Below are 72089 nucleotides of genomic sequence, written 5' to 3' on the forward strand. Positions count from 1 at the left end.
AAAGAAGGAACTACTAACAAAGTTCGACGAGATCCATTACACCTCCACAAATGGAAGCGAAAAGCCTAGTCTCGCTGTATCAAATAACTCAGATGTTCTGCCCCCGCAGTAACCGTCGCAGATAAACAGGCTGCTAGTGTGTGAGTGAGAGGAGCGGCTGAGTAGGCCAGCTACGCGCTTGAATAGAGCACCAAGAGTACCCACTACGCAGGTGTACTTTCCCCGCATTGATAGTACAGCGATGGTTCTAGAGAACAGTAGTACCCTCCACTTCCAACTGTAGCTCCTTGGCCCTGAGATTCAAGAGTTCAAAACGGGTGCACTATACTAGAAGTACAGTACATCGCACTACTAGTTGAGAAAGTAGTACTAGTACTGCTACAGTATGAGTACGTAGTAAATAATAGCCTCACCCCTTTGCTAAGGAATGATCGAGGAGCTACAGTTGGAAGGGACGAGGCCCTGCGGTTACTACGCTCTTATCTCCTCCTCGCCAGTTCCCCTCCCCCTGAAGAGAAGGCAGTTCGTCGCTGCTCCCATGGATTCGCCAGGCAGTTCTCCTCCTCGTCAGGTCTGGGAGAACTTGGACGGCGATCCTCTGGGAGAAATCGCACGCCGCTTCGACGTCCTCACCGCCGCAAGACTCGGTGCTTCCTGCACCAACTTTTTCAAGACAGTGCTTAAACAGGCTTGGGAAAAGGCCATGCTTGTTGGTCTTCCATGCGTCCTCGAGGAGAAGTTTCTTCTATGGGACAATCCTTCGAACAGTCCACTGCTCCCTGGCCATGGTTGCACGTTGACTCTGCTAGATTTGTCGACGTTGAGAGGTAGTCGGATTTTGTCCGATGAGCAGGTCAGTCATGGAGTTTGATCATGTAGTACTTAGTTATTCCATTTCCATCCCGTAATTTCTCCTCTGCCCACCGTCTTATATATAGGTCTGGGTCGGTGCCAACAAAGATTGGCTTGCATACCTCCGGTCGGATACCACCATCATTTTGCACAACATCCATAGCAGTGCGGCCGTTCCCGTAGACCCCTTCTCCACCATTGGGATCGGCCTTTCGGACTGGTTGGGCTTGAATACGTAAGATGATGCCTACATGAGATTGAAGAAGATAGCAATTGCAGACCCGCTGACAAAGCGACGCGGCTACGACGATTACTATCTCATCGCGGTGTTCGACATAAGGATTGCCATCAATGCAAGAGGCAGCAATGGCAGAGGCTGGCGCATGTTGGCCGCGGCAGATTTGTACCCCTACACGTTCGAAGACGTTGTGCGCCATCTAGGCCGCATCTTCGCGGTGACAAGCCAGGGGACTTGTTTCATCTGGTTGCCATCCTACGGTACGGGAGATTACAAACGGAATGCACAAAGCCACAAACCATCATTTGCATCCCTAACGGTACTCCATTATTTTGCAGGGACCAGTCATCCCCCGATCAAAATAAGATCGCCGATCCTGGATGTGCATCTGCATCCGCGATTCGGTCTAACCTGGAACCTTGTAGCTGAATTTGGCATATTGGGATCAACTATCTTAGCAGTCGTTACCCATGGTACCACTAATGTGCAACATGGTCACACAATCTACCACGATCGGACCGTCACCATCTACCCAAGTATTCCATTTAGTATTATATGTTTTAACCCTCTCGCCTTCTCTTTCATTGTTATACTACTTACTAGTACTAGTAGGAGTACTTTTTTCCTTGGAGTAGCTAGCTAGGCCCTTGAAGACTTGAACTCACTAGCTGCCACCATTTTTGTTTTTCCATGTCTTACTATCTCATCCATGTAGCCAAGAGTGGCTATATATAATAAGCCGGTTATTTTACTTCCTCTATACCGGAGTAGTACTATTTGCTGCACAGTATTACTGACCGCCATATTTGAGCACAACATTATTATGCATGGACCTTGACTATGTACGTCACCATGTGTCCAGATCTAAGATGCCGCGTGTACCAGATGAATGGCGCCGAGTTTGCCCCCGTAATGCTACGTGGGTGCCGAGGAACACTCTTGAAGAGTACTCGCTTTTCATTGGGGACAGCTACCCCATTGTGAAGCGGATGCCACCTTTCGTGCACGACACTGAAGGCCTGCCGTTCATGAAGCATGGTTGTGTCTTCAGTGTGCACCGCCGAATGAACAACATGCTGGGACACGCTATCCCTAATTTATGTCGCTTCAGCTTGGATGAGTCTCCATCGTGTGGAACTAGACTAGAAAGCCGCGACAATGATTCCCGTTGCCCACCGCTATGGATCGTGCCATCCATGAAGAACACTAGGGACTGGAACCTGGAGGAGGACATGTAGCCCATCTATAACGTGTAAGTGGAGTATGGTAAATTATGAACGGCAGCGCTGTGAATATATGTAGACTAGTCATGCACAAATTTATCACATGAATTGGAGATGAACTTGTGTGGCATACTGGCATTTGTCCTTTAGAATTAATTACTAGTAAATGTGTTATGTGTACGTGCAACTTGTGTGGTTGTTGCACGGGCTCCAACACGCTATTTGAGAAAAAAGGTGGCACAACTTTGGATACAGGTGACGTGGCGGCATCATACAGTAGCATCGTTCGCTATAGTTGTACACCCTCCATTCCTAAATATAAGTCTTTCTAGAGATTCCAATAAGTGACTACATACGGAGCAAAATGAGTGAATCTACACTCTAAAATATGTCTACATACATCCGTATGTTGTAGTCAATTTGAAATGTCTAAAAGACATATATTTAGGAATGGAGGGAGTAGTATACTCCTACTAGGACGACGACTCCTATAAAACCTTGCGCTTAGCTCTTTGCCTCTTCGGGAGGTTCAACAGTTCGTACTCGTGTGAACCTTGCACTTGGCTCTTCGCCTCTTCGGAAGGTCCAACAATGATGATACTACAGTACAATATGCTTCTGGCAATCTAACACCGATTGAACTCTTGCACATCCACAGTGAGGGCGAGGGAGAGGGAGAGGGAGAGGGCGCTGTAGTCAAAACCCTCACCTCGTCCTGCGAGCCACCGCGCGTGTGGGAGAGGGAGAGGCGTAGTAAGCAAGCTTCTCCTCGTTCGGCGAGTTGACAGGACACATCAAAGCAGTACTAGTACTAGTCCATACTGCGTCCTTTCCGGTTAATATGGCTTAATTTGAAATGAGAAAAATACACTGGCGGTCAACGTATGTAACAATACGCTCTTTACGGTCACTATATATAGTTTTGCGGTGATTATATGATCACTAGCTCATCATAGAGCACCGTATTCCACCCTACTGACCGGCCACATAGTCGACGTGGCACTTTGTTGACTGGTTAAATTGTCACCTGGTTTCTGGGTCCAACCTGTCAGTTGGCAGAGCAAAGAAATTAGTTAAACAAAACTTTATGCAGGCGCGACAGGAGTCCAACCCTTGCGCGCAAACCACCCTGGCTATGTATGTGAGTGCATGCACGTGTACTCCCTCGGTCTTCCAACAAAGAGTGTACATCGGCTAGAAAACAAAGAGTGTACATCTATACTTCCAATGCATTTAGCCTTTAAGGATGGTCATAGTGGGAGTAACTTATAGCAAGTAACATAACACATCCCAAGAAAAATTTGCTTACGTGGCATGTAGTTAATGAGGGGAGAGATGGTTGGAGTAACATAATATGTTACTGTAACATAACACATACCAAGGCAAAATGAGTCTACATCTTAATAAATGTTGGCTTGCATGATACCAACTTCGCAAGATACAGTCGGAGTGCGGCATGCACGTGATGTGGCACAAGACCGGCAATACCTTGTCGGTGGTGGTCAACGGCCGGCAGACGGGCAGCAAAAAGGTTCTGGTGCTGCACACCAACAAGAACTTCGACCGGCAGAGGACCAACTAGGTGATGCACCAGTACCACCTCGGGGACCTAGAGTAAGAGAAGGAGCGGGAGCTGGTCCTCTGCAAGATTTTCTACCAGACGAACACTAGGGCCAGGACTAAAAAGATTATAAGTTAGTTTGGTATTGTTTTTTCAGGTCGAGCAAGTTTCAACTGGGCTGTAGACTGCCCAGGCTTGGTTTTGTTTTTAACAGGCCTAGCCCATAACGACAACGGGGCACAAAGATCCAGCAGGTATCTACTGGCTCTGGCCCGCCAACGTTAGTTATATTTTGTTTTACAACATCCGCAGGCAGTTTTTTTTACTAAATCAAACACACAGCCCAGTTCTATTTTTCTCTTGAAACGCCATGTCCTACATCCGTTTTCTAATATCTACCTATAGTTTTACTAGTTCATATACACGTACCATTATATTGAAAATACATAAATTTCCCTTTTCATATTTACATCCTTATTTTTGTTGTTGTTCCCTCCCAGCACTGATTTTTTTACCGCTGGTTTTCCCTTAAACCAACTCATGTTTCTCTTTCAGAGTCGTATCTCTTATGCCAGGCAGAACTTTAGGGAAGATAGTGAGCCAAACCATCTTGAAGAGAGCGAGATGACCCCAAGGTCCTATCTTGATGAAGACGGTGAGTTGAAGCTACTCACCAGCAGCTGTGAGACAACCTCTGTGCAGTCGCTGCCTCAATCTGTTCGATTTCTTCAGTCTCAACTTAAAGCGGAAAGGCTTGCTTCAGCTCAGCTCCGACTTGATGTTAATGATGCAATGTAGATCTCAGAGGACTGCCTTGTGCACTATGGTGCTATAAAGCTAGGGATGGAGCATCTATCGTTGACACAACTAAGGTCTCATCAGCTTGTTCGGCTGCTTGCGGAGCCCGTCCTGGCCAGGGCTAATGCCTTCTGAAGTGCTCTCGGTTTTGTATATTCTTTTGTCGGCGCGTTTATATGCACTGGGGGCGACCTTTGGTACCCAGTGTATGTAATATGTGGTCACGTTGCGCTTTATTATCACCGGTAGCGAACTTTCATTCTCAGTGGATGTAATATGCCGTGATTTCTTTATTGTATAGTCTAGGTTTATTCTTGGTCGGTATGCTGTAATTTAGGCCGGAAGGTTCAGTGGATCTCAGATTTGTCGGTCTTCAGGCCGGCCCGTTACTCGTATGGGCCAAAGCGTGGGCCTATAATCATCTTGGGCCATTAGCAGGTCTAAATGTAAAGTTCTGGGCTATAATCATCTTGGGCCTTTAACAGGCCGAGTAAAGTTCTGGCCAGCTGAGCCAGAGAATACCATGGGCTTTTAACAGGCTAAAACCTAGATTGGGGTAGCGTTGAGCCGAAAAATTCACGGGCCAATACAGGCCGAAATTGCCTAAGGCCCATGTTTGGCCAAATAGGACGAGCCGTTAACAGGCCAAAATATATTTCGGGTCTGTTTGGCCCAATAAAATTATGGGCTTTAAGCAGACCGGTATCCACGCGAGCCATAGGCCCAAAAGTGTCACGGGCCATTATCAGATGGGCTATAAGCAGGCCGGGTTCAACGCGGGCTGCAATTAGGCCCAACTGTTACACGGGCCATTAACAGGCCGATAGGCCAGTTGGGCTGAAATTTATCCATGAAGACTATGGGCCGCTAAGAGGCCTAAAGTTACTTCGGACAAGAAATATCCCAGTTTCTGCATGGGCTGTTAAATGGCCTAAAGTTAAACTGGGCCGACAACGTCCCAGATGCACCACGGGCCACTAATAGGTCGAAACTATTATCGGGTCGAACTGGTAAACGGGCATTTAACAGGCTGAAATACAAACTTGGCTTAGAATGGGCAACAGTGGCCTGTTAACGGGCCTGATCCGATATGGGCCGTAATTTAGCCCAAAACACGGCAGGCTGTGAACGGGCCTGATCTGATATGGGCATCAATTTGATCTAAAACATGGCAGGCTGTTAACGGGCCAGCCCACTAGTGTGAAAAAATATGGTGGGCCTTTAGCTAGGCCGGTCTTTTTACCTAAAATGGGCCACTGTTGGGTTGTGCCACGTGTCGACATATCATAGGCGTCTTCCGTCCATTGTAGGAACGACATCTGTCCCAACGATGAGCTGACACGTGCATTTATCCGGCGAATGAGAATTTTACACGTGAAAAATCCCCATTGGTCGGGGCTGTTAACGGGTTATCGGATCCAAACCGGAACCCGATAGCTTAACGGCGACCCGTTACGGTGGATGCCATGTCGATACGAAAGCACTTCTATGACGCGCGATTTATCGTACGAAAGTGGACACTTCCGTGATGATAATTTTGGTAATGTCATGAAACACTTCTATGACAGCACATGTATGACTACTCTCAATGTTGTTTTAGGACTATCGTTACGCTCAACGATATTCTAAGATCTGAAAAACATGATCACCAACAACATTTGAGCCAGTCTTAGAGGCCAAATTTTTACACCAATACTCCATAGATAGTCCGAATTGGATAGCATCAATTTTAGCGCGAATTGTTTGGACCCTTTTTAATAGATTCAGCGCGTGCAATTTTTTTCCTCCGAGACGACCCGCAATTTTTACTTTTACTCCCCTTATATCTGCTTTTTTAGTTAATTCAATGGCTTTTTTCATTGCCTTTCAAAATGAAACTCTATTTTTTAATTGGAAAGCTATATATTCTGCAAGAATGTTAGGCTGTCTATAAGGTTCTTTCACTTTTTCGACAGAAATATTAAATCTCTGGTTTACAGAGTTAATTTCCTTTTGTAGATCTTTCTCTAATTCTTCAATTGCTCTTTTTTCTTTAATAAATTTGGGAATCCAATATGGATTATGACATGGATCGTATCGATTTCTTAAGAGATGCTACTACAAGTTTGAAGCCTCAGGCGACTACTTTAATACGGCCACCTAAGTGCCTACAAGCCTCGGACTACAACAATCACCACTCCTTCAAGAATTCTCCATAGGGTCATCCCTGAATCCTCTTAGGGCACAAGATTAGTCTTGTATGGTGACAATATAAAACTATATGGTGGCAAGCGATTTGGCATTGATCCCTTGGTATTGCAATGTGCGTTTTACTCAAAATCTGACCTCCCACAAGTCATTTACATGGAAACTTTACACAACGATTAGTTCCGAAGTGTAAAACAAGCTACAACAGGTGTGGTATATTTTGTACAAAACTCGGACTTTGGACCACTAATTGTTCCCTGAGCAATTTGACAAGCTGGCAACGTCCCCAAAGATCATTCATTAGCGCTCTGCATCAGCTCAAACCACTGCGCAGCAGAAAACAGCAGAGATATGAATCCAGCATCCATTTGTTAACTAAGGAATGACATGAGCCAAAAATATGTGTTGCTCCATACCTGTCTAAGCAAATCGGCCAGTGTGCGAGGAAGCGCTTCGATGTTCTTCAGCATAACATAGTAAGGGAACGGAAATGAGTCCATATATTTTCCCAAGATTAGCTTGTCTCCTTCATAGCACGCTTCCTGGAAAGAAAATGCCGTCAGAATATAAACTACCTAAGTTAGATGGCTGTGCAAAACAATGTCAGTGTAAGTATTGAAGTACACACCAGTGAGTTCATAATGGATTCCTCATGACTATCTAGGAGTACATATGCAATCATTCTCCTTCTGTTTAGAACATTCCTGATACATCGCCTCAAATTTTCCTGCTCCCATAAAGTGAACTTCAGTACTAAAACAATAAGCATTGTTTAATCCATAAGCAAATATGAAAGAAAAAGTGTGTATACCTTTTCATGGAACTTTCCATCAGATATTACAAGTATGAGTTGCTGAAGTGGATTTTGTCCTGATGGCGTGCGCGACCTTGCCACAGCAGCATCAAGCATTATATTCAGATGCATCAAGAGATCCGCAACTGGTTGATCCTCAATTTTGTTGTCTTGCTCAAAGGACAGACTAGAGATCATCTGCAGAGAGAGAGACAGAGACAGAGACAGAGACAGACAGACGTTAGTATTACTCTATTATAACTGACGAAAGCAAAAGAGATGCCCTACCTTGACTCCAGCTTCGGCATTGAAGATCTGATCAAAATCATGCAAGACTTTAACATTCCCTCTTTTCCCGAAACTTGCAACTGCGAACTGTCCAACCTCAAGCTGCGACATGGCCCGGCAAACTGTAACTAATGCTTCAATTGCAACTTTTCCACACTTGCCCTCGGACATGCTTCGTGAGTCATCGACAGCAATAACCACCTGGTAATTTCGTTTATTGGGTTTAGTTCGTCGCAACCATATCTTGTCCCTGCGAAACTGGCTCGCAATATATGGAATGACCTGACAGAAGATAAAAATAATGTTTCTATAAGTGCACATTCTTGAGAGGGACATCAAGAGAAAAGGAGGAGAGCATGTTACAATGACTGACAAGGGGCAAAGAGAATACAAGTACCTTCCTCATGTTTATTCTCTTTCCAGTTCTGTAATCTCCTTGAAGCTTACTTGCAAGAGTTGGTTCCATGACAAGGCGCAATTGCTCAGCCAGTTCTTGGGACAATTTCATGGTTGCCAGTTCAAGATTTCTCCAGTCCATGATAGCCCTTTCCGTTTCTTCATTAATTATGTCCAGATCCATATGAGTAGACATCTCCCTGTCACTGGTTAGGGCATCCAGCTGAACCATCCTGTCATCTGTCAAACGCTGCTTGAATGAAACAACATCTCCAAAAGTGTCAAATATTTCATCTTGAACCAAATCCTCAATGGATGCATCAGTCTGAATATCTCTTCTCTCCAATCTGTTGGCACTTTCGGACTTGTTGGCACGTGATTGCGAAGTTTGAAGATGGGGCATTTCAGGCTTGTCATCCCCGGGTATCCTCTCATCGGGTTGTTCAACTTCGGCACGGGTTTCATCTTCTAACATAGGTTGCCTGACTTGCAGCTCATCATTGATTTGATCAGCTGTCGCGTCACCTAATGCTTGAGAGGTGCTCTGCTCACCCTCAGGCACATAACGAAATTCAGTAGCACTCTCATCATCAATATGGTGTTCAGTTTCGGGTTGATGATCCTGGGTATCATCTGAGACTCTTGCTCGTTCTTTCCAGTCCTCCAATGCATCTCCAATGCTCCTGAAAGGATCTGTCTGCTTGATGTGTGACGGTGGAGCATCAGGCTGCAACTCTGGCTTGGAGTTGGACAAATTTCTTGAACCTTCACCAGAGTTGGGCATAGAGATTTCCAGACTAGGCACTTCATTACTTGAAAAATCAACAGAAGGAGCAACTCCACTGCTCATGTCCATGCTGTTGGCCAAGTTTGCTTCAGATTCTCTGTTGGAGTCTGTTTCCAATTGGTTGGGTTGTATACCTTGTGAAGGATGTGTAGTTGACTCCATTTTGTCCAACTGTTGCTTCTCCATGTTGTTTGGCTCAACATTTCCATCTTCATCATGTTCCCCTTCATTATCAACCACATTGTTACCATCATGTGTGGCATCGTCTTCCTCCATATCTTCTGACGCAACTGCACTATCATCTTCTTGATGCCCCTCTTCTGGGCCCATATCTTCGTTGTCAGGATTGTCAGCACCCAGGCCATCGGTTTGTTCTGTATCATCCATGTTGACATCCTCATCATCATTGTCCAGTTCAGAGAGTTCAGGCCCTGTTCGATCATCATATGCATCAGCTTTGTTCATTACATCATCAGCATCCTCACAAGCACTTGGTTCATCATCCATATTATTATTCTTGCCTTGCTCGTTATCATCTGTCTCCACGGGATCTGTCTCCATGGGACATTCGTCCTTAGCACGCAATTCCCTATTATTTTCATCTGCCCCCTTGGCTAATGAACCCGACTCATACTTCTCGTCAGACGTCTTAGAATCATCATCTTCATTCTTGTCCCAAGATTTCTTGGCAACCATTTCACTGGCATCACCAGTGTCACCCATCTGATTATCCAAGTTGTCTTCACCCTCGCTGCCTGAGTCATTGCTTTCATTCTCAGAAACATCAGCTAATTCAGCAGCAAAATCTCCTTCCATTTCAATTGCTTGATCATCATCCTTAGGAGTTTGATCTGCCTTACACTGAGCATCCTGCTAAATATCAGCAGACGGGTTAGCTTCACTAAAAGAATCTAAGATTAAAACTATTGTTCAAACACACTAACCATTTCATTGGTGCCCTCAAGTTGTGATATATCATCAATTTTAGAGCTTGCACTCTCTTGACCCTCCCCCTCACCCATGCCAGTTCCAGTTCCTGTTGCATCTTTCTGTCCGTCTGAAGCATCTTCAGCTGCATCTTCGACACAACCAAACCCCTCCGCACATAGATAAATAAAAAGATCCCCGAGTGCATGAGTCATTTCAGATGTCTGGAACCATTAGGGGAAAAGGCCAATGAGAAGGGGGGAGGGGGATCATTACAACCAAAGCAGGGGAAAAGGACAAGTAAAACTTTACTAAACCAAAGACAAGCTTACTCTTCTGTGAGCTTCCAAAAGTTCAGAAAGTATGCCTTCGGCTGATGACAGGATCACACGCAGCAAAACACGAAGATGCATTAACTCCGCCTCTATTATAGAACACATCTCAGGTTTGTAGTCCAACAATTTCCTCTGTTGGGTAACAATAAGGATCAGATGGCAAAGCAAAAAAATCCATAGGTATTAAAGGTGAAGGAACACACACCAAGAAGACAAACAAAGGGCGAAGGAACATACCACTAAAACAGAAAGATTTTCACCAGCGTCACAGACATGGTCCATTTGAAGATTCATGACATACGAATGCAAAATATCTTTCCAGGAAGTAATATTTCCCTCTAACGAGGGTTCTTTAGTTTCATCAATGGATCTCCCAAGACCAGTGAGCTGTCCTACAACACTGACAGCTAGTGCGAAAGTTTCCTTAAAAGCTTCTGTGTATGAATCTTCAGGCTTTTGTTCATCAGAGAATAGTCCATGCTTGTCTTTAAGTTCTCTAGAGAAACTCTCTGTTGCTATCTTCCCCTACACGACATTAACCCATGCTTAAGAACCAAACATCCATACAACACAAACGAAATGCATCAAATAGTAACACATGAGAAATTCCTCAAGCATGATTGCAAAATGAAGAGACCGAAATTTGAAATAACTATATCCATACAGGAGCAAGATATTATTAGTCCACCTACTGCAACATCAGACCAAAACATAAATTCTTCTTTTTCTGCATTTTGGGGATGCCTATAGTAAAAAAAAGTGTTCTGAAGTGCATAAAATAGGAAGAAGTCTACCAGTCACCCAGCAAAACAGGGCAACTGAAAATGTTACATAACTCTCAGTAACATTTCTGCAGGACCTACACCTCTTAAGCATACTAGAGGAAAAACTAATAAGCATATCACCAGTAAAACAATCAAAACACCAAGCATCCGTTGCATTACACGTCTTAAGCATACCAGAGGAATAAAAATAAGCATCCTTTGCACTAGTAATTAACACGAACCTTGTCCAGTAACTCTTCGAAACGAGAGAGCAGAACTTTCTTCACAGATCTCAGTGAAACATCCTGGTGGCATAAAACCTGTATATCCTCTCTAAATGTGTCGACAAGCTGGCAATTTGCAGCAACAAGTTGCTCCATCTCTATTGTAGCAAGAGGCATATTTTTGTGGGCACCAGCAAGGATATTGTTGGATCCAACTAAGAATTTGTCTAATAAATCCTGCAAAAAAATAGAACATAATTATTAACTTATTCGAAGAATATTCGGCTCAGATGGAGCAACTTGTTATAGTACTCAAAGAATATTCGGCTCAAGTTATTGGACCAAAAAGGCACATTGCAATGTCATCAACTTATTCAAAGCATGCATAAAAAATAGGGCATAAATTCTCAGATGACAACCAAAAGGACCCCTACAGTTCCTGGTTTCAGCTAGCTCGTACACATACGCTGTACGCAAGCTGTAAGTGTCAAGAAACAAACAATCTTACCTTGGATTCAGAAAATCTTGTAATAAACTTCTCCAAAAGAGTTGACAGCGCGGCAACTTCAAAGTTGTCACAGGAGGCATGATGAGAACCTTTGAAGGTTTTGAGCAACAAGTTGGTGTCCATGGCCATAGCTAGCACATTGTCAAAAAATTGCTACATAAAAAGTGCAAAAACACATGTCAGTTAAATACATAGATCCATACAACATCAAAGCTTGAAGTAGTGGAAATCATACCTTTTGCTGCCACATGGAAAGTAGCAGTACATTTTGGCAGGATGATAGAGATTGGCTCTTCCCTACAGAAGGATAAGTCATAAGTTTTCACTTAGGATAAGTCATAAGTTTCACTTAAATATATAACAGGAAAAGAAAAGGCACAGATCTAGAGGTACCTCCTGAACCTAATAATAAGATCATATGCCGAAACTGGTTCAGCTGCTCAAATAGATCATAAGCAAGATGTCTTTGTTCACACAACGTAGTCAAAAGATGGTTCATAAAGGACGCAGCCTTATTAACCTGCAAAAGATGGCTCAAGCAGTTAAACCATAAACACGAATTCGATAATGCATCATCTGTGGCATCAAAGCAACAAAACGTAAAGGAACTAACCTCTTGCAAGTCTAGATCTTTGTTAAATTTCAAGGAAATTTGCTTAAGTTGTTGCACCGTTGCCAAACATCTGAAGTACTGCTGATTTGCAAGCTTCCAGTTATTTGCGCCCAATAGGGTAGAATGAATAGTGCTAACATCTTCACACGCTTTTTGCGTGATCACTTGGAGTAAATGTGTTGTGTTGTATGACTGCTCCAAAAACAATGGGCTTGGTGCATCCAACTCGTTTCCCCACTAGAAGACATTAAGTTGTCAGAGTCAATTTTGCAGACAAAAATCAAGACATCATTAAAATAAATATATTTTTTTAATTTCACATCACAGCATTCAACAGCCAAACAACATATAGCGTAAGTGGAAAATCAGTTTTTGCCATTAGCAGTACCTCATGACTAATTGGCCTGTGCTTTGAGAGTCCACATTCCTCAAGTGTCTTGAACAAACTGGACAAAGCAGTTTTCTTCTGGTTCTTTTTACCATGCTTCAGTATAGAACCAAAATCAGCCGCATTACAAATCTTCTCAAGTGCATACCAAAAGAATTTCAATCTGTCGTTGAGTTCAGCTTCATCTTGTTGGTGGTCCATATTGTGCACAACAGCATACACAGATTCTGTCAACAAAAAGAACAATGGTTCACAATAACACACACTAAAGGAAAATGAAGGGACAAAACACGTGGGAAAAGAACAAGTTTCCACAGAGGGGTGGGTGGGTGGGGTGGGGGGTTATCACCTTTCATTTTGGGAACTGCAGTATCGTTTGCATGCAATAATGTTTGCAATGACAGAGAAGCCTGGCTTTTCCACTTGTTGTACCACAAAAACCTGGAAGAAAGAGGGGAACCTAAGAACATGCAATGGTGCAGATTAAATAAATATATGGTCCTTATGGGACAACCTTTCACCAAGTTTCTCCGTGTCAACAGGAAACTGTGATTCAGATATCTCAGGATCAAGCCAGCATGGAACTTTTCTTGCTGTAGCCTCTTCATTCAGTAGGGTAATGACAGGTTTCTTCAAAATATCCTATAAAAAAGTAAACTGCCCAATAAATGTATTTTCCAAAGTTGTTATTGAAGATAAGCATAAATGTCAGAACAATGGAGCACTAAGCAATACACCCTTTATTCCTGTATATGCAGGATGTATTAGGTTTTGTTAATATAAGGCTTTGGACATTACTCCATTAATACAGCAAATTCATTCACATGAAAAATAACCACAGTAAGCAATTAGTACATACATTGAACCGTTGCAGAAGCTTAAAAATTTTCTGCCTCGTCCTCTTGAAATTTTCAATCGAAGCAAGACTGTATGGATCTTGATCCCATCGATAAAGCTTAACCTGATCTTTCAACTCCTTTTCAACTGATTCTTTACTGACCTCAATTTGCCGAAGAACACTGAGGAGCAAAAAAAACTATTATAATCAACCATTAAGAAATGAGCTAGGAATAACTTCACGTGACAAAAACTTACAGTGACAAGAACTGCATGTAGTAACCAAACATGTTGTACAGAATGTTCTGGATTTTCTTCACTGGAGTACTGCCAAGAGAGAGAGAAGATATTAATATAGTAAGGCACATTTGCAGAATGAAGGGACCAGTTTGAAAAATATCAAAGATGCAAAAACACGAAAAACCCAACTTCCATAAATAACATGAGATCAACTACACAGCAAACTCTAGACCTCACCTTAAATAAACACCCACACTAGAACCATCAGAAAATTCACCATGGAAGGCAAGGAGGAGATGCAATCGTGTCTTGAATTCTCCAAGATTTGATGTTTGGACGAACTCCTCTATGCTGCATTTTGGATCAAGCTAACATAAGAAAATATAGACAGAGAAACAAACAGAGAACAAATGCAGAAGCACTGAAGCATACCTCTTGATTATAGACAAATCATCATTCATTGGAATGTCACAAGACTTTGAAAGCAATGCTCGCAGTGGAAACCATAGCTGCACAGGTCCAACAATATATTATGTTGAGCAAAACTGAAACTATTAATAAACTATAATGGCACGCAAATTAAATACAAACTCACTTTTGCAGCATTAGTTTCATACTTTCCCTGGACCTCCTCAAGCAGGATTGGCCAACATTCTAACTCAAGCCTTTGCCATGAAGATAGAAGCATGAATATTGGTGGAAGATGATCTGTGGGGGAAAGAATTAGAGCAATTGAACAGCATAGCTTCGATTTACCAGAGGTTTTGAGATGCTGGAAATGTTACAGCCGTAATACAAAACAAATTATACGATTTTACCACAAAAAATTTACAGCACATAAGCACAAGTAAATAAACAGTCCTACATTTTACAGTATACGATGTTACCACCTGAACACAAAGGTGGGAATCAGAAACTAGAATTCGTCTTGCTACTGAAGATTCAGCCTTTACCTTTAAGAAAGAACTTGGAGTCATTTTCCTGCAATGTTTGAGCTTTCCCAGCCAAAAGTTGCAATCCAAGTAAGACCTGCAAAAATAAGGGGGCAGTAGACAAGGATAGCTTAGTATTGAGCAGCAAATTAGTACTATTATACAAGCAATTTATTGGGTACCAGACCTTAGAAAGTGGAGCACTCAGGGGCATTGCCAAAAGGGAAGCAATTATCTCCAATATTTTCAGTAAACCTGGATGATCAGGCCACTCGTCTAAAAAGGTCCTAACTTTCTCTTGAAGTGCAGTTAGTGGCTCAACCATTTTGAATAAAACAGGAGGATTCGGGTCCTGCAAATAAGCAAGTAAACTTAGTAAGAAGGAACGACTGGGTATCAAAGGTGTAACTTGCAGGACTCGATACCTTGTAAGCATTATAACTATTGCTGCCTAGAGAGGCTGCACAGGTTCGCTGATATTCTAGACAAACACGGAGTAAATGCTCAGGCATGAGTTTCTCATCTAGTGTTGAAGAAGTCAATTCTGGCAGGCCTGGAAAATGATATCAAAAATCAGCAAAGAGTCGAGCATACACCACTGTCTGAAATCATAGTCCATGTACATACCTTTCAATATTCTTGCACCAAAATCGTACGAGTCTACAAAAGACTTAAGTTTCTGCTGATCACTAATTTGGAATCTTTCAGTCTGAAATAAATACATCAAGAAAAATATTAGTTAGCTATGAGAAACAAATTTTTCAGTCTGAAGTTCCTGCGTTCATCTTATTTATTATCTTGGCCTCCTATGTCAAAGAAATTACCATCTAAAAGAAGGTCAGAAAGACAACACCCAACAAAGGTCAAGAAAATTATCAACTCCTGTTACCGTGAGCATCCATATAGGCATTCGAACTGATCATGAAAGTTAACAGAAGATGCATCTTCTTTCTCATGTTACTATTTACCTTTTCAATAAGATCAGGAGATCCAAACAATTGGTTATGTGTTAATATAATACATTTCAGAGCAGACTCTGGAACAAGATCCCATTTGTCTTCAACAGAACCATCATCTTCGTCACTTCTCTCCTGAATAAAACAAGAGTGTTCAATAAAAATATAGAATGAAAATACAAGCACTCGTAAGGAATACAGAACATTGGAATACCATAATTTTGAAAAACTCAAGCTCCAATTTTTCTTCATTATCTGGACCAGCATTGCCATCAGAGTCTATATCTGAAATTGAAGGCACATCTCCTTCAAAGATGTCCTGTATATCGATGATACGGGACCTGAACTTGTAATACTGAGAATCATCATTTTCCCTAGCCTTCACGCTAGATTTCATATTGATCCACATGCTTTCAAAATAATCGAAGATCTTCTTCAAAGACTGGAAAGAGAAACTGGTAAGACACACATTATTTCAATTCGAGGTTTATTAACCATGACGATAGGAGTACATACCAGATAAGAAGTCTTATCCATGATAAGGGAATGAAAGATACGGTATGTTGTCCGTACTAAAGAAACATGATGAAATGTTACTAGCATCTGCGAATGGGATCTCTGCAATCAGTACAGAAAACACTTACAAACAGCTCCATTTTCCAAATACTTATAATCTACAGAAGCATAAAATTGAATAGGATAGAAGACGGTTCAATTCACGAACCACTTCATCTGCAACTTCGCCAACATTTAACTGACTCGACACACAAGACAGCTTCTCCAATATATCTACATCCTTGAACTCACTGTATTGAGTTTCCAATTGATCACCCATTGAATAATTTGTTAAATCTGGAACGCCCACTACGGTCATTCCAGCAACATGTCCATTGGGAAACTGCATAAAAGTAAAAACTGCACCCTGCAGAACAGAAAATGATAACAGTACAGCCATAAGCACCATATATTCATCGAGTGTGTTCCTATTAACATTAACCAGGGACATTATATTGCTTCACAACATCTTCAAACAGATGTGAACTATTGTTTGGTGAAGAACAAATTTGACTATATGAAGTGCACTCTAGACATTATATTCTAAAAGATTGTCCATGGAAGAAACTTGCATATTTCAACTACAGCTGCAAACATATACATACCAGAACTTTTTCAATATCATCTTCTTTCACCTTCTTCAAATATTCTCTCTCAAGAGAACCAGATAGAGCAATTGTCAAGCCAAGTTTCATTTCGTATACGGCAACTTGCGCTGGCTGAATCAAATCCACATATTCCCCATACTCTTCTGTCAGCCTCTTAATAAAGTTTCTTGATGTTATCTGTCATAGAATGATTGCACGACCAATCAATTTTAACTGCAGTTATGAGGAGTGGAAGAGAAGAATAAAAACAGCCCTATGGCTATAGCTAAGACATTAAAATCAGTCCCAACAAATCTCACCTGCCAATTGCAGATTCTGTTGACCTCCAATTGCCCAGCACCATTGCAGTTTAAATGACTTACCAGATCCTTGCAGTCAGACAACCGTCCCTCAAATTCACAGCATGCTGCAATCAAACTCTTGTGTTTAGACTGTCGAGGTCGAAATACAACCTGCAATAGTGTACGAGGACAAGTAAGAATCTCGTCCATTTGCATGCATAGATTACATAAAAAAAAAGTGCATGCAATGAAAGATTCAATAATCAAGTTGAGGGCTTGGCATGCTTCATCTTGTGCAATAGCCAATCGATCCAAACATTTAGAGATAAATTTCATATTAGCCAGCTTTTCCAGCTTGTGGCATCACCAATTAACCACCATGGCCAAGAAAGCACCGTAGCACCATATCACAGAGAAAACAATGTACATTATGCATTTTATCAATAAAAAAAAGCACATGCATACAAGATTGAATAATCATGTTGAAGGCTTGGCATGCTTCATCTTGTGCAATAGCCAAGCGATCCGAACATTTAGAGATAAATTTCATAATAGCCGGCTTTCCACAGCTTGTAGCATCACCAATTCACTACCATGGGCAAGAAAGCACCGTAGCACCATATCACAGAGAAAACAATGTACATTGTGCATGTTACTTTCGGAGATAGGGCATTCATCTAGCTGTGAAACATGAATATTTACAATAGTGCATCCAATTCCTGACCAGCGAAGAATTAAGAAGTGAAAGAAAAAACTAGCAGCATGGTAGAATCGGCAAGATACCACGGGATTAAAAAAAAGTACGAAACATCTAGAACTTAGAATTGAACTGCAAGCTCTGGGTGCTATGCAATTATAAACAGAACCTTTGACCGGAGATTCTTCTCTTCAGTTTTCAGCTCTTGCATTAACTTCTGATCATGACAATCTCCTGCTAAGTTAGAGCCCGCCAATTCTTCACATTCATGACGAACCTATTAGAAAAAAGATGTCATAAATTTACTTGACCTTTTCTTGAGTAAAGGCAATGTCTTATGAACACCCTCTAGGTATATGATTTTATAAAACAATCAAAATACAGTTTCAGCACTAACAAAATAGCAATGACTTTATATGAATGACTGATACAACATAGAAAGTTGGATTATATGAGCTCACGATACTTGCATTGCACCATACTGTATAGCACAAAACAGCTTACAGGAGCTATGTGCCATAAACAAGAGATTTTTACCTTTCCCTTGAGATCTAGGAGTGAAATCTTCTCCAGAATCTGAGAATGCATAAAAGCAGATAGGAACGCAGGATCTGGATTGTATGAGCTCAACAATAGCTGGAAACGCAACATCCCAATATATACCCAGGCAGCCCCAAGATGCAATAAAGAGTCTGCAAGCCCGAAAAGATAATTAAAAAATAAGTGCACAGCAACAACAAAGAGAGCAGAATTCAAAATATTGTAGCAAGCCCTTCACTTTGAGACAGCCTGTTGTGGAATAACATGTATGAAGGATTTGTAAACTGTAATGGGTGGTGCTGTGCCTAACTGTTCTCCGTAGTCACTCTGTATCCTGTGCTAAACAGGATACTATCTCAACAACTCATCAGGCCAGAAAGCAGCACATAATTGAGCTATCCAATGCAAATCCATATATATTCCGTTAAAAAAGCAAATACATATATCATACCAGCAAGTTTAGACACTGTTGAGGCTGAATTGGTAAACTTGCGTATATCACAAATCATTCATTCTAGTTCTAGAGATCCAAAAAAAACGTACCACGCGAGTACGATGAGTACAACTCCAGAAGCAAGGACCCTATGAGTTTATTTGACCCTGAGAATGAAGCAAGTACTGCATGACTTGATGAAGATAACAGTGCACAAGCAGTATGGAGGCATTTATCCTGCAATAGAGCAAGACATGTCAAGAAGAATGCAAGGCCAGAAAATTGTTTCAAGAAAAACAAAAACTCGGCAATCAAGGGTACCATCTACCAAGATGTACTGTGATTATTAGTGACAATGGAAGACACCACATAAGAAGAAATTACAAAGACCATAATATGATGAAGTTCAGAAATTACCCTGTATAATGTTGGTCGATTATGTTCACATTACTCAGCACCTAAGAACTAAACCTACAACCATACTAACTTGTGTTGCTTTGGACGCACACAGGCAACGGTGTGAAAGGATTTCTTGTTTGCCATTTACGTGAATGTAGACAATCCTTCAGTTTTTTACTTGTTTTGCCCTTATTAACTACCCATCTTTCAATCCCCAATACCAATAAGAATTTAATAGGCACATCTGGTGAAAAACTTGTCCTTGGAAAACATATCGAAAAGTATTCGCAACAAAAGCTTCCACTGATGACTATATATTTGGATTGAGATAATATTTGTTAGATTTCTATGCTAAAATATAACCCACGGTTCAGGTTTCAAGCATGAAAGCTGGTAATCGCAGTAAAAAACAAGTGTGTACAGGAATTCAAGGTCACCATTATCATTAATTATGTAGTGTGCCCACAAATTTTCCAAACAGAAATTAATAAATTTCAACAGTAGCTTAAAATCTAAACCATAAAATGTCCCAAATAAACGCTGGCGGAGTCTCTGGCATAGAAAATGCACTTCTTCGTGTCAGCTAAAATGGTGGCTATGATTAGAATTAAAAGAATGTAAATAAAGTACATGCAACTCGCAAGTAATGTGGTACACAAGACTTTTAAACAACATCACAAGGATGATACACGAACCTCCAGATGATGTTCCGATTGTTGAAACAGGATGTGCTCCAACTGGCTGTACTCTTCTGGCTTGAAATGCTTCTTATGGGCAAATATGATCTGCAACAGATTGTCAGAACTCAGAACAGCAACTAAAAGGGATGGTTGCAAACTAAACAGGGATAGATAGAACATTACCTGTTTGAAGAGGGAATCAGCAGCAGAATAGAGACCACCAACTAAGTTTCCCGCATACGAGACACCTTCCCAGAGACTTCTAGATGACATTCTAAGCATTAAACTGTTCTTCTGATAATCCATCACACATAAATCACCGCGGCTGCAGAAACAGACAAACAATAAGAATATTGTCATCCTGTAGAGCATGTACAATGGGGTGTTGTCGGCCTTCTCTTAGGGATGCCACGTAGGGTAACTGCTAAGTTGGAAGAGAGAAAATAAATAAGGTGTGTGCCTTCTCTTTACTAAGAGATGACCTCTTAGCGCTTAAGATAAGACATTTTTCTCCATTGTACCACTACCAGATGTCATCTCTTAGTCACACGTTTCCTTATTTAATTTTGATCACCACATAATTCTAGGCGCATGCAAAAAGTAACTGCAACAGATAACACTAAAGAGATAAACCATTGTATAATGTGCTTTTATTGTCATAACTAGATGAAGACACGGAGGCTTAAACAGAGGACTGCCTTCTCAACCACTGTACATGCCCTTAAGGCACAAATATCAGCATAATCACCTCCAAGCAGTAGCGCATAAATGAGAAACAAGGAACAAGCACTATGTCCCCACAATTGCTTCTAGCAGAAAGGACAAGGAAGGAGATGGCATACATAATAGTATTGATGGCATCCATTTTTGTCAGGTGTGCTAGATCAGAGGTTTCATCGTGTGTAAGAGGGAACAGGGCCTGAAAATGAATAAAATCGTGAGGAAAGAATCATGGTTGTATTAAAATACTTACGGAACTGTATGTAAAATCTAAGAGAAAAACCTTTGGACTTCCAGAGCAATAAGTCCACAGAGACTTGTGATAGTTGTACCATATTTCAAGAAGCGAGCTAGCAAATTTTGCATCGACTGCACAGCATTTAAGTGTCAACTTCAAGTTATAACCCAAAAAACAGACACATAACTCATATGAGTTGCACCCAAAGTAGAGATATTGATTTTTACCATTCTCAACTGTGTCCCAGTTATGATGAATCCACCAAACGATCTTATGCTGGGTAAACTCCGAAGGAGATCTTGACGATAACTCCAATGAGTAGTCAATAGCATATGTAAGCAGGGCTTCTGAGTTTGCTATACTCTGTGTAGCAAAAGAAAAAACTGCATAGTATTACAAATGTCTGCCTCCTACTGATATCTCACAGAAATTATTCAGTTGTCATGGGAAAAAATAGACAACAAATATAATGGGTTCAAGAGCAACAAATTGTATGAACGATCAATGGAGAGGACAAAATCATCCAAAAGTTAAGTGAGAGGGAGAGAGACCTGCCGAATTTGAGAAGAATCTATCTGTATCCACTTGGATAGGCATTGAAGTAAAGCAGTGTCCAAGTTCAAGCTCTTCAAATTGAGCAAAGGAAGACTCGCTAACCAACCATTGAAACCACAAGTGTTACACAAGATATCAGATGAGACTGAGCAACAGACTTTAACTTCAGCATTGGAAGTCTTCAACAATAATCCTAGATTATTCCTCTCATACTCAACCTTTCGAACAAGACTCTACACCAAGAAAATGTAGTAAGACAAACAGTCGAGGATAAAGCCATCTTAGGAAAACTACAGGTAACTAAAAAACCTTATGAATTTCATCCAACTGGGCCAGAACTGTCGACTCCTCTTCCTCAGGCTTAGATACAGCACGGAAAGCTATATAAACACCTTGACACAAAAACAATAGAATCATAAAGGGAACTCCCCATTAATGGGTCAGAATGTTTCAAACTGGTAATATTATACTTAGCAAATGAAGTGAAAATACATATTAAGAAAGCAACTAGACCTTCGACAGTTAAACAAAATTGTGTTTCAGCTACATCTAAAGATCAAACCACAACTAACATAAGAGAAAAAGAAGATAAAGTATATTGCCGAACATAAAAATAAAAATGAGGAAAACTCTTCTTTATAATAAGTGTAGCTCTTCCTACAAGTCCTCCGTATAATACCCTAGAAAAAGTATTAGCATCAAGGAGATCTCTTGGAATAATAACAGGAGTACCTTCCAACGCAAGGCATCTAAGATCCTGATTGGCTGACAACATGGCATCAATTATTTGTTGCTTATCTGCAAGCAACAAAAGGTAATTAAATTTGGATGGGACCAAGATAAGAACAAGTGATTCTTTTTAGCTGCCAAATCTGCAATATATTACCATCAAGCTGTTTCTTTGAAAGATTCTTGCATGGCCAAACAGCTGCAGAAAATGCTACAATTTCTTGGAATTTGTAGAAGACTCTTCCAGATGATGGTACAAGAGGATGGCCACCATGGATCCACAAAGTTGGTTTGCTATTTTGTGAATTGAAATCTTGGAGGTTGTTCAGATTGACGCTTTCCATCTGTATGATTGTGATGTCAGTTCACAATCATAGTATATTACCAAGAAAAAAATGATAATGATTATAACTTACCAGAAAGATACCAACTACTTCTGGGAATTTTGGCTGCAGCTTCAGAATTTCCTTCCTCAGAAGATTCCAAACAACTGGTAAGCCCTCAAACTGAGACGAGACTATCATCTTCCATATTGATCTGTGATAATCCAGGATACGAGTGTATATCTGCAGCAGCTTCCGAGAGCTCACAATCAACTTGAGTACCTCATCCTCCAAGCATCTGAGGGACTTCAATGCCGGCAACAAAGCAGCTTTTAGAACACCAAAATCAGGAAGAACTGTCTCAGATTGCCATTGCCATAATGTAAGCCGCAACAAGTTCAAACCATTAAGAGCCTTATGAAGCCGCTTTTGGCAAGTTTTAAGGGTGTCACAACCACCCATATCCAGCAACCTCGTCGACAGCAATGGAATAGGATGAGCAGCATCAACCTTGTGATAAGCAGTTATTTCCCCATAACATTCGAGGATGCTATGCCAGACAGGATGCTCGGATTCTTGCTTAAGAATATTACCATAGTTTTCAAAGAAGCTGCAGTATGGCTGGAGCAGACCATTATACCATTTAAACCATATCCCATACAAATCAAGATCACTTTTCGTAGATTGCTCCATTACCCAGTTTGCGGCAATGAAAAGCATCTGACCAGCTAACTCTGAATTAAATCCCCCAGTTACACGAGTCTTAACAGAATGCTGACCGGACAAAGTCGGAAATTGCAGTGCATATAAGCTTGAAGCAGGAAGAACATATGGATGGATGTTACTAGGTCCTATTAAGGATGAACTACCTTCCAAATTGCTTAGTTGATAAGCAGCATACTGGGCACCCAATGATTGTAGATACATGCAGTTTCTTTGGACACAAGATTCTTTCGAGTACCAAATAAAATCCCTTAGTTTCAGTTCAATTGGCCAACCACCAGGCAAGGACAACGAAAAATCACAAGGCAAACCAGCTGAACAACCGTCAACATTGGTCAAAAACCTTAATTTTCCCTCCTCAACAACATCAGATCCACTAACTTGACCCAACGAGGGTAGGTAAGTGTGTTCCCAACTTAGATGTAGGCTCCAACTAAGCTGATTTCCTTTAATAAGAAGTTGTTGGAACAGTTGAACCCATCGTGTGATCTCAAGAATAGTAATATTTATACCAAGACGTAATCCAGCAGCTTTTGCATAGAGGTGTGCTTCAGTCATTGATGATATCAATTCCATTCTAGGTACACCACAAGAAATTAAAAATCTTGTCACGTCCTTCCTCTCACTATTCTCAGGCACATTCGGGCACCCTTCCAGACACCGACTTTGCTCCATCAGAAATATCTCCACTCCTCTATTTCGCATGGCTCTTGAAACTTCACCATACTTCGCATTAACTGTCAAAAACATTCTGAAGTTAGGATGAGCCTTCAGAACTACAGGATTTCCATCAACGAGACCACATTCATTCACTACAATGGACCTTTCTTTCTCAAACAAAGAATTTATTCTATCAAGTACCTGAAAGAGCAAAGAAACAAAAATTAGCAAAATCAAATTGTAGGATAAATGACAGAGTACAAGAGATTAGTAAACATACAGTAGGATTACACAAATTCGCATTGTCCAGAATAACCCATTCACCGCGTTCAATGGCCCTGATCAAGTCTCCAGCGACCCATTCAAATTTAACTGGTTGGTGTAGAGCTTCTTTCTGCTGCAAGCTGTAGATGGACTTCAGTGTTTTACTCAAATCATCTTTGGTCAGTGATATAGGCAAGTCAAGCAATTCCAGGTCACTCTTCATCTGCTCAACTATGTCTATGACCAAGCTCAATGGTGGCAAAGATGCATTCCTGCCCATCTCAATAAATGTGGAAGTGTCGATTGAAGAATATTTTTTCGCAACCACAAATTTAAACCATTTCTCAAACAAACCCTTTCTGACCATAATCAAATCCTTCTTCCAACGTATATCCATACTCAAGCTGAAATATTCATTAACATAACGCTCAACTTGTGATATGACCTCTTTGTAGTGTCTGAAGAAGTTATACTGTTCAAAGCACCCCAGCAATTCTGACACATCAGTTGCAGATGACAAATTCAACTCATTCACTGTATTGCCAGACAGCTGAGCAAGCAAGCGGATTAACGAGGTTTTCCCAGATGAGTGTTGTCCGACAAGAATGCACAACCAACCTTGATGGATACAGTGGATAGCAGCTTCAAGACTATGAAGAATACCAGGAAGTATGTTTAGTTGGTTAATCTGAACTGCGTATGACCGGGAATTATTTCTTCTAATAGACGCATTTCCAACAACTAAGCAATGCGCATTGACATAAAGCATTTTCGACTGATGAATGCTGGGCTTTATCTGAAAGACTTCTTCAAAAAGCTTGAGAACTTCATTGCGGTCAACCGCAGTTCGCATTCGTTGAAGATATACAGTATTTAGAAAGCAGTCATTCTTTGAAGTATCTGGTGAATCTGCTATCATCTGACAAGACCTCATAATATCACGTAGATTAAATTCCCAAGGAGAACCCTCTTGGCCATATTTCCTGTGTATCATGGTATCTGTGAAGAGCCTATTGTTAAAGCAAATCAGGTTTCTGAGCAGATCATCACTGAGTAATGGATATTCTGATTTACAAATGGAAAAATAATCGTCTTCTTTTAATTCATCAACATAAACCTTGGTGAAGCGGTTCAAGAAAGACTTGGGGAGGCCTTTCCGTCCACCACCCTGTGATGAAGGATTCTGGCACGCAAAGACACGAAAGGACTGTGGACATTTGTAGGTCTGGCCAAGCTCGGGTATATAGACCTCTGCACGGTGGTCTAGAATGGCATTAAGACCCTCTAGGACAGATTGGGGAGCCAGATTGAGTTCATCCAACAGAACCCAACTTCCGTTCTTTAAAGCCTGAAGAAGAATACCATCCGACCAGGCAAATTCTATTCCATTCTCCCCTTCAAGTGGTAAGTCCGAACCTAAAAGATCCATCATATCTGTCTGCTCAGATAGGTTTATTCGCACGACATTGTGACCAGAAAATCCAGCTAATGACATAATTAAGCTTGTTTTACCAACTCCAGGACTACCTTCTAACAAAAGAGGTTTGGGCAGTTGCATGCCACGCAATACTCTCAAAACATTCTTGCTGGTAGTGGGTGCCGTGAATAAAAATCCCTGCTGCTTACAAGCAAAATGACCTTTAGTGATATAGAATGGTGCAATGCCAAAATCATCTGGATGATTACAATCAATATCAGTTTTTGTTATATCATCACCCCAGCCATAGTTCTTTAGATCATTCAAGCGTGAATTTAAGGGTTTCCCCTCAACCTTCTGCAGCTCTTCTAAAATAAAGGACATGCATGTTCTTCTCAACTCAGTAGCCTCCGATTTAGCAAGATTCATTCCCAATGTGAGCCCATCAAGTAGTACAAGGAACAGACCATGTATTAAAGCTTGTTGTGATCCAAGTTTCATCTCTGTCAAATTGATAAACGAAATCCAGGATAACAGATCGCGTATGGTGAGCATTCTTCCAGTGTGCAGGTGGTTGAACCACTTCAAGAAATTAACGATACAATCTCCAAAGCAAGAGAGTTCAGCTTTGCTGAACCTCTCTACAGCTATGCTCTTGAGTTCATCAACATCTGTAACAGCTGGAACCCACAATTCTGTGAATCGGTTTCTTAGTGCTGGAGAAAGCTCTTTTTTTCCATAGTCGCCACCTGGATTCATTGTTGCAAGGATAAAGAAATTTGGATGTGCTACAATCTTCTCTAGCACAGAACCACCTTGCTCGGCCAGTGACTACAAAAATAATAAAGAAGACACAAATGCACAATCATAATTAATAAAACTGAATTTCAAAAGAGAATAGTTGATTGTTCAACACGCCTTTGGAATCAAAGACAACAATTGCATGATTGGATAAGCAGGGGTAAGCATGAGAGAACTATTAAGAGGAACTATAAAGGCACAGAATAGTGTAGAGTTACATGAATCTTAGGGGATAGGTCAGGTCAGGGCTATGAAAGGAACTGTCTTTTATGAGAACAAGGAACAAGGTCAGGTCAGGGCTATGAATCTTAGGGGATAGGTCAGGCCAGGGCTATGAAAAGAACCACCTTGCACTGTATTTGCTATCTCTAAACCCCTCTCTCATCCAAATATATGTACATCCCTTCTAAAACCCAATCCTCTTCAAGCCATGTCATCGAACCATCCCCGCAAAAAAATGTTTGTAGTTAGTAACAAGATAAGATCTGCCTTTCCATCATGATAAGAGAAATCGATAAAGAATTTTAATGAAGACATGTGCCTAGGTTTATAGCTTAAAAACTATACGTTACATGAATGGATGAAAACCTAAAATTTTACCAGATTGCTAAGGATTTACTGTAACTAGATTCCACAGCAAAGCATGGCAATGCAAAGCTGGCTCAAACACCTCTACACCAGGAAACTGAACTTAACAATATCAGCAGTGTAAATGCACAAATACTCCCTCCATCCCATATTAATACTCCCTCCGTCCCATAATATGGGATGGAGAGAGTAACATTTAGAGTAAAATGTATATGTGTCATCTAAAAATTGTGTTATTTAGGCCCTATAGTTTGCAGGTTTATCATCTATTAGGTGCCCAAATTTGCAAGGTTGTATCACTTAGGTCCATAAGCTTTCGAGTTGATCCATTAGGCCCCTAAATTTGCAATTTCAGCTCCTTTTTTATTAACCTAATTATCCATGAGTTGCTACTTTAGTAAGAAAAGCAGGCAATTCCAGCATAAAGAAGCAAACTGAAGAAAGCATACCAATTTTCTTTCAGGTTCCAGAACACTGTTCAGCCGTTCAAGTACACTGTCGTCAGCCAAAGAAACTTCGTCAATAAGGAAAAGATCTCCGCTCTTCATTGCTTGCACAAGTGGCCCATCCTGCCAAAGAAAAATTGCCTTCGACTTCTGATGAAGATGCATCAATTTCAACTTAATTTGCTCCATGTCATCAATATCTTGAGGTGGCACCTCCGGAAACAGTTCCTTTTCTTTTCTGTATCTATCAAGTATTTCATTCATACGATTCACGACGCTAATGGCTCCAGATATATCAGATGGAAATAGCTGTGAACAATAGAGAATCAGTTACCTAATTTGAGAAGTGTACAATCTGCTGTTGAAATACCACATGTTAAAAACAAAGAACATACCACATCTCCAGCAACATGAATGAAAATTTTCATTCCCTTCAATGTTGAAATAAGATGCTTGTACTCCAACGCTATTGTTGACCTATCACGCACAGGAGAAAATCCCTGCAAGTAACAGCATTATGCTAGTGAACCAAATATCTGAAGCACAGCAACAGCAAATAACAACTCATGGTAAAAACTTGAGAGACAACAAAACCTACCCCGATGAAGTCTGATGTCTCAGTATATTGGTGGCAGTTCAAAATGTGTAACTTCACTCCAAGAACAGCACTCAAGACCTGGCATACTGTTGTTTTCCCCCCACCAGTTTCACCAACAAGGAGGACAGGTTCCCGTGACCTGTAACAACGCTCAATGAGGAAGAATAACCTCCACATACTTTTCGTCCAAGTGATACTGCAAAGCTCAAAAAGATATTGCATTAGATGAGGAGAAGGCAAAAACACATGCTGTAGCCTAAAGTAAATGAGAACTCACTGTCCAAAGCTTTCTTGTACTCTTTGTCTTATAGCATGAGAAGATAAGCTCTCCCCGTAGATGCTTTCCTGCAAAGAAAAAAACACTCAATTAGACAACTGGCTCAAAGGCCATGCAGCAATCATCAAACAAGTATCAAAATACAGAAAAGCATAAATATGCCATGCAGAAACTCTACTTAATATTTTTTTGCATTAATAAATAACATAACAGGGAAAGGTCACTGCAGAGCAAACAATGTCAAAAGAACAAAGAAGTATTTTCTAGAATGGGAATCCTCGCCCATCAAATAGCATCCGTCCTCTAGTAGAGTATGTCAGCATATAGTTTCCAATGTATTGCAAAATTTCATACATGTACATCAACTACAAATCGACACCTTCTAGTACCTCGCATTTAGAAAAACAGTCCAGTTCATTTTTACATTGAATACCTGCTAAGCAGCATCCACGCATTTTCAGAAATTTAAATCATGTTATTTTAGTATCAAGTGCCATATAACATGATATCAGTGCAACATTATGATTTATCCACAAGTGTTTTTAAAAAAGTGGACTTTCATCTACCATGACATCGAATAGAAGAAAGAAAGTTAATGAATAGTTAGCCATACGCCATAGAAAGATTCAACTTACCAAGTTATATAGATCAGGGATGTTGAGTTTAACACGTAGGTGACGTTCCAATGCTTCTTGAACAACTATTTTCTCATTGTCGTCCCTCAATCTCTCTGCAAGAAGTAAATACCCATCCTTAGCCAGATCCTCGTATGACTTCCCCTCGAATGTTCGGTACCGATTGGCCCAACGGAATAAATCTCTTGGTGTAATGAAACCATGTCTGCCGGCAAACACTCTACTGTTTTGTCTATGCATTTGCAGATCTTTCATAACTTGAACCATTTTTGTGGCATAACTGCGAGCAACTATACAGCGCTGCTCCAAAATTGTGATTAGCTCATCTTCCGGGATTTCATCAACATTCACTTCAATGAAACGGTTGCGGAATGCCCTAGACAGCATTTTACGTCCCCCATAGAGCACAGGTGGATTTTGAGTAGCAAAAAGCATAAAGTTAGGATGAGCAGGAATAGTCTCTTGAAGCTCTGGAACAAACAGCTCCCTGTTGTCATCTAACAGCCGATTCAAAGCTTCCAAAACATCAGAAGGTGCAAGATTTAGCTCATCCAACACAATCCAGTGCCCCTCACGTACAGCCTTCACCAAAGCACCCTCCTGAAACTGAAGCTTCCCGTGACTGTCCGGGACATACGTACCAAGATATTCTTGAAGATCAGTATGCTCATGGTTGTTTATGCGGACAAATTCATGGCCAGTTTTTGCAGCAAGATACCTCACTAAGCTAGTTTTGCCACTTGATGTTGGACCTTGCAGGAGAACAGGATATCTTTTAATGTAAACAGCTCGGGCAAGGTTGACAATGTGCTCAGTAACACTGCTGGTTAACACATAGCTGGACAAAAATTCATCTGATTCGGAATCATTTAGTTGCTTAGGCTTTTCAACAAAGTAGTCAGCAAAAGAAATGCTTGGTGGCACTCTTCCATTCAACAAAAGAGATACTATTATGTTCTTAATGATTTTTGCACTAGGGACATCCAGCATTGTAAGAAAGAACATACAGAAGCCATCATAAAGAGCTTTCCTGAAGCCAAAAGATTTCTCTGCAATTTTTACATAACCTAATGCACGAGAAAGAGATCTCAGAGTAAATTGGGGCTTCTGATTGGCTCCATCCTGCAGCTTCTCCTCAGATTCCTTTTTCGCCGCCTTATAGAAACAAACAATGCTATCTATAACTCCTTTAGCAGTATGCAGGCCATCCAAATATTTACTGGCAAAAAGACGGAGATCATCATCATCCATGAGATCATCAACAAAGCATTCTGTAAATCTGCTCCTAAAAGCATATGGCAACTCTCTTTTCCCAGCATCCGTTGCCGGATTCATGCAAGCAAACATACGAAAGCGAGGATGACGTTCAATATAATCCACATCACCCCTTTCAGCAAGGCACAGCGTGCCCTTCTCTCCATCCAGTACAGCACCAATTCTCTGAAGAGTCTCTGGAGGTGCAAGGTTGACCTCATCAAGCAAAATCCAATGGCCATTTCTTAAAGCTGAAACAAAAGCACCCTCTGCAAACTGAAATGACATGCCACTTGCTGAACCAAGTTGACTATGGGCAACATTTAGCCTGGAAAAAAGGGAGTCCCATTCACCCAAAGACCTTTTTCTCTTCTTGCCTTCAAGTAGCTTATGAGCATTCTTAGCACACTTCGCCAACGAATTTAATAATTTTACCCAATTCTTCTCCATTACGTATACATCAAAATAATGTAAAAGATCTTCATTCGCCTGAACAACCAAACAATTCAATTAATAAATCAAAGTAGATGATCTCTATGGCTTGCATGGTGTATGCAAATCTTAGGCTTATGAACAAGATAATCTTGGTCAATAATGCAACTTATCGTTCACTTCACCCTCAAGCTTAAGCCAAACTTGCAATAAACCACGAGCCACAAAAAGAAAGTTTATATGACTTAAGCTGAACAAAATAACATTTTTAAGATTTGTCTTGTAAGCGCATCTTAAACTTATGATCTATTACAAATAAGATCCCAAGCTAACTGTAAGCTATATTGAGCAGGTTAGTACGGGGCAAAACCATAAGAAGCCAACAATGGCCGCACCTCTTTAGAAAAACTTTGACAAAATAGATCCTTGAACTCCATATAAAGAGGAAAGCATATTGACCGAGCATCTGTAGGCTTAAATCCACCGAGGAGATCAGATATATCACTTTGCTGGCTTAAGTTCTGAAAGATGTCAAGACAAGATATTAGTATATTGCAAATCTCAAAAATTGTGCGACCCCGCTAGATCATATAAATTACTCCCTCCGTTCCTAAATATTTGTCTTTCTAGAGATTTCAACAAGTGCCTACATACGGAGCAAAATGAGTGAATCTACACTCTAAAATATGTCTATATACATCCGTATGTGGTAGTCCATTTGAAATCTCTAAAAAGACAAATATTTAGGAACGGAGGGAGTACAAAAGAGAAACAAATTTTGGACTTTTTATGCCATGGCAAAAATGGAAATACAGATTTTATGCCACTAGCTGATAATCTTCTGTCCTTTCAAATATTTGTAAACAGTAACACTGACACATGCTGAATGGTGTAGAGGTGCTTTAGGAGATTATATCCTTTCCACAATATTAAAACTTTTGCACCCGCATAAGCAGATACAATCAATTTCTGGGTAACAAATTTGATAATCAATGGATTTGCAATGGTAAACAAGTTATGCTTTCAACACAAGGTAATTTGTTACTGTTTGTCCGTACCACTACAGTCAAAGATTGTTTGAGCCAGGAAGCAAGATTTTGCACGAGAGTGGTCTTCCCCGTGCCGGTTTCGCCAACAAGAAGAACAGGCTCATTGAACTTTATTGAACATGCAACCCTCTCAAGAACATCTAGTGCGCTGCGAATATCAGCAAAAGGCCCCTTCTGAATTAATGCCTGCATAGTTTTTAAACCCAGAGTGAGCAAACAAACAGAAGCTTACAAAATAATACCTCTGTAGTGACCTAAAACGTCTTATAAAAGTTTACAGAGGGAGAATGTACTAAAGAAAGGAATAGTAATTACTGGTTTGTCGCTGCATTGCAGAGTAACTCTGCCAACTTGCAAGTCGGTGTGCCGAGCCTGTGTTTTAGGAACTATTAATTTTGTCAAAACCAAATAAACAAAACATGTGTTATAGATAAGAAATTGCTACACATGCCTGAATAATGGGCTTGTCGGTAGGATGCATGGTTTCTGCCTGATGAAATAAACCCAATATTCTAGCAATTTCTCTTGCTACATATTGCCTTTTATCCGGAGATGATAAGGAAGCAGCAAAAATATCAGCAGCCTGGATTTAGGAAAGACAAAGGTTACTAAGAGCCTGGAAAGCTCATGGTATCCCCATGGGAAGTTGTTTCTTATGAATCACTGGTTCCCACTAGGAAAATGGCATGGCAACATGAGTGCATATCAAAAAAAATCATGTTTCCTTCCATGTACTTTATGTAGGTGCCTTTTCACAGGCAGCAGTACTGTTCTACATTATACAGCATAACCATACTGCAAGTCCATTAACACTATATCCTTAAATAAAAATACTGTAGACAAAGTTTAGCTGCCAACAATTGGCCTTGTATTATGGGATTGGAATTCAACTCCAAGAATAGTAGTGTTTTGGAGTATTGCATCCAAAGTGATCGTAAAGTACATGCCTGATGATGAAAAATTATACAATGGTTCAGTTCTCAAAGTGTTGTTACATTCATTAAAGCAGAATAATCAAATAGTCATTTTGTCTTCTCAATGCACGCATTCGAATACTCATAAACAAAAATACTTTCAATCATGTCCAAGATGCAAGTTGAACAAGCTGGTTTTCATCACATTAATTCTAGTTATAATGGTATGGGAGTATAGATAGGGCAAACCAAAACATGTTTAAAAGTGACAAATCTAGATTATGAAGTCACAACATTTGACTGCAGGCTTCCCACAATGACAAGGGCCGGTAGCCACAGGTAGAATGTCAAAATACATATTAGAAGGAAGAGAAAACAAAAACCTCATAATAGATGAATTGGTAACCACTAGATGCAAGTCCCAGACCCTCAAAGTTGAGATCAACTCCAACTATTCTCTTACACCATTTGAGCAGGTCCCTAACAAATGAAGATTGTAAGGATTGTTCTCATCGAATGTTAAAATAAGAAATACACCGTAACAGCAAGAATTATGCACCTTAATGAGAATCTGTGTAGAATGCCATCAGAAAAACCTCCAGCTAAGTTGAGCCCACCAAACTGGTAAGATACCAGAGAATTGACCTTCTCAAAGGTATCTACAAGGAGATATGTTAGTTACACAATTCACAACAACAACAAAAACGACAATATAATTCTATCTACCTATGAGTTTAGAGGAGATAGTATCCAAGCTTGGGTAGCATCCATTAACTATATTAACCATGTCTTCACGGTTAGGTTCTCCCAGCATCACTTTTCTCCACAGGCCACTATAGGTTAACCTCCCTGATTGAAAAGATTCAAACAATGAATGATTGTCAGATTATCACAGGTCACTACTTTGCTCATTGAAGATGAGAAGTTGTGGGGTTGTAAAAATGTACAACTATCACTCTGTGGTTGAATAGTTTGTATCATGACTCTGGTTTTATGTAATTTTCAAGTACACACCTATGAGCACAAATGTTCTGTGGTGCATAGTAAAGCAAGATGTAACATATTATGCAGTATTTTAATCAAATGGACAAACCTTCCAGGGCATGTGAAAAATCATGCTTTGAGGTGGTGACAGTAGCAAATAAACGGAAACCATCGGCAACTTCAACTGCCTGCGTTAGAAATTAAAAATCCGCAACTGGTAAGCACCACCAGGCAAGTGGCATTTATCAAAATGTACACATATTCGGTACTTTTAACAACAGAAATAATACACCTCTTGCAGTCGCATTGTAGTTATAATTATGTTAAACAATTAAAAGAAAAAGGCAATTTCACCTCCGCATGCCCAATTGAGAAGGAGCTTGAACCTTCCAATAAGGGTAGTAAGATTGACTGCACATCAGTGGGTGCCTTGTCGATGTCTTCAAACACAATCCAAAACCCTTTGACAATGGCCTGACCCATAAGATGGTAAAGATAAATATATGAGAACAATCCCCCAGAAATATATATAGGGTCTGACCAAATCAAGGTGCCAAGGCACCGGTGCCCCAGATAATTTACCTATATACACATACATACATAGATACATAGATACATACATAGATACATACAGAGTCGAGAGAGAGAGAGAGAGAGAGAGAGAGAGAGTGAGAGAGAGAGAGAGAGTGAGAGAGAGAGAGAGAGAGCAATGCTCCTGTACAGACCTGTGTGAGAGAACCAGGAGCCCACTTGAATTCACCAGGTTTTTCAGTGCAAACGTAACTCCCAACTAATGTCCGGCCATCCATTTGCTCGTCCATGTGGATAAAAAGTACTGCAAACATAATTGGCAATAAGCACTTAGTAAAAATATGCACTGGAATTACCAGTATCAGGGATGACATGATTAGTTGAGTCCCAAAAGTGTCGAGAAGATATAGTTTTCAATGGACAAAATTACAATGAAAGAACACTTTCATTCAAACTTACTATGACAAGTGCAGACCATGGGTTTGGCTTAACTCAAGTACTCGATGATAAAACAGGGAGTTCACCTCTCTTGCTGGAACACAACATTCCTATGCAGCTATTTTCATGATATAAATATCTAACGAACCTCTATTTCCCCTTTCTGATTGTCAAGTGCAAGTGTCAACACATTAACAGTGAAATAGATTGTGTTGTATACAAAACTGAATACTGGCTGTACATGCTTTTCTGGAATAAAAAGGCCAACATGTATATTAACAAATTTCAAGTCAGAAATTAGCAGACAATAGAATGTTTTACCGGTGAGTATACAACAGTTTCCATGGTATACTCCCTACAGGTGAGTATGCAACAGTTTCCATGTGCACTCTCTTTTATACATATATAAGTACATAATCCTATAGAAAAATCAATTGGGCAGAACCTTCAGGGTAGTTTTGAACTTGCGTAAAACCTTCTAGCAGATTTCTAAACGTTATACCAGTTGCAGGATACAGATATATACCTCGATTCCCGCGATTCTGTGCCAACTCATTAATGAGTGCGGTTTTCCCCGCTCCAACAGGACCATAGAGAAGTACAGGCCACCTCTGGCTAACTGCCATCAGAGCTACCTCATGACTCTTGCGCATAGTGGCTGTGAGCACAAACGGACTAACAGAGAAAAACAACTTAGAAATTGTATAAGCAAGATGAATCTAGCAAGCCATAGAGCAATTGGAGTTAGGTGAAATGCTCATACCATATGTTACATCCAATGTTATATTCCTTTCCCGTTGTAACCTCTGACCAATCCAACAAAGTATCAGCCAAAGAAGTTAAATCAATGTTAGAATTGCCTTCCTCAGTCTGCAGATACAAAGAGGCTTTCTCTAACGAAGTGTCCGTGCAAAACTCCTTCCATCTACAAGATCAATAAGTGTACCATTGAGACATGGAAGTCGACATCAAGAGAAAACAATATTAAAACACAGTGTGAAAAGGAACCTCAGTAAACATGTAAATGCATCATCCGCCCCAAGACCAAAACTTGCATTGCCCATATCACTTGCTTTAAAAACCACCACGAGTATTTGTATTGCACACCATCTTAAATCCAATACAACACTATGAAGTGAGTCGTCCACTAGCCTATAATCAGTTGTACCATTTACAAGGTCCAAAAAGCAAGACCAGTCCCATTGTTCACAAAATACCCTGGGTTCCAATTCTAGAAACCGGTATGATACTTGGGTGGCATCAAGGAACAGATGTAATCCCTGAAAGCAAATAACAATAATCATGTCACCGCACTGATAAAAATGGTTTATTAGTATGAACTCTGCGGAAGACGCACCTAGAGAAAAAGGCTAGTAGTGCCACATGCAAAAAAAAATATGCAGCACAAAAATCCCATTATGTCTCCACAGAATGTATAAATATTTTAGCAACACTACCTTTCCACTTTTTAAACTCGCATTAACACACTGCATTCATCAAAATAATGTTACTTTGTCACTGATTTAGTACAACTTTGTACTTGTACTAAATCGGGGACAATTAATATGGATCAGAGGGAGTAACATTATGTGAACAAGCAAATAAGTTAACATGGGCTTCAAATTTACCACATGAAAATTAATACCTGAGTAAGCGATGGAACACCTTCACGAAGAAGTCTCTGGAATGGCGGTGGAGAAAACTTGAAATACTTTAATACGCGTCTGCAAAAATAACAGTTTTAGCTAATTATATAACATAGAGCAGCCCATCATCACTTAAATGCCATGATTGCACGAAATCGTTAATGTAACTGTGGAAGATGAAATTTATAATAAGTGAACAGCAGTTATTACAAAATTTATCAAACCAATAAACCAAATACGTCTTGTGAGTTCTAATCCATTAGTTCTCTCTGATGGGCTTATGTGATTTGCTGAGAAGTAGACCACTAAATCACTGCATGCTACTTTTCAATACAATGAATTTATCACTAGTCCTTGGGATGTAAGAAATAACTCTAGCACCAAGTGAAATAATATCACAACATATTCCCTCCTTTTTGGTTTGTTAAGGCACACGTGTATTCCTAGATCATTTTGATCAACCAAATGTGAGTTATATGCCACCGAAAGTATACTATTAGAAACGTCTTTCATATACAAATTCAATGGTACTGTTTTGTACAGTATAATACTCCCTCCATCCCATTATATAAGAGCGTTTTTGACACAAATGTAGTGTCAAAAACGCTCTTATATTATGGGACGGAGGGAGTACATATTTCAGTAGTAAAATTGATGATCCAAGAATATGCAAGCGCCTTGTAAACTGTAAGTCCTGCCTGAAAATTACAATACATGTGTAAGCATTCTTGAATTCTTGATCCTATCTGAGACTAGTGGACTGTAGCTTTACAGATTTGTCAAGATAAAATAACTAATAAAGCCTGCCATAAAGTTTTTCTGTGTGACGTGGACTTGCTATATGTAATTCCAAGATTTAAGTGAACCATTAAATACCTACCCAGAGAGACTGTCAAATGCAGGAACTATTGTCCATACTCACTATATACAGGCATGGACGGTACACGTGGTATTGCCTCAATTCTGACCAGAGGAGATTTAGAGGACATTTTGATCATATTTTGCTAAGTATATATGTGGAAGAAATGGAATTTCATGAAGACCTCTGTCCATGTCACTTTCCAAGCTAAACGGCTAATGGCAGGATGGGGCAACAGCACTGAATGAAGTTTAACTAGCCAAACATAGACAGCAGATCCACCGGAAATCATTTAGGGTAAATTCCGCATGCAAATTATTGAATCATACATAAATCTATGTTAATTGTTGTGAATACCAAGGGTCGTTGCTAAAGGAAATAACCAGGACACAGAGACAGTGACACAAAAGGAAGCAGCAAATTTTCACGCACATTCAACTCTGAGGACAGCATGGACATACCATACACAATGATCCTGGTCAAGCAAAAATTGTCCAACTGGCAGATCAAAATGACCGCATCGTTATTGTTAGCTAAGACCTGAGGTTAGATGCATTAATTATTTTGATAACATTGCATTGGTTATTGGAGATAACTAAGAGAGGACTTGTCCTGTTACAATTAAGAAAATTAGATGAATTAGTCTAGACCGCCTCTCCTTGATTTAGTTCCTCTTTACCTCAGCAAGAACCATCTGCCACCCTCTTCAAAGGGTCATTCTTCCTTCAAACCAGTGCCGCCAACCTCTTTTTTCTACATTATTTCCTCATTAATGTAGTAGCATACGACATAAAGGTAGCTATTTTTGTTTTCCCTATATAAATGCAAGAGATACCACTAATATAATTTATCAAACTGCGAAAATCTACAAATTGATTTCCATTGCCCTTCAGTGTTTAGCAGTTGCCTTTTAACAGGATTGTAGATAGCCTCAGCAAATGGCATATCACTACACATACTTTCTAAGTGTCAATGCAGAACTTTGTGTGACGCAACCCCTAGCTTTTCTGATAACTGTAAAGTCAAATGTAATGCAACGCTCTCCAGGAACATGGGAGGTCAATGGGTTCGTGTGTGTTAAAATAGACCTGGTCCCAGAGTACACGATATGGGATATTATACCACAAAATATAAACCAATACAGAATCTAACTCAAATGAACGCAACACTGAAGAAAATTTGATACAGAGCCTGACTCAGATGAACTCAAAAGTCAAAACTGAAAACGATTTGTCAGATTCCACACATCGTCAAAAGTCTACAGAGAAGACGTTTATACTGAGTACAAAGCATTGAAAGTTAAACCTTCTGTGTGACTCGACCCATTAAACGAATGCAAACATTTCTAGTGGCATGGAAATTTTGGTGTGTCCATACCTAAAAGAAGGTCAGTGTTGCGGTGACTTGAGTAATAACGAACTAAATGACGAGTCAATTTTTTGTACCGAAATACAGATGTGCAAACAGATAAACGCGTTGATTGTAGCACTCGAAATTTAAATTCCATTGAATCATGCGAGAGTGGCGTGGGAAACGACAGCCAGTTTACCGAATCAAGTGGGGGGCAAGGTCGAGGGCCCGGGAGAGCGCGAGGCACGCGAGCTCGTGCAGCCGCAAGCCCCTTCCCCTCGAGAGGTAGAACTCAACGACGCGGGCATCCCCCTCCCCGACCTCCTCCTCCTGGCTGGCGACACTGTCGACGAGGAGGGCGGGCGCTGCGGTGCGGAGGAGCTCAGAGGCGTGGTCGACGAGTGCGGGCGCGAGTGGGCGGAAGCAGCCGATGATGGGGACGGTGTAGCGTGGGTGGAGGAGCGGCTCGGCGAGCGCGGCGGCGACGTCGTCCCAGGTAGGTGCGGCGGGCGCAGACGCGAGGGCGAGGAGGCACGGGTCGGCGCCGAGCGCGGGGCAGCGGGCGAGGAGGCGCGAGAGGGCGGCGGAGGTGGAGAAGCTCCGGTCGAGCGACATGTCGGGCGGCAGCGACACCGGCAACGGCGGTTGGGGGAAGGGAAGTCGTCAAGTTCCTGTGGGTGTTGCGTATATATGGGGGCGCTGGGTTTAGGGTTTTAGGTCGAGTCTTGCCGGTGCAGAGGTGGCGCCGTGGCCGTCACGTTCGGCTCGGTTGGGGACCTCATTAGAACTTTTTTTTTTCTCTACTATACTCAACTATTGCTCCCTCTGTTTCAAAATAATTGAAGTCTTAGGATTTTTATAAATTATAAACTTTTTTAAGTTTAATCAAGTCTATAGAAAAATACATATATATAATTATAAATTCAAATACATGCATGTATATAATATGAAAATACATTTCATAATTAATCTAATGAGGTAATTTTTGTTTTGTAGTTGTTGACATATTTTTATATAGACTTGGTTTAGGACAATTCCAGAACTTTAATTTTTTGCCAATTCCAACGCAGAGAATCACATCTGGTGACTTCTAGTAGTGGCCAACACTCTAGCCAGATTGATTTCATCCTCTCGAGAAGAGAAGATAGGCGTGCGTGCCTAGACTGTAAGGTGATACCTGGAGAGAGTGTTGTACCTCAGCATAAGCTGGTGGTTGCTGACTTCCGCTTTCGGATTCGTGTCCAGCGGGATAAGCGTGCCAAAGTCTGTCGAACGAAGTGGTGGAAGCTCAAGGGGGAGGTAGCTCTGGCGTTTAAGGATAGGGTCATTAAGGAGGGCCCTTGGGAGGAAGGAGGGGATGCGGACAGTGTGTGGATGAAGATGGCGACTTGCATTCATAAGGTGGCCTCGGAGGAGTTTGGAGTGTCCGGGGAAAGGAGAAGTGAAGATAAAGATACCTGATGGTGGAATGATGATGTCTCCAGAAAGCGATTAAAGAGAAGAAAGATTGCTTCAGACGCCTATACCTGCATAGGAGTGCAGACAACATAGAGAAGTACAAGATGGCAAAGAAGGCCGCAAAGCGAGCTGTCAGTGAAGCAAGAGGTCGGGCATATGAGGACCTATACCAACGGTTAGGCACGAAGGAAGGCGAAAGGGACATCTATAAGATGGCCAAGATCCGAGAGGGGAAGACGAGGGATATTGGTCAAGTCAAATGCATCAAGGACGGAGGAGGCCAACTCTTGGTGAAGGACGAGGAGATTAAGCATAGATGGCGGGAGTACTTCGACAAGCTGTTCAATGGGGAGAATGAGAGTTCTACCATTGAACTGGACGACTCCTTTGATGATACTAGCATGTGTTTTATGCGGAGAATCCAGGAGTCTGAGGTCAAGGAGGCTTTAAAAAGGATGAAAGGAGGCAAGGCGATAGGCCCTGATTGTATCCCCACTGAGGTATGGGAAGTCCTCAGGGACATAGCAATAGTATGGCTAACCAAGCTTTTCAACCTCATTTTTTGGGCAAACAAGATGCCATAAGAATGGAGAAGGAGTATATTAAGTGAAGGGGCATCTTCGATGATGAGCTCTTGTCCTTCAAAATGAATTCCAATGCTTACAAGGTGGCGACTTTATTTTGAGACAAGGGATATTGATTCCTTTTCTAAAAACAAGCACCAAACGCTCCAGTGCAGGGCAGCTGCAGTGGATGATGCTGTGCAGTGAGGCCACCGATAGATCAACCAACAAGCGCAAGTTTTTTTAGCAGTGGGAGTCGAAGCATTTGTACCAGATTGTCTGCTAGATGGCATCGGGGCAAGGTGGCGGTGTGGAGAGAGGAGGAAAACCATGAGATGGCCATCGGTGGTGAGGGCACATATGCAGCTCTTGGTGGTAACCTATTACTGTAGTAATGTTAGAACTCAAGCTGCTGGAGTTTATCGAATTGACGGGATGTCAGCCAGGTGGCCACCATGGAGGGTATGTCCAGGATGTAGCATGTCGGGATGCAGATGCGTTGAACGGAGCCTTGGTGGGAGGAGATGATGGCTCCGGGAAGTTCAGAATCATCATCGACAGATAGCTGACGATAGTCGAGATTAAGAGGCGCAGCGCGCCACTAAGTGCGCCACCGAGATGCGAGGACTTGTGTGCGGCATCCATCCTTGATGGGGAGAAGGGAGATGATCTCTCCAAGAATGGCGTCCGGGAGATCGCTGATGCGGACCGCCGGAGATTCTACTGGTTCCTGAGGTTCAGGGGGCAGGGCGTGGCCGCTTCTGGCCGTGCAGCTGGGTCCAAGATCTACATCCGGTGGTGGCGCTGGCCGGAGCCTCATCTGTGTACACACCAATCTAAAAGAAAAAATGGCAGAAACATACATGTAGGACATTCAAAATCAATTCTCAAGATCTGGAAGAAAAAAAGGAACAACCATATATGTAGGACGTTCAAATTCAATTCTCAAGATCTGGCCATGAATTATTAGCACGCACGCTAACCCTAATCGAATTATTAGCAAAAATCATTTGTATAGAACAAACAATTAATCACTAACCCTATACGGATACCATTCAAACAATCAATACACTATGTGCATCTAACAGATCTTAATTACTCTGATTTCATGGACTAAGAGAACATAACCATAGGATTTTGTATTCCAAGAAAATTAGAGAGGGGGGTAACTAGAGAAAACACATGATATGCTTGCCGCACAAATGGGTATATAGATGACTAACCGGTTTTCCGTCGGAGTCGCAGTCGTTGCCGGGTTGCTGTTGACCTCCTGCTGGGGGGGGCACGACGGCACTGACGAAGTCAAGGCCGTGCTGCTGCCCGCGCGAGACCTCGTTGGCGGCGACGGCAACCTCTGTGCCCAGCTTCACGCGTTACGCGGGTGCTTCACCAGCCCCGGCGTCGCCACTCCCTCTGATGGTGCGCTTCAGAGGCATCCTCATACACTCCAGAGTCCAGAGACGTTGTTGACCACTGTGGACCGGGGGTGCGGCCGCCTATTATGGTCGGCGGCTCGGGCACACAATTAATACAGACCAGTGGGAGCGAGATAGGTGGCGGTCAAAGGCTGTCTCGCCTCCCGGCGAGCCTGCGCGGCGGAGTTCTGGCATTCCTACCATCATTTCACACAACTACTCGCACGCCTCCCGGTGACACTGCGCAGCGAAAATGCCTCGTGTCAATTCACACACATGCATGCACTAAAAAAAGAAACATCCTTGACATTTTGGGCCGAACAAAAAAAAATTATGTCATGCTTATGACACTTCTATGATGATAATTGTGACAAAACCCGGTATCATTATAGATGTGGTGGGCTCCTACTTCTATGATAAAAAATCATGACAGAAAATGGGCTTTTCGTCCTCGTCCTGGGCGGGCCGGAGACGCAGCTGCATGACATTCTTTGGGCCGTCCATGACGGAAAAACCGTGGTAGAAGCTGTCGGCGTCCTGGGAACGGGGGTACCCAGACTTGCCTGCCTGCGGCCCACGGCGTGGCTCCGTCAACGGCCCGGTACGGCCTAGCTTCAGCAACAACAACCCAAGACCCTCGCGAGGGGCCAAGCCTCGCAAGGCGGACAACACCAAGACCTCCCTGGGGGTGGCCTCACTAGGCTGGCTCCCGAGGAGCGGAGATATCTATGCAAGGCGCACCTCGCGAGGTTCACATGACGTGAGCCATGACGACCAAGGCTAGGCAGGCGCCAGCAGGCATAGTGTACCAGTTTCCTCTTTGGTGCTAAGGAGGCAAGCGCAGGCGCGGGGTCCCGAGGAATCAAGCAAAGCTTTCCATATCGGTGCAACAAGACCAAGACCGCCAGGACGGCAAGACGGAGGTCATCGCGGAGCCCACCGCAACGTCACCACCAGAGCCTTTTGCAGGCGAAGACTACTTTTATCAGGATAACTTGTACTAGTTGTCCCCCTTCAAATTTGGCCGTTGTGGGATCCCTTCCCACCTACATTTGGGAAGAGGACCAAGGCCACTATAAATAGGACTTAGCCACCACCATAGGAGAGGACGGATCGATTCCACCCTGACCAGCTCATCGAGCTCAAGAACACCTCACCTCCTGAGGCTATTCAACCACTGTACTAGTTCATCCTCAGCCCCTCGAGGCAATCCACCACAAAGCTAGAGTAGGGTATTACACCGCGAGGTGGCCCGAACCAGGATAAACTGTCGTGTCTCTTGTCCCTCGGGTTCGTTGAGCTAGGCATTGCAATCCTTGAGCGGGCAGACTGGGGAGGACGAGTTCTTCGCACGCACCCTAGAGTTCAAACCTCTCAAGGGTCTGCGGAACCCCGAATCCGACATTTGGTGCGCCAGGTAGGGGTGCGTCGGAGCCTCTCTTCCGCCGGTCGACCCACCACCACTCCACTCCTTCCATGGCCAATGCCCGTAGAGCCCGTGCTGAGCGTCGGGCCGCCCTCGCCGCTCACGTCGGCCAGACAGCACCCGTCGGCGGGCCTCCCCGTCGTTCTCCATCGCCTGCCGCCAACGCCGCCACCGGCCCGACGGGGCACGAGCAGCAAGCTTCATCGCTGCACCCCTCCGTGCGGCACGATGGGCGCACCGCCACCCCGTCGCTGACTACGGCTGGCTCGTCGTCTCATGCTCGTCGCGGGCCGGCGGACGCGCAGGCTGCGCTGCTCATGGCGCACGAGCTCCTGCGCTATCGCCCCGTCGACGACTTCTACGAGGGCTGGCTGGACCATCACCGAGCTTGTCAGCGCGTCTGGGGGCTCGCTTGCACCATCCCTCTCGCTACCTCACCTGCCGCCTGCTGCGAGCGACGTAGCCCATGGAGCGCCTCCGCCACCTCCCCGTTAGGACGTCGCCCTCGGTCCCAGGCGCGCAGCCCCACGGCGTGACCCGCCGCGCAGGGCACCCGCGCACGAAGAAGAAAGCTGCCAGGAGGTCCAGCGGCCACAAGAAGGTGCTCCAGCGCTCCCTGCACCACCGCATCAAGACCGCGCGCCGCCTGCGGTGGCGGCGCGTGAGCGCCAAGACCAGGCTCCACCTCCATGACGGGCTCCCGTGACCACTGCAGGCTACCGAGCCTTCACTCCCGAGCTACGCAACGTCGTCTAGCCGGGCAAGTTCAAGCCCGACCTGCCTCCGTGCTACGACGGCACCCCTGACCCTGCGGAGTTCCTGCAGCTCTACGAGCTGAGCATCGAGGCGGCCAACGACGACGAGAAGGTCATGGCGAACTGGTTTTCCATGGCTCTCAAGGATGGCGCGCACTCATGGCTCCTGAACCTGCCCGTGGGATCGATCTCCTCCTGGGGCGAGATGCGCGAGCGTTTCATCGCCAACTTCTAGGGCACTCGCGACCGCCCGCCTGCCGCAGGTGACCTACGACGCATCAAGCAGTAGCCAGGGGAAACCCTGCAGAAGTACATTTAGCGCTTCAACACCGTTCACCTCAAGATCCCCAAGGTTTCGGATAAGGCCATCATCTTGGCGTTCTACGATGGCGTCCGTGATGTCAAGATGAAGGAGGAGCTCGCCATCCACGAGGACCTGTGCACGGCTCTGGAGATGTTCAACATGGCGACCAAGTGCGCGAGAGCTGAGGAAGGGCGCCTCTCCCTCCTCGAGCTCCCAGCGGCCGACCCAGAAGACAAGAAGGCCAAGGCCAAGGATGTGAAGCGCAAGGGGGCGGCCGTGCTCGCGGCTGAGCCGGAGATGAAGCGCGGCTGCGACCACCCAGAGTCATCCAAGGGCAGCCGTCCGTTCTGTGTCTTCCACAACATACACAACCACAACACCAATGACTGTTAAGAGCTCAGGGCCATCCGCGACGGGCGCCACGGTCGCCGCCCCGAACGCAGTGATCGAGGCTACGGCCGCGGAGGAGGTCGAAGTGGGGGACGCTGGGACGACCGCGGCCCCCGCCAGGAGTGGCGCGACCAGCCTCGTGAGGACCGCTGGCAGGGCCAGCCTCGCGAGGGTTCCTGGAGAGATCAGACTCGTGAGGATTGTCCTCAGGGCAACGCCGGCCTCCCTCCGCTGCCACCACCACCAAGAAGGAACGACGGCCACCACTAGGACGAGGGGGCTGGGGGCTTCCAGGAGCCTCGCACCATCGCCTGCATCTTGGGCAGCGCTCAGGCCCCAGCCTCTCAGCGCATCTTCAAGTAGTTCGCTCGTGAGGTGAACGCTGCCCTCCCCAGGCTCGAGGCCACATGTCCGCTCAAGTGGTCCAAGTGCACCATCACCTTTAGCTTGTCCGACCAGCTCAAGTGCCCGGAACTGCCGGCGCCCTCCCGATGCTTTGCTCGCCCGTCATCAGCAATGTCCTTGTCACCAAGACCCTCATCGATGGCGGTGCGGGGCTCAATGTTCTTTCCATCGAGACGTTCGACCGCCTCCAAGTGCCCTATGATCAGCTACAACCCACCAAGCCTTTCTCAGGAGTGACCGACGGCTCCACCACCCCGATAGGGCAGATCCGCATCCCTGTCAACTTCGGCCAGCGCGACAACTACCACACCAAGCTCATCGACTTCGACGTCACCCACATCCGCCTTTCGTATAATGCCATCCTTGGGTATCCAGCCCTGGCCAAGTTCATGGCGGTGACTCATCATGGTTACAATGTACTGAAGATGCCAGGGAACCACGACATCATCACGATCGCCTGCGAGGAGAAGGATGCGGTGTGCTCTCTCGAGCGCGCCTACCAGGCTGTAGAGGTCGTGTAACGCCCCAAGACCGACGCTTCAGAAGACTTCCATATTTTCGTGATCACCGTGTGTTTCTTTTGTGCTTGCTCTTTTATTTTTCATTGCATCATGTCATCATGCATCATGTCATTTAATTTTTAAAACTCAACTAAATAAATTGCATGGATCTTTGATCCATTTAAATTGAGGGAACTCACATGGTGGTTTCTCTTTAAAACATATCCTCCTAATATTTAGGGCGCTATATTAAACCATTCCATTGGCTCGGAATCACTCATAACACATTTGCATTATTCTTCAACTCTTCTTTTATCCGACTCAACTTCCTATCCTTCCTTTTCGTCCTTTTAGTAAAATGGAGTTGCAATTTTACTTCTCCATAAATGTTCCAAATCTGCCCATAAATCACATCTGGTGTGTAGGGGCAGCTCCTTTAATCTCAACCCATTTGGAGCTTATTTGAGTGGGTTTCGAAATTCAAACTTGCCAAGTTAAATCCAACGCGTGTGGATTTTACTTCCTCTAAAAATCCTCAGGCCATGTTTGTCAAATTCTGCGTATTTTTGTGAGTCCGGGAAAATAATCCCCATGCCCAATTCTTTGTCCACCCATTTCTTTTCTCTCCCCTTCTTTCTTTGCTTTTCTGTTTATGGAAGAGGGTTGAAGGAGGGAATTGAAAAGAGACCAGCCAGGCCTCTGGCCACTTCTTTCTCTACCGGGCCGGCCTCTAAGGCCCAGCCGCGCCCCGCTGTTAACCCTAGCCTCACCCCAATCCATCTCCTCCTCCTCCTCATTCCCACGCGCGCCGTCATCCCTCTCTTGTTCACGCCCGATCCCCTCTCCCCATCGTCCTCCTCCTGCGCTGCGACACGCAGAGAGGAGCAGAGCCCCGCGCCGTCCTCTGCCCGATGGTGTGCCCGCGAGTTCCCGACCACCAGCAGGCCGCCGCCCTGTGCGCGCGCCCATGCAGGCCCCTCCTTCCTCGCGCCTCCCCCTCCTGCACCGCATCGCTGGATCGCCGCCACCTCCCCGCCTCTGCCTCCGGCCGCCGCCAGCGAGCAGCTCCACCGGAGCCATGCCCCTTCGCCGGAGCGTCGCCTTGCCTTCCTCCACCGACCGCGGCCCTGACCTTCGTCTCCGTGCCCGAACCGCCATGAAGCCGCCACCGCCAAGTTCTTCTGGGCGCGCCGCTGTCGGTGACCATCGACGCACCGCCGCGGCCCTCCTCTGCTTCAGTCGCCGCCCTGACGTGCCCCCCATCGCCTCCTTGCTGCTGGCATCCCGAGGCCGCTTGTGTTGTTTTGTGTTGGACGCCAAGGCCACACCAGGACCGCCAAGCATCGTCTCCGAGATTTTTCCCCAAGTACCACTACGGTCGTCATTCGCCGAGTACCCCTTCGGATCACCAAGTTCGACTACCATCGTCGTGAACCGCTTCCGAGATGTGTACCACTACGCCGAAGACCTCGGACCCGTCAAGTACCTCTCCGAAAACGAACGTGTGCCACTACTTCCACTACCGTCGCCGAAGACCCGTGTAACGGAACCGTCAAGTTCGACTACCTTCGTGTGTACCACTACTTCCCTCGACGATTTTGAACCGCCCCGAAATACACGCATCAAAGGTATAACCGCCGAGAACGACCGCCCGTGAACGAATGCATGTGTTGTATGAGTCGCTTGCGTTTGCACCATGCCCGACTTGTTCGTCGCACGCTGTCACTTGTTTCCTTGCCACCGTCTTGTGGGACACCCGGTAACCGGGATCACCCCACCATCTTGCATGGCACGCTCACGCCCACTTCTTTTGCACCGGTATCTCCATGAGCTACCGAAATCGATATGTTGCCGTGGCATCATTTTCGGATTCGTTGCCGCGGCGCCCCTTTCTTCCACCACGGTGACAAATGCTTCATAAAACATGCTCATGTAAACATTTTCATAAAAATTGCTAAAAACTTGCATATGTCATCTGCATCACGATAACAACATTTAAAATGTTTATATTTGCTGCTTCCATTAAATTGCTAAATTTGCATATGGGGATTTTCCGGAATTGTTGTTTGTTGTTCCGGCCTCATTTAAACTTGCCTAGCTAGGTAGTTTTCATATGCCTCACCTCTTGCCATGTTTAATAACATTTAATATTGTTGGGTACATAAACGAGAGAGAACTAAATAATTGATGTGGTGCTTCTTCAATATGCAACTCGTTGCATATTGAGCTCCACTTAATTTGTAGTATTGTTTGTTGCATTTTGCCATGCCATGCCTCATTAAATCGGACATGCATCATACTTGTGTGTGCATCATGCCATGTGTATGTGGTGGTTGTTTACTATGTTGTTTGTTTTTTTCCGGGTTGCTTCTCTCGTTAGCTTCGGTTTCGTTACGGAGTTGTGAGGATTCGTTCGACTACGTCCGTTTGTCTTCTTCGTGGACTCGTTCTTCTTCCTAGCGGGATTTCAGGCAAGATGACCATACCCTCGAAATCACTTCTATCTTTGCTTGCTAGTTGTTCGCTCTATTGCTATGCCGCGCTACCTACCACTTGTTATATCATGCCTCCCATATTGCCATGTCAAGCCCCTAACCCACCTTCCTAGCAAACCATTGTTTGGCTATGTTACCGCTTTTGCTCAGCCCCTCTGATAGCGTTGCTAGTTGCAGGTGAAGATGAAGTTTGTTCCATGTTGGAACATGGATATGTTAGGATATCACAATATCTCTTATTTAATTAATGCATCTATATACTTGGCAAAGGGTGGAGGGCTTCGGCCTTATGCCTGGTGTTTTGTTCCACTCTTGCCGCCCTAGTTTCCGTCATACCGGTGTTATGTTCCTTGATTTTGCGTTCCTTACACGGTTGGGTGATTTATGGGACCCCCTTGACAGTTCGCTTTGAATAAAACTCCTCCAGCAAGGCTCAACCTTGGTTTTAACATTTGCCACCTAAGCCTTTTTCCCTTGGGTTTTGCAGACTCAAGGGTCATCTTTATTTTAGAACCCCCCGGGCCAGTGCTCCTTCGAGCGTTGATCCGAACCGAGCAGCCCGCGGGGCCACCTCGGGGAAACTCGAGGTCTGGTTTTACTCGTAGCTTGACTTATCCGGTGTGCCCTGAGAACGAGATATGTGCAGCTCCTATCGTGATTTCTCGGCACATCGGGCGGGTTTGCTGGTCTTGTTTTACCATTGTTGAAATGTCTTGTAAACCGGGATTCCGAGACTGATCGGGTCTTCCCGGGAGAAGGTTTATCCTTCGTTGACCGTGAGAGCTTATAATGGGCTAAGTTGGGACACCCCTGCAGGGTATTATCTTTCGAAAGCCGTGCCCGCGGTTATGTGGCAGATGGGAATTTGTTAATGTCCGGTTGTAGAGAACTTGACACTTGACTTAATTAAAACGCATCAACCGCGTGTGTAGCCGTGATGGTCTCTTTTCGGCGGAGTCCGGGAAGTGAACACGGTTTTTGGGTTATGTCTGACGTAAGTAGGAGTTCAGGATCACTTCTTGATCATTACTAGTTGACGACCGTTCCGTTGCTCCTCTTCTCGCTCTCATTTGCGTATGTTAGCCACCATATATGCTAGTGCTTGCTGCAGCTCCACCTCACTACACCATCCTTTCCTATAAGCTTAAATAGTCTTGATCTCGCGGGTGTGAGATTGCTGAGCCCTCGTGACTCACAGATACTTCCAAAACAGTTGCAGGTGTCGATGATACCAGTGCAGATGACGCAACTGAGCTCAAGTGGGAGCTCGATGAAGATCTTGTTCGTTGTGTTGTTTCTTTTCATGTTGATCAGTAGTGGTGCCCAGTTGGGACGATCAGGGATCTAGAAGTTGGGTTATCTTCTTTTCTTTTGGCTTTGACCGTAGTGGGTCTATGTGCGTACTCTGATTGATGTATGATTTATTTATGTATTGTGTGAAGTGGCGATTGTAAGCCAACTCTTTATCCCATTCTTGTTCATTACATGGGATTGTGTGAAGATGACCCTTCTTGCGACAAACCACAATGCGGTTATGCCTCTAAGTCGTGCCTCGACACGTGGGAGATATAGCCGCATCGTGGGCGTTACAAGTTGGTAATCAGAGCCATCCCCGACTTAGGAGCCCCCTGCTTGATCGAATCGCTGGCGTTGTTGAGTCTAGAACAAAAATGTTTTGAGTCTTAGGATTATATATATCGGAGAGTAGGATTCCATTTACTCCTTAGTCCCTTCGTCGCTCTGGTGAGGTCTCCTGACGTAGAAGTTTTGACTCTTCTCTCCTCAAATTTCACAAAAAAAAAAATTAGGATCACGCGGGTATCTTGGAATCGTTCCGACGGTTTTGTGATGAGAACATTGTTCTTGGTGCCTCCTGACATTTAGGGGTTGTGGCAGTGTCCCGGGGAGTTGAGCTCCGAGGTGTTGTCGTCACAATTTTATCGTTGCTGTTCTGGAATACCTGAGTTTCGCCGACATCAAAAATCTCTTTTATGCAGTTGTTGGTGAGATCACCTCGACGCCACCCAGTTCTTGGGCGGGAGTTCGGGAGTATTGCCATAACTCGTATAACGGATGCTTTTCGAAGGTTGAGGTAAATGATTTCCGAAGGTTTCTTGGTTATGTGTTGAAGGATGGATACAACTGGATCTAGGTATTGTTAGTTTGGGTGAGATATATTGTGTCCCCTGTATCCCCAACACCTGATTGCATAACCAGAAAGTTTCGGGAGTATATAAGTGGGAATTCAAGTAGCTCCTAGGATATCTTTCCGACAGATGCATGATATGAGATTGGGGTTCGACGTCTAGTGGCCCGCCTTTCCACGGTTGGTTTTACAGTGGTCTCGTAGTGTCTTAAAGAGTCCTTGGCTATGCCGACTCGGGGACGCTTCGTATGTCATGTGCACTGCCTTGTACATGATGGTGCTGTACGATCGAGCCCGTGTGGGCCCCACCATGAAAACTTCGGACGAAATCTCTATCATATGTTTGTTCCGGCTTATTCCGCAAGCCAAATCCTTTGTTTTGTTTTGTTTTGTGGTATTCGAGTTGCTTCGAAGTCAAGTGTTGATTCCATACCTTATTCTAAGCGGTGTTCTCATATTTCTATGTGGTTGCTAATCCTTTCGATCATCGAGGTTGTCATATTAATTCTTTTCATCCGGTGTGCTTCTCTTCAAGTGGATCCGATCATTTCAACATTCACAAGATCACCTCTCAGTTTTTCCCAACGTTGTTTGTTACATCCGTCCCAAGTTACCTTTGTTTTTTCCCGCCCTCCCACCCTTTTTCTTCAAGGACTCAGATTTCTCAACCATGTATCCTTTTATTTGTGAGAAGTCTCTTCATTCTTTTCTTTCAATGTTCTTATCCCGTGATTTCCCATGAAGATACTAACGAAGCTTCAAGTTTATCATTGTTCATTCTTTTCTTCTCCGGTGGATTCAATTCAAGCTTTGTCGATCATACCCTTTCCTCGTTTCAAATGCTTTCTCATGCCGGTGTACCTCTTAATCATCCACTTCTCGCCATTCTTTTGTTCTGGAGTGCCGAAGATATCTCAGAAGATTTGTGTCTCCATTATCAATCTGTTCAAGCTATTTCGAGGTTGTTATCACATTCAAGCCATTTGATTCGACCGGCGCAATCTTTCTTTTAAATCATTCCAACGGGGTTTCTTTTGAGTGGGCCCTAACCCACAGGTTTTTTCCCAGGATCTTACCTAACTCTTCTAATTCTTTCCGGAGTTATTCTTAAATTCATTGCAAAGTTTGACGTAAGAATGAATTATCATCAGTCAAATATCTTTCTCCAAGATCTTTCAAACTCTTTTCATTGTTGGTTCAATCTTTCTAATTTTCATCCCGGAGTATCTCAACAATTCATGGTGGTGTTTCTCGTCATCATTCTCAACATTTGAAGACTGAAGAAGAGTTTCTCTTAAATCTTGCTCCATTCTCTTCAAGATTCATGGTTCTAGCTTGATGCCATCCTCTCATAATTGTTTTTGATTGTGAGAATTCTTTTCACCCATCCGGAGCATTTCAGGAGTCTTTTTAGTTTGATTCTCCGGAGGCCATCATTTCAGAAGATTTCTTCGTTCTAAGTTTTCAGCTTCGTTCTCCAATTATTCTAAATTGATGTCTCTTCGTTCATCTCCATATTCTCCCGATGCATCGTTCAAGTATCCTCTAGCCAGCTCGTGATCTATTCGTTCTTATGTATCTAAATTCCCTCGAGTATTTTCGCGCGTTCTTTAATTCCTATGGTGTTTCGTCCTCTTTTCTTCAATTGTTTTCAATTCTCGCGGTGGTTCGTTCAAGATTTCTCTTCCTTCGTTATCATATCAATTTATTCATTGTTTCAATCCTACCGGTGGTTCGATGAAGACCTTCCCAAGTTGAGCAATATCTCTTTTCAATCCTTTCTACGAGAATAAGTAGTATGAAAAATCCTTTGCTTGTCATCAATTCAAATTGGTGAAGGCTAAGCATAATGTAATTCTTATTCTTGTTTCATCCAAGTGATTAATTCCTTATTCCGGAGGTTCATCAAAATTCTTGATCTCATTTGTTCATTTTTCTTTCCGGAGCTCCAAGTTATTTCAATTATATCATTTCAAAGCTTCATCTAATCATTGCAAGGCTTCTCCCAGAGTTCTTTTCAACTTTCCCTTTCGCTTGATCATTCTTTTATTATCGGAGTTCTTCATGGAGGCTCTACATGATGGTTCATCAAGGATGCCTTTCATTCTCGAATTGTTCTTCAAGATTTTTCTCGAAGTTAAGATCCGCCAAGCTATATTCAAAGATAAACATGGTGCTCAACACATGTTTTGTTTTGTGGAGTCCAAGCATTCTTCATCTTGCATTCTAAAGTGCAATTCGTTCTACCTTATCATTTGAGGTGGTGTTATGTTATTCTTGACAATTTGAGTTCGCGTTTCATGATTCACATGTTGTCAAGAATGAGATATTTTAAATCCACCAATCTCTTCGTTGGATTTATCTTGTGTCATGTTTCACCTAAAGCCTTCCCTAAGGAATGTTGCTAATCGTGGTGTCTAACAATGATCCAAGTTTTCTCCTATCCTCTCGGCGAGAGAAGATTTCATCTCTTCGTTGATCTCAAGCAAGCAATTGTTTTCGTTAGTGGCAAAAATTTCACCTCATAATTTTGAGAAGTTTTCCATAAGCCCACTACAAGCTTATTCTTTTCGTTGTTGGTTTTCCCAACAACTCCGTTATAACCTTCTTGGAAGGATGCTTTCCAAGCTCATTTGTGGCAGAAGTTGTCATTTTCTTCTCCATTCTTTATTCCAAGGATCTATCTTCTATTATTTATTTCTTCCGGAGGCATGGTGATGTTGCTCTCTTCACTCATCATCTCGATTTGTGAGGACCGTGTTCTTTTCGTGCTTATCCATTTCCAACCGGAGTGTCGTGCCCTCTTTTCAAGTTCTTCCCATTCTGTCAAGTTTTGCCTACCTTCTCAACCGGAGTGCTGTCTGAAATCTTTCTTACCCCTTGTGCCATTTTTCAATAGTTCCGGAGGCAGTGTGTCGTTGATTTCATCAAGTATCATCCCATCTTCTCAAGTTCATGTTAATTCCTTCCTTTTTTAGTCAGAGTGCTGTCCAAATTATATCATTCTTATTCCTTCTTTATCTTGTTTTAACCGGAGTGTTGTGTCTATCATTCCTCTTCTAACCGGAGTCTCATCCAAATGCTTTCATTTTGCCAAGTTCAAATTCTATTCCTTCCATTTCCAATCGGAGTGTTGGATCATCTCTTCAATATCTTTTCATCTTATCAAGTTTTCTTCTCTTTTCTACCGGAGTGCTGTCCAAATTCTGTCATTTGTGTTCCTTGTTTCTCTTTTCTATCGGTGTGCTTTCATATTCCTTTTGATCCGGTAAGCTCTTGTTTCATATTCTTCAACCTACAAAGGTTCTCGCAATGTTCCTTGTTCCTCTTTGATAACGGAGTGTTTTCAATCTCGTTCATCTCCCTTGTATTCTCTCTTTTCGTTCGTTCAATCTCTCAAGGTTCGTGGTTTCACTCGTTTGTCAAAGAAGCAACTTTGTTTTACCTCTTCCTCTTCCTCTTTTCTCTCCTGTGCCATCCTAGATCTCGGGACGAGATCCTCTTGTAGTGGTGGAGTGTTGTAACGCCCAAAGACCGACGCTTCAGAAGACTTCCATATTTTCGTGATCACCGTGAGTTTCTTTTGTGCTTGCTCTTTTATTTTTCATTGCATTATGTCATCATGCATCATGTCATTAAATTTTTAAAACTCAACTAAATAAATTGCATGGATCTTTGATCCATTTAAATTGAGGGAACTCACATGGTGGTTTCTCTTTAAAACATATCCTCCTAATATTTAGGGAGCTATATTAAACCATTCCATTGGCTGGGAATCACTCATAACACATTTGCATTATTCTTCAACTCTTCTTTTATCCGACTCAACTTCCTATCCTTCCTTTTCGTCCTGTTAGTAAAATGTAGTTGCAATTTTACTTCTCCATAAATGTTCCAAATCTGCCCATAAATCACATCTGGTGCGTAGGGGCAGCTCCTTTAATCTCAACCCATTTGGAGCTTATTTGAGTGGGTTTCAAAATTCAAACTTGCCAAGTTAAATCCAACGCGTGTGGATTTTACTTCCTCTAAAAATCCTCAGGCCATGTTTGTCAAATTCCGCGTATTTTTGTGAGTCCGGGAAAATAATCCCCATGCCCAATTCTTTGTCCACCCATTTCTTTTCTCTCCCCTTCTTTCTTTGCTTTTCTGTTTATGGAAGAGGGTTGAAGGAGGGAATTGAAGAGAGACCAGCCAGGCCTCTGGCCACTTCTTTCTCTACCGGGCCGGCCTCTAAGGCCCAGCCGCGCCCCGCTGTTAACCCTAGCCTCACCCTGATCCATCTCCTCCTCCTCCTCATTCCCACGCGCGCCGTCATCCCTCTCTCGCTCACGCCCGATCCCGTCTCCCCATCGTCCTCCTCCTGCGCTGCGACACGCAGAGAGGAGCAGAGCCCCGCGCCGTCCTCTGCCCGATGGTGTGCCCGCGAGTTCCCGACCACCAGCAGGCCGCCACCCTGTGCGCGCACCCATGCAGGCCCCTCCTTCCTCGCGCCTCCCCCTCCTGCACCGCATCGCTGGATCGCCGCCGCCTCCCCGCCTCTGCCTCTGGCCGCCGCCAGCGAGCAGCTCCGCCGGAGCCATGCCTCTTCGCCGCCGTGTCGCCTTGCCTTCCTCCATCGACCGCGAACCTGACCTTCGTCCCCGTGCCCGAACGTCCATGAAGCCGCCACCGCCAAGTTCTTCTGGGCGCGCCGCTGCCTGGACCCGCCGCCGTCGGTGACCATCGACGCGCCGCCGCGGCCCTCCTCTGCTTCAGTCGCTGCCCCGACGTGCCCCCCATCGCCTCCTTGCTGCTGGCATCCCGAGGCCGCTTTTGTTGTTTTGTGTTGGACGCCAAGGCCACACCAGGACCGCCAAGCATCGTCTCCGAGATTTTTCCCCAAGTACCACTACGGTCGTCATTTGCCGAGTACCCCTTCGGATCACCAAGTTCGACTACCATCGTCGTGAACCGCTTCCGAGATGTGTACCACTACGCCGGAGACCTCGGACCCGTCAAGTACCTCTCCGAAAACGAACGTGTGCCACTACTTCCACTACCGTCGCCGAAGACCCGTGTAACGGAACCGTCAAGTTCGACCACCTTCGTGTGTACCACTACTTCCCTCGACGATTTTGAACCGCCCCGAAATACACGCTTCAAAGGTATAACCGCCGAGAACGACCGCCCGTGAACGAATGCATGTGTTGTATGAGTTGCTTGCGTTTGCACCGTGCCCGACTTGTTCGTCGCACGCTATCACTCGTTTCCTTGCCACCGTCTTGTGGGACACCCGGTAACCGGGATCACCCCACCATCTTGCATGGCACGCTCACGCCCACTTCTTTTGCACCAGTATCTCCATGAGCTACCGAAACCGATATGTTGCCGTGGCATCATTTTCGGATTCGTTGCTGTGGCACCCCTTTCTTCCACCACGGTGACAAATGCTTCATAAAACATGCTCATGTCAACATTTTCATAAAAATTGCTAAAAACTTGCATATGTCATCTGCATCATGATAACAACATTTAAAATGTTTATATTTGTTGCTTCCATTAAATTGCTAAATTTGCATATGGGGATTTTCCGGAATTGTTGTTTGTTGTTCCGGCCTCATTTAAACTTGCCTAGCTAGGTAGTTTTCATATGCCTCACCTCTTGCCATGTTTAATAACATTTAATATTGTTGGGTACATAAACGAGAGAGAACTAAATAATTGATGTGGTGCTTCTTCAATATGCAACTCGTTGCATATTGAGCTCCACTTAATTTGTAGTATTGTGTGTTGCATTTTGCCATGCCATGCCTCATTAAATCGGACATGCATCATACTTGTGTGTGCATCATGCCATGTGTATGTGGTGGTTGTCTACTATGTTGTTTGTTTTTTTCCGGGTTGCTTCTCTCGTTAGCTTCGGTTTCGTTACGGAGTTGTGAGGATTCGTTCGACTACGTCCGTTTGTCTTCTTCGTGGACTCGTTCTTCTTCCTAGCGGGATTTCGGGCAAGATGACCATACCCTCAAAATCACTTCTATCTTTGCTTGCTAGTTGTTCGCTCTATTGCTATGCCGCGCTACCTACCACTTGTTATATCATGCCTCCCATATTGCGATGTCAAGCCTCTAACCCACCTTCCTAGCAAACAATTGTTTGGCCATGTTACCGCTTTTGCTCAGCCCCTCTGATAGCGTTGCTAGTTGCAGGTGAAGATGAAGTTTGTTCCATGTTGGAACATGGATATGTTGGGATATCACAATATCTCTTATTTAATTAATGCATCTATATACTTGGCAAAGGGTGGAAGGCTTCGGCCTTATGCCTGGTGTTTTGTTCCACTCTTGCCGCCCTAGTTTCCGTCATACCGGTGTTATGTTCCTTGATTTTGCGTTCCTTACGCGGTTGGGTGATTTATGGGACCCCCTTGACAGTTCGCTTTGAATAAAACTCCTCTAGCAAGGCTCAACCTTGGTTTTAACATTTGCCACCTAAGCCTTTTTCCCTTGGGTTCTTCAGACTCAAGGGTCATCTTTATTTTAGACCCCCCGGGCCAGTGCTCCTTCGAGCGTTGGTCCAAACCGAGCAGCCTGCGGGGCCACCTCGGGGAAACTCGAGGCCTGGTTTTACTCGTAGCTTGACTTATCCGGTGTGCCCTGAGAACGAGATATGTCCAGCTCCTATCGGGATTTGTCGGCACATCGGGCGGCTTTGCTGGTCTTGTTTTACCATTGTCGAAATGTCTTGTAAACCGGAATTCCGAGACTGATCGGGTCTTCCCGGGAGAAGGTTTATCCTTCGTTGACCGTGAGAGCTTATAATGGGCTAAGTTGGGACACCCCTGCACGGTATTATCTTTCGAAAGCCGTGCCCGCGGTTATGTGGCAGATGGGAATTTGTTAATGTCCGGTTGTAGAGAACTTGACACTTGACTTAATTAAAACGCATCAACCGCGTGTGTAGCCGTGATGGTCTCTTTTCGTCGGAGTCCGGGAAGTGAACACGGTTTTTGGGTTATGTCTGACGTAAGTAGGAGTTCAGGATCACTTCTTGATCATTACTAGTTGACGACCATTCCGTTGCTCCTCTTCTCGCTCTCATTTGCGTATGTTAGCCACCATATATGCTAGTGCTTGCTGCAGCTCCACCTCACTACACCATCCTTTCCTATAAGCTTAAATAGTCTTGATCTTGCGGGTGTGAGATTGCTGAGCCCTCGTGACTCACAGATACTTCCAAAACAGTTGCAGGTGTCGATGATACCAGTGCAGATGACGCAACTGAGCTCAAGTGGGAGCTCGATGAAGATCTTGTTCGTTGTGTTGTTTCTTTTCATGTTGATCAGTAGTGGTGCCCAGTTGGGACGATCAGGGATCTAGAAGTTGGGTTATCTTCTTTTCTTTTGGCTTTGACCGTAGTGGGTCTATGTGCGTACTCTGATTGATGTATGATTTATTTATGTATTGTGTGAAGTGGCGATTGTAAGCCAACTCTTTATCCCATTGTTGTTCATTACATGGGATTGTGTGAAGATGACCCTTCTTGCGACAAACCACAATGCGGTTATGCCTCTAAGTCGTGCCTCGACACGTGGGAGATATAGCCGCATCGTGGGCGTTACAAGTTGGTAATCGGAGCCATCCCCGACTTAGGAGCCCCCTGCTTGATCGAATCGCTGGCGTTGTTGAGTCTAGAACAAAAATGTTTTGAGTCTTAGGATTATATATATCGGAGAGTAGGATTCCATTTACTCCTTAGTCCCTTCGTCGCTCTGGTGAGGTCTCCTGACGTAGAAGTTTTGACTCTTCTCTCCTCAAATTTCACAAAAAAAAAAATTTAGGATCACGCGGGTATCTTGGAATCGTTCCGACGGTTTTGTGACGAGAACATTGTTCTTGGTGCCTCCTGACATTTAGGGGTTGTGGCAGTGTCCCGGGGAGTTGAGCTCCGAGGTGTTGTCGTCACAATTTTATCGTTGCTGTTCTGGAATACCTGAGTTTCGCCGACATCAAAAATCTCTTTTATGCAGTTGTTGGTGAGATCACCTCGACGCCACCCAGTTCTTGGGCGGGAGTTCGGGAGTATTGCCATAACTCGTATAACGGATGCTTTTCGAAGGTTGAGGTAAATGATTTCTGAAGGTTTCTTGGTTATGTGTTGAAGGATGGATACAGCTGGATCTAGGTATTGTTAGTTTGGGTGAGATATATTGTGTCCCCTGTATCCCCAACACCTGATTGCATAACCAGAAAGTTTCGGGAGTTTATAAGTGGGAATCAAGTAGCTCCTAGGATATCTTTCCGACAGATGCATGATATGAGATTGGGGTTCGACGTCTAGTGGCCCGCCTTTCCACGGTTGGTTTTACAGTGGTCTCGTAGTGTCTTAAAGAGTCCTTGGCTATGCCGACTCGGGGACGCTTCGTATGTCATGTGCACTGCCTTGTACATGATGGTGCTGTACGATCGAGCCCGTGTGGGCCCCACCACGAAAACTTCGGACGAAATCTCTATCATATGTTTGTTACGGCTTATTCCGCAAGCCAAATCCTTTGTTTTGTTTTGTTTTGTGGTATTCGAGTTGCTTCGAAGTCAAGTGTTGATTCCATACCTTATTCTAAGCGGTGTTCTCATATTTCTAGGTGGTTGCTAATCCTTTCGATCATTGAGGTTGTCATATTAATTCTTTTCATCCGGTGTGCTTCTCTTCAAGTGGATCCGATCATTTCAACATTCACAAGATCACCTCTCAGTTTTTCCCAACGTTGTTTGTTACATCCGTCCCAAGTTGCCTTTGTTTTTTCCCGCCCTCCCACCCTTTTTCTTCAAGGACTCAGATTTCTCAACCATGTATCCTTTTATTTGTGAGAAGTCTCTTCATTCTTTTCTTTCAATGTTCTTATCCGGTGATTTCCCATGAAGATACTAACGAAGCTTCAAGTTTATCATTGTTCATTCTTTTCTTCTCCGGTGGATTCAATTCAAGCTTTGTCGATCATACCCTTTCCTCGTTTCAAATGCTTTCTCATGCCGGTGTACCTCTTAATCATCCACTTCTCGCCATTCTTTTGTTCTGGAGTGCCGAAGATATCTCAGAAGATTTGTGTCTCCATTATCAATCTGTTCAAGCTATTTCGAGGTTGTTATCACATTCAAGCCATTTGATTCGACCGGCGCAATCTTTCTTTTCAATCATTCCAACGGGGTTTCTTTTGAGTGGGCCCTAACCCACAGGTTTTTTCCCAGGATCTTACCTAACTCTTCTAATTCTTTCCGGAGTTATTCTTAAATTCATTGCAAAGTTTGACGTAAGAATGAATTATCATCAGTCAAATGTCTTTCTCCAAGATCTTTCAAACTCTTTTCATTGTTGGTTCAATCTTTCTAATTTTCATCCCGGAGTATCTCAACAATTCATGGTGGTGTTTCTCGTCATCATTCTCAACATTTGAAGACTGAAGAAGAGTTTCTCTTAAATCTTGCTCCATTCTCTTCAAGATTCATGGTTCTAGATTGATGCCATCCTCTCATAATTGTTTTTGATTGTGAGAATTCTTTTCACCCATCCGGAGCATTTCATGAGTCTTTTCAGTTTGATTCTCCGGAGGCCATCATTTCAAAAGATTTCTTCGTTCTAAGTTTTCAGCTTCGTTCTCCAATTATTCTAAATTGATGTCTCTTCGTTCATCTCCATATTCTCCCGGTGCATCGTTCAAGTATCCTCTAGCCAGCTCGTGATCTATTCGTTCTTATGTATCTAAATTCCCTCGAGTATTTTCGCGCGTTCTTTAATTCCTACAGTGTTTCGTCCTCTTTTCTTCAATTGTTTTCAATTCTCGCGGTGGTTCGTTCAAGATTTCTCTTCCTTCGTTCTCATATCAATTTATTCGTTGTTTCAATCCTACCGGTGGTTCGATGAAGACCTTCCCAAGTTGAGCAATATCTCTTTTCAATCCTTTCTACGAGAATAAGTAGTATGAAAAATCCGTTGCTTGTCATCAATTCAAATTGGTGAAGGCTAAGCATAATGTAATTCTTATTCTTGTTTCATCCAAGTGATTAATTCCTTATTCCGGAGGTTCATCAAAATTCTTGATCTCATTTGTTCATTTTTCTTTCCGGAGCTCCAAGTTATTTCAATTATATCATTTCAAAGCTTCATCTAATCACTGCAAGGCTTCTCCGAGAGTTCTTTTCAACTTTCCCTTTCGCTTGATCATTCTTTTATTACCGGAGTTCTTCATGGAGGCTCTACATGATGGTTCATCAAGGATGCCTTTCATTCTCGAATTGTTCTTCAAGATTTTTCTCGAAGTTAAGATCCGCCAAGCTATATTCAAAGATAAACATGGTGCTCAACACATGTTTTGTTTTGTGGAGTCCAAGCATTCTTCATCTTGCATTCTAAAGTGCAATTCGTTCTACCTTGTTTGAGGTGTTGTTATGTTATTCTTGACAATTTGAGTTCGCGTTTCATGATTCACATGTTGTCAAGAATGAGATATTTTAAATCCACCAATCTCTTCGTTGGATTTATCTTGTGTCATGTTTCACCTAAAGCCTTCCCTAAGGAATGTTGCTAATCGTGGTGTCTAACAATGATCCAAGTTTTCTCCTATCCTCTCGGCGAGAGAAGATTTCATCTCTTCGTTGATCTCAAGCAAGCAATTGTTTTCGTTAGTGGCAAAAATTTCACCTCATAATTTTGAGAAGTTTTCCATAAGCCCACTACAAGCTTATTCTTTTCGTTGTTGGTTTTCCCAACAACTCCGTTATAACCTTCTTGGAAGGATGCTTTCCAAGCTCATTTGTGGCAGAAGTTGTCATTTTCTTCTCCATTCTTTATTCCAAGGATCTATCTTCTATTATTTATTTCTTCCGGAGGCATGGTGATGTTGCTCTCTTCACTCATCATCTCGATTTGTGAGGACCGTGTTCTTTTCGTGCTTATCCATTTCCAACCGGAGTGTCGTGCCCTCTTTTCAAGTTCTTCCCATTCTGTCAAGTTTTGCCTACCTTCTCAACCGGAGTGCTGTCTGAAATCTTTCTTACCCCTTGTGCCATTTTTCAATAGTTCCGGAGGCAGTGTGTCGTTGATTTCATCAAGTATCATCCCATCTTCTCAAGTTCATGTTAATTCCTTCCTTTTTTAGTCGGAGTGCTGTCCAAATTATATCATTCTTATTCCTTCTTTATCTTGTTTTAACCGGAGTGTTGTGTCTATCATTCCTCTTCTAACCGGAGTCTCATCCAAATGCTTTCATTTTGCCAAGTTCAAATTCTATTCCTTCCATTTCCAATCGGAGTGTTGGATCATCTCTTCAATATCTTTTCATCTTATCAAGTTTTCTTCTCTTTTCTACCGGAGTGCTGTCCAAATTCTGTCATTTGTGTTCCTTGTTTCTCTTTTCTACCGGTGTGCTTTCATATTCCTTTTGATCCGGTAAGCTCTTGTTTCATATTCTTCAACCTACAAAGGTTCTCGCAATGTTCCTTGTTCCTCTTTGATAACGGAGTGTTTTCAATCTCGTTCATCTCCCTTGTATTCTCTCTTTTCGTTCGTTCAATCTCTCAAGGTTCGTGGTTTCACTCGTTTGTCAAAGAAGCAACTTTGTTTTACCTCTTCCTCTTCCTCTTTTCTCTCCTGTGCCATCCTAGATCTCGGGACGAGATCCTCTTGTAGTGGTGGAGTGTTGTAACGCCCCAAGACCGACGCTTCAGAAGACTTCCATATTTTCGTGATCACCGTGAGTTTCTTTTGTGCTTGCTCTTTTATTTTTCATTGCATCATGTCATTAAATTTTTAAAACTCAACTAAATAAATTGCATGGATCTTTGATCCATTTAAATTGAGGGAACTCACATGGTGGTTTCTCTTTATAACATATCCTCCTAATATTTAGGGAGCTATATTAAACCATTCCATTGGCTGGGAATCACTCATAACACATTTGCATTATTCTTCAACTCTTCTTTTATCCGACTCAACTTCCTATCCTTCCTTTTCGTCCTTTTAGTAAAATGGAGTTGCAATTTTACTTCTCCATAAATGTTCCAAATCTGCCCATAAATCACATCTGGTGTGTAGGGGCAGCTCCTTTAATCTCAACCCATTTGGAGCTTATTTGAGTGGGTTTCAAAATTCAAACTTGCCAAGTTAAATCCAACGCGTGTGGATTTTACTTCCTCTAAAAATCCTCAGGCCATGTTTGTCAAATTCCGCGTATTTTTGTGAGTCCGGGAAAATAATCCCCATGCCCAATTCTTTGTCCACCCATTTCTTTTCTCTCCCCTTCTTTCTTTGCTTTTCTGTTTATGGAAGAGGGTTGAAGGAGGGAATTGAAGAGAGACCAGCCAGGCCTCTGGCCACTTCTTTCTCTACCGGGCCGGCCTCTAAGGCCCAGCCGCGCCCCGCTGTTAACCCTAGCCTCACCCTGATCCATCTCCTCCTCCTCCTCATTCCCACGCGCGCCGTCATCCCTCTCTCGCTCACGCCCGATCCCCTCTCCCCATCGTCCTCCTCCTGCGCTACGACACGCAGAGAGGAGCAGAGCCCCGCGCCGTCCTCTGCCCGATGGTGTGCCCGCGAGTTCCCGACCACCAGCAGGCCGCCGCCCTGTGCGCGCACCCATGCAGGCCCCTCCTTCCTCGCGCCTCCCCCTCCTGCACCGCATCGCTGGATCGCCGCCGCCTCCCCGCCTCTGCCTCTGGCCGCCGCCAGCGAGCAGCTCCGCCGGAGCCATGCCCCTTCGCCGGAGCCATGCCCCTTCGCCGTCGCGTCGCCTTGCCTTCCTCCACCGACCGCGAACCTGACCTTCGTCCCCGTGCCCGAACGTCCATGAAGCCGCCGCCGCCAAGTTCTTCTGGGCGCGCCGCTGCCTGGACCCGCCGCCGTCGGTGACCATCGACGCGCCGCCGCGGCCCTCCTCTGCTTCAGTCGCTGCCCCGATGTGCCCCCCATCGCCTCCTTGCTGCTGGCATCCCGAGGCCGCTTGTGTTGTTTTGTGTTGGACGCCAAGGCCACACCAGGACCGCCAAGCATCGTCTCCGAGATTTTTCCCCAAGTACCACTACGGTCGTCATTCGCCGAGTACCCCTTCGGATCACCAAGTTCGACTACCATCATCGTGAACCGCTTCCGAGATGTGTACCACGACGCCGGAGACCTCGGACCCGTCAAGTACCTCTCCGAAAACGAACGTGTGCCACTACTTCCACTACCGTCGCCGAAGACCCGTGTAACGGAACCGTCAAGTTCGACCACCTTCGTGTGTACCACTACTTCCCTCGACGATTTTGAACCGCCCCGAAATACACGCTTCAAATTTATAACCGCCGAGAACGACCGCCCGTGAACGAATGCATGTGTTGTATGAGTTGCTTGTGTTTGCACCGTGCCCGACTTGTTCGTCGCACGCTGTCACTCGTTTCCTTGCCACCGTCTTGTGGGACACCCGGTAACCGGGATCACCCCACCATCTTGCATGGCATGCTCACGCCCACTTCTTTTGCATCGGTATCTCTATGAGCTACCGAAACCGATATGTTGCCGTGGCATCATTTTCGGATTCGTTGCCGTGGCACCCCTTTCTTCCACCACGGTGACAAATGCTTCATAAAACATGCTCATGTCAACATTTTCATAAAAATTGCTAAAAACTTGCATATGTCATCTGCATCATGATAACAACATTTAAAATGTTTATATTTGTTGCTTCCATTAAATTGCTAAATTTGCATATGGGGATTTTCTGGAATTGTTGTTTGTTGTTCCGGCCTCATTTAAACTTGCCTACCTAGGTAGTTTTCATATGCCTCACCTCTTCCCATGTTTAATAACATTTAATATTGGTGGGTACATAAACGGGAGAGAACTAAATAATTGATGTGGTGTTTCTTCAATATGCAACTCGTTGCATATTGAGCTACACTTAATTTGTAGTATTGTTTGTTGCATTTTGCCATGCCATGCCTCATTAAATCGGACATGCATCATACTTGTGTGTGCATCATGCCATGTGTATGTGGTGGTTGTTTACTATGTTGTTTGTTTTTTTCGGGTTGCTTCTCTCGTTAGCTTCGGTTTCGTTCCGGAGTTGTGAGGATTCGTTCGACTACGTCCGTTTGTCTTCTTCGTGGACTCGTTCTTCTTCCTAGCGGGATTTCGGGCAAGATGACCATACCCTCGAAATCACTTCTATCTTTGCTTGCTAGTTGTTCGCTCTATTGCTATGCCGCGCTACCTACCACTTGTTATATCATGCCTCCCATATTGCCATGTCAAGCCTCTAATCCACCTTCCTAGCAAACCATTGTTTGGCTATGTTACCGCTTTTGCTCAGCCCCTCTGATAGCGTTGCTAGTTGCAGGTGAAGATGAAGTTTGTTCCATGTTGGAACATGGATATGTTGGGATATCACAATATCTCTTATTTAATTAATGCATCTATATACTTGGCAAAGGGTGGAGGGCTTCGGCCTTATGCCTGGTGTTTTGTTCCACTCTTGCCGCCCTAGTTTCCGTCATACCGGTGTTATGTTCCTTGATTTTGCGTTCCTTACGCGGTTGGGTGATTTATGGGACCCCCTTGACAGTTCGCTTTGAATAAAACTCCTCCAGCAAGGCTCAACCTTGGTTTTAACATTTGCCACCTAAGCCTTTTTCCCTTGGGTTCTTCAGACTCAAGGGTCATCTTTATTTTAGACCCCCCCGGGCCAGTGCTCCTTCGAGCGTTGGTCCGAACCGAGCAGCCTGCGGGGCTACCTCGGGGAAACTCGAGGCCTGGTTTTACTCGTAGCTTGACTTATCCGGTGTGCCCTGAGAACGAGATATGTGCAGCTCCTATCAGGATTTGTCGGCACATCGGGCGGCTTTGCTGGTCTTGTTTTACCATTGTCGAAATGTCTTGTAAACCGGGATTCCGAGACTGATCGGGTCTTCCCGGGAGAAGGTTTATCCTTCGTTGACCGTGAGAGCTTATAATGGGCTAAGTTGGGACACCCCTGCAGGGTATTATCTTTCGGAAGCCGTGCCCGCGGTTATGTGGCAGATGGGAATTTGTTAATGTCCGGTTGTAGAGAACTTGACACTTGACTTAATTAAAACGCATCAACCGCGTGTGTAGCCGTGATGGTCTCTTTTCGTCGGAGTCCGGGAAGTGAACACGGTTTTTGGGTTATGTCTGACGTAAGTAGGAGTTCAGGATCACTTCTTGATCATTACTAGTTGACGACCGTTCCGTTGCTCCTCTTCTCGCTCTCATTTGCGTATGTTAGCCACCATATATGCTAGTGCTTGCTGCAGCTCCACCTCACTACACCATCCTTTCCTATAAGCTTAAATAGTCTTGATCTCGCGGGTGTGAGATTGCTGAGCCCTCGTGACTCACAGATACTTCCAAAACAGTTGTAGGTGTCGATGATACCAGTGCAGATGATTGCTGAGCCCTGCGGAGCGTTCTGGCGGCTCAGGAGGCCAGGCACCAGGAGGTTCTGGCGGAGATGGTGACGGCTCTTCACGAGCCCCCTGAGCCTCCAGAGGTTCGGGACCCAGACGACTCGTGAGGAGCAACTTCTTCCGTGCATGTCTTCAGCTACTTCAACATCTCTTCAGCAATGGTACCAGGTGACGTTTTCCGGTTTATTCAGTCGGGGGTGCTCCTCGGGCTGCATTATCCCCAGGTCGCCTGGGCCTGTCCCTGCGACATGTATCCTTTCGTGTCTTTGATTTACCTTGTTGGGGGGTGCCCCTCGGGTTGCATCATCCCCAGGCCGCATGGGTCCGTCCCTGCGGCATGTATTGTCTTGCATCTATCAGAACTAGCATTACCTCCTTCCATAAGATGATTTATGTTGTCACTTGCTTGCCTGTTGCCCTTCGCGGCCTCCCGCATTGCTGACCGGCCTCCTGCTCATCCCACAATGGGGGCTACACATGCTGGCACGACGCTTGTGCTCGGGCCCGTCCCTAAAACGCTGACAAATCTGAGAGATCGAGCTCTGGCTCACGGCCTGCCCCGCGCGCGTCACCTCACCAGATCCTCAGTGCCTTCATCTTCTTGCGGAAAGATCAGCGGCAGGACAGCAAACGCGATTATGAGCTATATTCTCCCCTGGACTAACCCGCAGGAATCTCCAGAGCTTAGCTATGGGTGGCCCCGCCGGCTGCCCCTTTTTCATGCAATTCGCTTGCGCGTTAAAGGGGGGCTTCCGAGCATCACGTCTCAGGAGCTCCTACTGACTCTCCAGCCCTCATCCACTGGCCTTGACCATAGCATCGCGACCTGGCATACCAGCGGCGACCGAGCCTCGCTCGAGGGTCGGGACCCGAGGATGCAGAGCATACAGATGAGCGAGGAAAGGGGAGGCCGACATGAGCCCTACCTAGTAACACCGCCGCTGAAGCGCAAATCGGGTGCCACGCAAGGAATCACCTCAGGCTCGTTAAGATAAGTCACCTATCCGTGTTAGCGCGACGCCGCTGTCTGGAATTTTCGACTCTCGCAGCCTTGCTCTGGCAATGCCGCCTTCCTTTTCGGCCTTCAGGAAGCTGCTTGCACGCCAAAGGGGACCTCTTGCGCATCGCGCCTCAGGAGCTCTTACCGGACCTTGGGCCGCTCACCTCCTAGCCCTAACCACGGCATCGTGACCTGGCATACCAGTGGCGGCCGAAGCTTGCCTGGGGACTGGGACCTGCCGGCGTAGAGCGCTAAGCTACCGCAAGGACTAAAAGGGGGAACAATGTCGAAGCAAGACACGCAGCCGCAACCTTATAATAGGAGTAATAAACATTGGAGCAAAAGCATTACAAGTTCTTTACACACCCCAACGGGGTTTGTCTCTATTCCTCGCAGGGAACAAAAGAAGAAAAAAACCTCAAGGAGCCCTGGCTACGGGCATCGCCATCGACACCATCATCAACAGCGGGCCACGTGAGGCCGGCGCCAACCCCGTCCAGATCACCGTCGACGCCGAGCGGATGCCGCTGCCGCGCTCCGGGCACGGCGAGAGCTCGAAGGCACGTAGCTGTCGTTGCTCGACTCTGTAAGTGCATCTAGTGCCCCTTAGTGATTTTGGTGTATTGAAGACTTATAGGTTAAGGGACTAATGTGTTTATGAGTGTACACAGGTCTATAAGTCTATGAGGAGTTTGATATTTACAGAGAAAGTCAACCCCTAAAAATGAAGTTCTTCGACTGAAGACTTTGGATTTCTGAAGACTTTCTGAAGACTTTGAAAGTGAAGAAATTGGTGTGACCTTGAAGACTTGGTATTCATTTGAGGAACATGAAGCGTGAAGACTTTTGTGTTCGTAGTTTCATTTTCCCTTCCTTGAGTCATAGGAAACACCGTACTGTTAAAGGGGGTCGAGGAAATACTAAGGAAAAATTTCCATGTGATGCTCAACTCAAAATCCTACACCTACCAATCCCTTCGAGTGAAGCCATTGGAAATCTCATACAGTTCAGTCATATTCTTCAGTGACAGAGACGAAGTTCTTCTGGTCTCTGAGGAATTTGTTCTGACTGAGGAGTTAGGAATTCGCCAGTGCGGATTGCCTACACAGTGAGGAACATGATAGCCCTGAGGAATTTGATACTCAAATTTCCGACCGTTGCTGTGCTATGCGCCAGCTGTCCCAAAATATCTACCCACCTAACGGTCATATCATTGAAGGGCATTTATGTCTTATCATGTCGGGCTGCTCCCTAGGCTATAAATAGCCGCCCCCTACAACCACTAGTTGGTTGGCTGCTCCGAGAGAAACTGACACTTGTCATTTGAGAGCATCCCATCCTCCGAGGACTTTGAGCGAAAATCATCAAGTGAGGAAAACCCAAACCCAAACACCTACAAACCCAAAGTGATTGAGCATCACTGAAGAGATTGATCCTGCGTGGATCCGACGCTTGTTACCTTTGAAGACCGTGCTTCTTCTAGACGGTTAGGCGTCATGGTCTAGAGCATCCGAGAGGAATTGTGGATCGCCGAGTGACCAAGTTTGTGAAGGTTCGGAAGTCGCCTGAAGACTTACCACGAGTGATTGGGCGAGGTCTGTGTGACCTTAGCTCAAGGAGAATACGGTGAGGACTGTGTGTCCTTAGGTTTAAATACCTAGCCGCTCCAATCAGATGTACAACTGAGACAACAGTTGGAACTGGTCTACCAAATCATTGTCTTCACCAAGCCTACTAGTTCTATTTCCTCAACTCTTTCATTTCCTCATAACTATGTTGTGCACTTGTTCATATCTGTGTTTGAAGACTTTGACTTTGACTTTCTCAATTTCCTCAGTTTAATTTCTTCAGTCTGTTTGTCTTCATCCTGTGTTATCCTGTGTTTACGCTTTCTGTACTCTGTGCTTGTCTTCATTTCATCATGATGACCATGCTTGTGTTTTGCTATGCATACTTTTGAGTACTTATTCCGCTGCAAGTAGTTCTTCGCTAAGGAATTTCCTCACTGGCAAATTCCTTAGTGAAGAATTCATAAAATCGCCTATTCACCCCCTCTAGTCGATATAACGCACTTTCAATTGGTATCAGAGCAAGGTACTCCCTTATTCTGTGTGATTTTGGTTTAACCGCCTGTAGTTTTAGTTATGTCGACCACAGGTATGAAGAAAGTGACATGCCCCATCTTTGACGGTCACGAGTATCCCAAGTGGAAGGCCATGATGAAGAAGCGCCTCATGGCGATGAACAGCGATCTGTGGACCGTCACTGAGATTGGTCTTACCGGTCTGTGCAAGACGGCGGAAGCTGATGACATTCGCAAGTACACTCTTCTCAACCTCACGGCGAAGGACGTCATCTGCTCCTGTCTGTCTCAAAATCAGTTCAGGAACATCATGCATCTCAATCATGCGAAGCTTATCTGGGACCGTCTCTCTGAGGTCTATGAAGGTCATCGAACCCGTCATGATCCTTGGTTTGAGGACCAAGGAATCTCTCAAAGCGATGACATTCGAACCAGAATCATCATCCTCTTCATCATGCCTTATGGCAAAAAGTGCTGAGGTAACTGAATGCTACCTATCCGAGTCAAGTGATGATGAATCTGGTGATGAATTTGGACCCAACTATGTCAAACTTGCTTCCCTTGCCACTAAACAACAAAGAGCTTTGGAAAAAGTTCAATACATGCTAAATAAGAGCGATGATATGTTGGGTGAAGAAATGGATCAGTCAAAAGCTTTGGCTGAAAGTCTTCAGAGACTTCATACTAAGTATGACACCCTTCAAGATCAACATAACACTCTCTTATCTGATCATGAGAAGCTTTCTTATGAATTTCTTCAAAGAAAGCAAGATCTTGAGAAGCTAAGAGTGAGTTATGAAGTTCTTCAGAAGGAGCGCGATTCATTACTTGCTCAACAAATCAGCGCCGCTCAGGAAGAATTTGCTCCTCCATGTTTGAAATGCATTGAACGTGAATCTGTTAATTCTTCACCTGAATGTTCAAATGCTTCTAATGCTACAAATTCTTCAACTGTCTCTGCTATCACTAATTCCTCATCTGAGGACATTGCTAGTTTCACTGACGATGCAGGGCTGAAGGAATTGAACATGACAGGCATGTACAAAAGCCTCAAAGGGCATCAGACTCTTTGTGATATGCTTAAAAAGCAGATCCTCAATAGGAACCCTAGGAAAGAGGGTATTGCCTTTGAGAGGAAACTCAATACTGATGGTACATATTGGAAGCCTGAGCAGTACCCCAAAACCTCATGGGTTGCTGCAAAGGGACCTCCAGTTGATCCATCTAATTTATCTGGCTTTACATGTGAATCTTCTCATTCTTCTGATGAGTCATTTGACTCCAACGATAACTGTTTAAAAATCAGAATGGTGAAGTATTTGCTAGATATGTTGGCACTAACTGTAGGAACGGTTCTCCTATGAAGAAAATCTAGGTTCCCAAAAGGTGCCTTGAAAGTCTTCAGGTGAATGTCCTCATGACACCACCTGTGAAGAATAGGAACCCCAAATCAAATTCTTCATATGGACCAAATTCTTCATATGGATCCAAGTCCTCATACGGATCGAATTCCTCATGTGGATCATATTCCTCAAAAGGATCAAAGTCCTCATATGAACATCATCGTGCTAACAACTCTGTTTCGCAGGGAAGAGCTAAGGGCTATGAATATGAGCATTATTCTTCTAATCATTATGTTCATAAGTCCTCGAAGAATTTCTCTGCTTATTCATATGCTTACCCTAACTCCTCTTATGTGAAACGAAATGGATTGGCTTCTATGCCACCTTTCTCGTATGGAGCTCGCAGAGTGATGAACTCTTTGCCACCCCTTCAGATGTGGGTGGTGAAGAAAAAGAACTAATCTTTTATGCAGGTCAGGTCTCCAGACGTACTTTAACGTTTGAAGAATTTGCTGGAGACCTGAAAAGTGCCTGAAAGGACGCAGGCTAATCATGAAGAAATGAACTTTCATTTCTTACGTCCTCATACTGTTTTTAACTATTGCATTGCTTGATGAAATTGGTCTGATGAATTGTGATGTCATATTCTTCACTAATGAAGTATATGAAGTTCGTAAGCTGCACTAATTCATCTGCAGGATGATCAACCCAAAGCCACTGAGTGGGTCCTCGATAGTGGACGTACAAATCACATGACTGGTGACAAGAATCTATTGATGGATGCTCCCTTATCACCATCGCATCTGAAGCATATCATCTTCGCTGACAAAGGCAAAAGTCAGGTATTGGGTCTAGGTAAGGTTGCGATCACAAAGGATCGACACATGGACAAAGTCATGCTTGTCGAGTCCTTAGGATACAACCTCATGTCTGTCTCAATGCTTTGTGATCTTGATATGGTTGTTGTCTTTGGCAAGTATCGTTGTGTTGTGGTTATGGAAGCTGACAATTCCAAAGTCTTCGAAGGCTTTAGGAGAGGAGACTTGTATATTTTTGATTTCTCTACAGGACCGCAACCAGCCGTGTGCCTACTTGCAAAAGCTTCAGAAGGCTGGCTATGGCATCGACGACTTGGTCGTGCAGGCATGAGAAATTTGCACACGCTTGGGAAGAAGAAGCATGTCATTGGCATTGAGAATGTCAAATTACTCAAGGATCACTTGTGTGGAGCTTGTGAAGCTGGAAAGATGACCAAGGCTAAGCATCCAGCGAAGACTATCATGACCACTACTCGACCATTTGAATTGCTTCATATGGATCTCTTCGGTCCTAACCATTACTCAGCAGTCGCAAATGACGCATCTCTCTATGGCTTTGTTATTGTTGATGATTACTCTCGATACACATGGGTACACATTGTTACTTACAAACATGAAGTGCAGGAAGTCTTCAAACGATTTTCCTCGAGGGCTTCAACCAACTTTGGTGTGAAGATCAAGCACATCAGAAGTGACAATGGAACTGAGTTCAAGAATTCTGGTCTTGATGACTATCTTGATGAACTTGGTATTACTCATGAGTTATCTGCTCCTTACACTCCTCAGCAGAATGGCGCCGTGGAGCGCAAGAACATAACTCTTGTTGAGATGGCTCGCACTATGCTTGATGAGTACAAGACGCCTCGTCACTTCTGGATCGAGGCAATTTATACTGCGTGCCACATCATCAACAGGGTATATCTTCACAAATTCTTCAAGAAGACTGGCTATGAACTCCTCACTGACAAGAAACCCAATGTGAGTTATTTCAAAGTCTTCGGTGCTAAATGTTGGATTAGAGATCCTCATCACAATGCTAAATTTGCACCGAAAGCACATGAAGGTTTTATGCTTGGTTAC

General features: G+C 43.9%; 1 protein-coding gene across 2 annotated transcripts; it reads right to left on the bottom strand.

The window, feature by feature from the left end:
* Window positions 1–6953: 6953 nt before the first annotated feature.
* LOC123180955 (midasin) lies at window positions 6954–39141 on the bottom strand. Of its 2 annotated transcripts, none has more exons than XM_044593156.1 (66): window positions 38671–39141; window positions 36262–36340; window positions 35625–35896; window positions 35380–35541; window positions 35143–35291; window positions 34373–34482; window positions 34002–34121; window positions 33757–33835; window positions 33390–33512; window positions 33223–33322; window positions 33047–33143; window positions 32201–32332; window positions 32065–32121; window positions 31759–31935; window positions 31096–31221; window positions 29015–30757; window positions 28380–28447; window positions 28103–28298; window positions 27900–28004; window positions 27508–27813; window positions 24269–26500; window positions 22699–24189; window positions 22440–22626; window positions 22286–22351; window positions 21863–21945; window positions 21550–21786; window positions 21226–21361; window positions 21044–21129; window positions 20883–20959; window positions 20224–20365; window positions 20056–20145; window positions 19072–19198; window positions 18526–18680; window positions 18158–18265; window positions 17310–17462; window positions 17008–17187; window positions 16572–16769; window positions 16364–16465; window positions 16062–16289; window positions 15860–15982; window positions 15519–15600; window positions 15317–15444; window positions 15079–15243; window positions 14913–14988; window positions 14555–14667; window positions 14392–14468; window positions 14197–14310; window positions 13978–14046; window positions 13742–13901; window positions 13397–13524; window positions 13232–13323; window positions 12883–13109; window positions 12495–12731; window positions 12275–12401; window positions 12117–12178; window positions 11882–12034; window positions 11392–11610; window positions 10623–10910; window positions 10383–10517; window positions 10068–10274; window positions 8338–9993; window positions 7941–8222; window positions 7671–7850; window positions 7488–7586; window positions 7276–7401; window positions 6954–7185 (listed from the first exon to the last, which is right to left on the bottom strand). In XM_044593156.1, exons 1-66 carry the CDS (start codon window positions 39084–39086, stop codon window positions 7153–7155), a joined length of 16053 nt encoding a protein of 5350 aa, XP_044449091.1. In that variant the 5' UTR covers window positions 39087–39141; the 3' UTR covers window positions 6954–7152. The 2 variants fall into 2 exon arrangements, with proteins under 2 accessions (XP_044449091.1, XP_044449090.1); XM_044593155.1 differs by having other exon boundaries at window positions 8338–9996.
* Window positions 39142–72089: the final 32948 nt, after the last annotated feature.

The sequence above is a fragment of the Triticum aestivum genome, chromosome 1D, assembly GCF_018294505.1.
Source record: "Triticum aestivum cultivar Chinese Spring chromosome 1D, IWGSC CS RefSeq v2.1, whole genome shotgun sequence".
Lineage (NCBI taxonomy): Eukaryota > Viridiplantae > Streptophyta > Magnoliopsida > Poales > Poaceae > Triticum > Triticum aestivum.

What these genes read in the sequence shown, in the direction of transcription:
- LOC123180955 (XM_044593155.1), bottom strand. Translation starts at nt 39,086, where the DNA reads ATGTCGCTCGACCGGAGCTTCTCCACCTCCGCCGCCCTCTCGCGCCTC. An exon ending in TGGTGCAAGAATATTGAAAG is followed by an intron (nt 15,445 to 15,518) that starts GTATGTACATGG and finishes ATCATTTTCCAG; the next exon opens with GCCTGCCAGAATTGACTTCT. An exon ending in CAAGATTTTCTGAATCCAAG is followed by an intron (nt 11,611 to 11,881) that starts GTAAGATTGTTT and finishes ATTTTTTTGCAG; the next exon opens with GATTTATTAGACAAATTCTT.